Source organism: Oryza glaberrima, chromosome 1 (assembly GCF_000147395.1).
Source record: "Oryza glaberrima chromosome 1, OglaRS2, whole genome shotgun sequence".
NCBI lineage: Eukaryota > Viridiplantae > Streptophyta > Magnoliopsida > Poales > Poaceae > Oryza > Oryza glaberrima.
In genome coordinates this window covers 33,825,797-33,888,128 of record NC_068326.1, presented here as the reverse complement: position 1 = coordinate 33,888,128, position 62,332 = coordinate 33,825,797, and the positions used below count along the sequence as shown (strand labels likewise).

General features: G+C 42.5%; 6 protein-coding genes across 11 annotated transcripts; 3 read left to right on the top strand and 3 right to left on the bottom strand.

Moving 5' to 3' along the window:
- Nucleotides 1–1,671: 1,671 nt before the first annotated feature.
- LOC127765114 (cis-prenyltransferase 4, chloroplastic-like) lies at nt 1,672–3,669 on the top strand. Its single transcript, XM_052289952.1, has 4 exons — nt 1,672–2,277; nt 2,360–2,427; nt 2,707–3,190; nt 3,265–3,669. The coding sequence occupies exons 1-3, from the start codon at nt 1,873–1,875 to the stop codon at nt 3,158–3,160; spliced, it is 927 nt and encodes a 308-aa protein (XP_052145912.1). The 5' UTR covers nt 1,672–1,872; the 3' UTR covers nt 3,161–3,190; nt 3,265–3,669.
- Nucleotides 3,670–5,891: 2,222 nt separating this feature from the next.
- On the top strand, nt 5,892–14,619 carry LOC127760416 (RNA polymerase II C-terminal domain phosphatase-like 2). Of its 6 annotated transcripts, none has more exons than XR_008015080.1 (18): nt 5,892–6,404; nt 6,722–7,192; nt 7,904–8,114; nt 8,671–8,828; nt 8,906–8,976; nt 9,070–9,175; nt 9,252–9,341; nt 9,704–9,752; nt 10,065–10,195; nt 10,278–10,331; nt 10,601–10,697; nt 10,850–11,058; nt 11,170–11,250; nt 11,598–11,663; nt 12,956–13,029; nt 13,263–13,300; nt 14,174–14,246; nt 14,323–14,339. XR_008015080.1 is itself a non-coding variant. In XM_052284672.1 (18 exons), exons 1-18 carry the CDS (start codon nt 6,072–6,074, stop codon nt 14,542–14,544), a joined length of 2,529 nt encoding a protein of 842 aa, XP_052140632.1. In that variant the 5' UTR covers nt 5,892–6,071; the 3' UTR covers nt 14,545–14,619. The 6 variants fall into 6 exon arrangements, 3 of the variants coding, with proteins under 3 accessions (XP_052140632.1, XP_052140654.1, XP_052140642.1); XM_052284672.1 differs by having other exon boundaries at nt 12,956–13,024; nt 14,323–14,619; XR_008015078.1 differs by lacking the exon at nt 14,323–14,339 and having other exon boundaries at nt 12,956–13,024; nt 13,263–13,604; nt 14,174–14,313.
- Nucleotides 14,620–14,987: 368 nt separating this feature from the next.
- Nucleotides 14,988–15,922, bottom strand: LOC127757146 (uncharacterized). The gene is made up of 3 exons (XM_052282619.1): nt 15,574–15,922; nt 15,334–15,494; nt 14,988–15,056 (listed from the first exon to the last, which is right to left on the bottom strand). The coding sequence occupies exons 1-3, from the start codon at nt 15,920–15,922 to the stop codon at nt 14,988–14,990; spliced, it is 579 nt and encodes a 192-aa protein (XP_052138579.1).
- A 3,579-nt stretch (nt 15,923–19,501) lies between these two features.
- LOC127760442 (pleckstrin homology domain-containing protein 1-like) lies at nt 19,502–20,512 on the bottom strand. The gene has a single exon (XM_052284710.1). It carries the CDS (start codon nt 20,376–20,378, stop codon nt 19,902–19,904), a length of 477 nt encoding a protein of 158 aa, XP_052140670.1. The 5' UTR covers nt 20,379–20,512; the 3' UTR covers nt 19,502–19,901.
- Nucleotides 20,513–23,990: 3,478 nt separating this feature from the next.
- Nucleotides 23,991–31,381, top strand: LOC127760073 (nuclear pore complex protein NUP62). The gene is made up of 9 exons (XM_052284282.1): nt 23,991–25,611; nt 25,969–26,056; nt 26,158–26,239; nt 26,379–26,501; nt 27,554–27,631; nt 29,280–29,383; nt 30,246–30,333; nt 30,404–30,502; nt 31,022–31,381. The coding sequence occupies exons 1-9, from the start codon at nt 24,132–24,134 to the stop codon at nt 31,112–31,114; spliced, it is 2,235 nt and encodes a 744-aa protein (XP_052140242.1). The 5' UTR covers nt 23,991–24,131; the 3' UTR covers nt 31,115–31,381.
- Nucleotides 31,382–32,867: 1,486 nt separating this feature from the next.
- LOC127760075 (auxin transporter-like protein 1) lies at nt 32,868–39,174 on the bottom strand. Its single transcript, XM_052284283.1, has 8 exons — nt 38,667–39,174; nt 38,287–38,517; nt 37,969–38,154; nt 37,435–37,547; nt 37,075–37,258; nt 36,866–36,963; nt 34,732–35,197; nt 32,868–33,601 (listed from the first exon to the last, which is right to left on the bottom strand). The coding sequence occupies exons 2-8, from the start codon at nt 38,485–38,487 to the stop codon at nt 33,371–33,373; spliced, it is 1,479 nt and encodes a 492-aa protein (XP_052140243.1). The 5' UTR covers nt 38,488–38,517; nt 38,667–39,174; the 3' UTR covers nt 32,868–33,370.
- Nucleotides 39,175–62,332: the final 23,158 nt, after the last annotated feature.

Here is a 62,332-nt window from a genome sequence, read left to right as displayed (position 1 = left end):
GGGATGAAACCGGTTAGGTATCAGGTATAATACCTTATAGTTATCAGATCTCAAGTATTATCTAATACCTTAGGGATATTAGGACCTTATACCTAACTAGTATCATCCTATTTATTGTAGTAGGGGGTGAACGCCATCCCTATGTTCGGCAAAAACACACACAATAAGGAAATCGTATTTGAGCCATGCAATCTGCTCGAATGAAGTTTTGACCTGTAACAACCCTTGATCGATCATTTGCATTTGCCCAAGAAATGTTTATTCCCAGGAAAGTGCGTTTGAGTAGTTCCACTTGCTCAAATCAGTATTCCCTCCATCTCAGAATATAAAAAATTTTAGAGTTAGACACAGTTATTAAGAAAGTAGATAGAATTAAGAGAAAATCCCTTATGTATCTATGAAAGTTTACCTAATCCATTCTATACCCCTGAATTTTGCTCAATCCCTTACATACCTCTGAATTTCAGTTTGGATCCCTTCCATGCCCTTTCCGCTAGTTGACCGTTAGTTGACCGTTAAATTCTTTTGAAAAAAAGTCCATTTTGCCCTTTGCTACGAAGAAACATAATAAATTAATGAAGTACATTGTTGGAATGTAAAAATTTATTATATGAGACTATTATATTTATGAGTCTGTGATGCACCATATTATTTGTGACAAATTTACTTTTACATATGATATAAAAATTTAATACTTATTTATTAGTTATTAAAAGTTCTTTTATGTAGCATGTGTTTTCATAGTAATACAACATATTTGTTTATTACTATTAGAACACATATGCTAAAAAAATAAATAAGTATTAATTTTTTATGTCATATCTAAAAGTATATTTATCGCAAATAATATGGTGCATAACTATCTCATAAACATAATAGTCTCATATAATAAATTTCTATGCTCCAACAATATACTCTATTAATTTATATACTTCTTTATACCAAATGGCAAAATGGACTTTTTCATAAGAATTTAACGGTCAACTAGTGGAAAGGGCATGGAAGGGATCCATACTAAAATTCAGGGATATGTAAGGGATTGAGCAAAATTCAGGGTATAGAAGGGATTAGGTGAACTTTCAGGGGTACACAGGGGTTTTCTCTAGAATTAAATAGGGAGAGGTTGTGATTGGTTAAGAAGTGGAGGTAGTTGGGAAAAGTGAACGATAGAGGGTTGTGAATTGTTGGGAAGAGAATGTTGGTGAAAAAAATTGTTATATTTTGGAACAAATATTGAGTGTTAAAGGTTGTTATATTTTTGGACGGATGGGGTATATTACTAACAACACAACGTGTTTGGACAATTCTCTTCACTTAGCAGGTGTGAAGCCAGAAGATGGGAAAAATGTATTCGAGCCCTCACGAGAGAGACATTACTCTACCCGGATGATTGAAGTCAAGGGAAAGTATCATTGAGCAAAAGAACATGTCTCAAAAAGGTAACAGGGGATCACTCCAACTACTCTCACTGGATGTTACTTGGAGACCACTAAAATATAGTGAAATGCTCTTAGGATTGTAAACTTTATAAGGGTAGTATGATAATATGTAGGCCCTCAGGGGCAAACTTGTAATCTCAAGTGTATGGTTGAGAGCCATTTAAGCCGACCTAGATCCTATAAGCAGGGACAAGTTCAATAGAGAAAAATACTTTTCACTCACTTTGCTTTTGAGCTCACTCTCAGGATAGGCGGGAAACTGTACTTTCCTGTCTATCCCCAAATTTGTCCGTACCTTAAGGTCACGACACCGTTCGAACGGGATATCGTCCCGTAGCATTCTCGTAAATCAATTTCTTGCTATTTGTTTAGAATTCCCCAGGAAATCACAACATCATAAAAAAAGAAAAAAACAATTCTAAAAGGTTAATAAATGCAGAGCTTTTCATCCTTTTGTCGGAGTTTGGGGGCAATGCGCCAAGCCGCCAACACCATGCTGCCCTCCCACTCTCCAGCTGCTACCCATCAGCTACCCACCTCCCCTCGCCGCAGCACGCGCCCCGCGCCGCCACCACCATGCCCATGCCCGCGCGCCGGCGCAGCCCCGGCGGCCGAGTCTCTCCTCCCTGGATGCCTTCGGGCGGAGTCGCTGCCCCGGCACGTGGCGGTGGTGATGGACGGGAACGCGCGGTGGGCGCGGGCGCGGGGGCTCCCGTCGGCGGCCGGGCACGAGGCCGGGCGGCGCGCGCTGGAGGAGACGGTGCGTCTCTCCCGCGCCTGGGGCATCCGCGCGCTCACCGCCTTCGCCTTCTCCAACGAGAACTGGAGCCGCCCCAAGGTACACACGCCTCGCCGCCGATTCCTTCGAAATCTCTGCCTTCGCCGAGCTTGACGCGTCCTCGCCATGTTGGAATTCGCAGGTGGAGGTGGACTTCTTGATGAGGCTGTTCGAGCGGGTGATCCACGATAGCGTCGCCGAGTTTCTGAGGTAAACATCCGTACTTGCAAATTAAATAATTAGTTAATGCCTCACGCGTTCACAACACTTGGCTTTGTGGAACTGGAAGTTCGCCAATAGATGCTCAAAGCCCACAGTGCTCCGGGCGTACCAGCAACTCAATTACCAGCTTGTAATAGGAATTTCTTGCAAGATTCATAGGAAAAAGATTCAATTTTCACAGGAGCCAGTATAATTTCCTGCCAAAGTCTAATGTGTACATGTCATGTGGTCATGTGGACAACAAAATGAGGATTTTTTTTTCCACAGGGAAGGAATTCGGCTACGTGTAATCGGTGACAGCTCAAGGCTACCGGTTTCTCTACAGAAGATTGCGAGAGAAGCCGAGGAGACCACGAGGAACAATTCACAGCTTGATCTGACACTGGCAATCAGCTACAGCGGGAGGAGGGACATCGTGCAGGCGTGCCGGAAGCTTGCCCAGAAGGTGCAGAGCAACGCGCTCGCGGCGGAGGACATCGACGAGGCCCTGTTCGCCGACGAGCTCGAGACGAGCTGCGCGGCCGACGAGTTCCCGTACCCCGACCTTCTCATCAGGACCAGCGGCGAGCTGAGGCTGAGCAACTTCTTGCTGTGGCAGTCAGCGTACTCGGAGCTCTTCTTCACCAACACGCTGTGGCCTGATTTCGGGGAGGCTGATTACCTCGAAGCGCTTTGCTCCTTCCAGAGCAGAGACAGGCGATTTGGTGTAAGAAAATTGTAGCACAAACATACAAAAGTTGAAGCATGAAAGGTATGTGTCTGAAAATGCTCAGTGATAGTTGGCAGGTAAATATCAGTCAATGCTTATGACTTGGTTCTCTGCAGGAATGTTGATCAAGAAGCATAGGACATCACATTTTTCATGTTAGTTCAATACTTCAATTATCCATGTTAAAGGCAAGTCTGAACATACAGTACAAGAAGAGCCAAAAATATGTAGAAAAGCAATTCAGCAAGTGAAAACACCATGACAACTAGGCACACTGAGTAGAAAAATGTTGCTATGAAATTGCAAGATGAGGAGCACAAACACGAATGTCATGTATATGGCATTTGATTCACAGAACCACAAACAAACAGGTTTATACAAGGAACATATGAAGAGTATAATGTATTCGATTTATTAGAACCACAAACTAGATAGCAGTGAATCATTCATTGTGTACTCGACGGAGTAGTACTAGTATTAACGGCCAAGTAACATGAGATTGGCCAACTTATTTGGTTTCAGTTCCTTTTTCTCACATATTCCTGCATCTTCTTTTTTCACTACACTTTCTGATCATAATATTTGATTAGTACTGGAGACCATTTATTCACCAGTTATACAAACTATAAAAATAAAAATAATCTAATGCCAACTACAAGTGATTTTTCGTTAATTTTGAACGAATTTTAGCAAAATTTCAATGAACTCCAATAAACTTTGAATAAAACCATTCGAGATGCGCATTTTGAGCCGGCTCTAGATGCTCAAATTTCGCCGAGATTTTGAACCCTAGAGTGCATACAACTCTATAATTCTTGTTTATTCATTGTCCTTTGCATCTTCTTCACACTTTAAGCATATCATGTCCTTGTATTGCTCCATTATGATCAATGGCAGGATCGATGGCATGATAAATGCTGGTACCATTGTTGCGGTCTCTGTAGTACTAGCACATAAATCATGTAAAAGAGGTAGAGGGTGTCCAGTTCAGGTGAGTGAATAAGTACTAATGTGTTCACGGGTTGTGCTTGTCTAGTTGTCTATGTAACCGTAATTTTTTTTTTATAGAAGTTGGGGTACGAAGATATAATCATCAGTACCCCATGCCTGATTACAGCTCATGAGAAATCTTATGAAATATGATAGGAGTATATATATATATATATGCATACATACCTACTCCCACTGAATGCTACTAGTAGTTTGTACATATCAGTTGAAGCAGCCAACGGAAAGTTGTTTAACATACATGCTTGGTTGTTTATTACTAATGCTGATACCAATTTTTTGTCCAAAATTTATTCACAGAGTATTTATCCTTGATCCCAATCCACCCATAAATCCAATCCAACCTGATTGTTCCACAAGCATTTCCTATTTTCCCACACGGTTCTAAGCTGGTCCGTAGTAGTACAATTCAACAGAAAAGGAGATTCCCCAATATGCAGAAAACAAAAACTAGTCTCCCGGTGCAAACCACGCCGGATGCAACTCCCGCGTAGGACTGTAGGAGTCAGGCATGGACCCTAGAAAAAGTGAGATCCATATGTCAGTTTTGCAATGATCAACTTCAATACGATACTATACCCATCCTAAAATATAAAAGATTTTGCTAATATGTTAGACGGATGTAGTAATAAATTGTACTGCTTTCGTCCTAGAGTAAATTTATTTATTTTTTGCTCTTCTCTTTTGTCTCAAATCGGAGTTTGTGAAAGTATGAGATAAATTCACTAGGAGTAAATAAAAGGAAGAATAATTAAATTGAGATTTGATAAAAATAGTGGTATTTTAGTCTTTTTTTGATTTTGTATTACTCCCTCCATTCACTTTAAAATGTGACGATCAAATTTAAAAATCTGATTTTTTGAAATATGACAATCAAAGTGAGGCCGTGTTTAGTTCATTTTAAATTTTCAAAAATTCCAACACATCAAATGTTTGGATACATATATGGAGCATTAAATGTGGACGGGAAAAAAAACCAATTACATAGTTTGTATGTAAATTGCGAGACGAATCTTTTGAGCCTAATTACGCCATGATTTGACAATATGATGCTACAGTAAACATTTGCTAATAACGGATTACTTAGGCTTAATAAATTCGTCTCGCAGTTTACATATGGAATCTATAATTTGTTTTGTTATTAGTCTATGTTTAATACTTCAAATGTTTGTCTGTATACTTAAAAAAGTTTTGGTAGAGGAACTCAATACAGCCGCCTAAATGAAAATGAAAGGGAGTAGCAAGTACTCCGTACTCCATATTGGGGCATTTAACTATTTGCCACTTTTAGATTTGACAATTAACTATTTGTCACTTTTAGATTTGACAATTAACTATTTGCCACACCTATTTCAATAACATGTAGATTCAGTGGCAAATAGTCAATTGCCACATCTAAAAGTGGCGTATAATTCAATATCTCGATATTGGATGGATGAAAAAGTAGCCTTTGAAATAAGTGGGACCTGATTATCAGTGATCTCGTTCTGACCACACCGACCGTACATGCCGTGCCGGGGTGCCTAACCCAGTGACGCACCGAGCCGGGTTCGGCACGCGACGTGGTCCGACCGACCGCAGCCAGACCGGAGACCGGACCGGACAAACGGAACCCTCCACCCTCACGCCTCGGCCCCCAGGCTGCCTATATAAGCGCACCGAAGCCCCCTCTTTCTCAGTCTTGACTCCTCTCTCCTCTCCGCCCCCCTCCCTCCCCCCCCCCCCCCCCCCCCGCCCCCCTCTCCCCCCAAATTGCCAAAACCCGCGAATCCGCGTCCGTCGAAGCGGGAGGCGGAGGCCGCAGGCCGCAGCCAAGGAGAGGCAAAAGGCGCCTCTCTCGCTCGCGCACGCCACGCCGCGCGCGCTCTCACTCTCCCCCCTTCTCTCTCTCTCCAATTCCTCCCTCTCGCCCGCGATGGCGATGCCCCGCGCCCCGCCCCAGGCGGCCGTCCCCGGAGGAGGGGCCGGTGCCGCCGCCGGTGGGGTCACCATGCGGATGTTCCACGGCGACGTGTTCCTCGGCGAGGCGGAGGTGTTCCCGATGAAGCAGGGGGCCGAGGGGAGCCTGCCGTTCCCGAGCAACGAGATCCGCATCAGCCACCTCTCGCCGACGAGCGAGCGGTGCCCGCCGCTCGCCATCCTGCAGACCATCGCGCCCTTCTCCGTGCGATGCAAGCTCCAGGCCAAGCTGATGCCTCCCCACCCGAGCCTACACCGCCTCTACCTCACTTGCTTCAACGAGTACAAGGTTTGCCCCCACGCAATTTCTCAACAATCGCTCATGTCCATCGCTTTGTATTAGTATAGCTGGTACTCCCATTCGAAATCGAAGCGAAATAAGTTGTTTACAGCGACTACTTGGGAAATGGTATTAGCGCCACTTCTAAATTTTGGGGCAATCACCAGTAATCAAAGCGTTTTACACATTCTATTATGGATCTTCGATGGGTTGTGTGTTTGATGTGGTTTGATTCGTTCGGATGATGTTTCCCATTGATGATATTTCCATCAGGGGCACGAAATAATAGGATTTATAAATTTTTTTGTCTCCTTGGGTTTGTGTAGAGCGCAGTGGTAGTAGTTGGAGATGAGGAGCTACACCTAGTGGCAATGCCGAGCAAGGTGGAGAAGGTGCCATGCTTCTGGTGCTGTTCAGTACGCTCTGGGATCTATGCAGCATCTGTTGGGATGCTGAACTTGCGGTGCCTTGCTATCGTATTTGATCTCGATGAAACCCTTATTGTCGCTAACACAATGAAGTCCTTTGAGGACCGGATCGAGATGCTTTCCCGTAGGATGGATATTGAAGACGACCCCGTCAGGATAGCAGGGATGTCTGCAGAAATCAAGCGGTATATTGAGGACAGGGAGCTGCTCAAGGAGTTCATTGACACAGACACAGTTACAGATAATGGCAGAATCGTTGGGACCCAAAAGGAGGAAGTTCTGCCTATCTCTGGTGGGCAGGAGCGTGTTCTCCGGCCTGTTATCAGGCTGCCAGAAAGGAATGCGATTCTAACTCGCATAAATCCAGAGGTACAATTCAGATAGATCATGTATAAATATATTTCATTTAAATGAAATGTTGTTGTCGTTTGCCTGTGTGCATGTTTTTGGCCTGGGGTTATCTAGAATTACACTTTGAAATCAGTTGGACCTATTCCTGGGTTGGAAAAATAGAACTGGGCTCCAATTTGCTGCCCACAAAAGGCATGCTGTATGGCTATTTGGTTATTAGCGATGGTACAAAAATAAGTTCTATAAATGACTTGTAATTGCTGCAGTTTTGATCCTCGGATAAGACATATTTGTTCAGGCTCATTGTTTCTACCTACAGGTCTGTATGATCTGCATAGTTACATAATTTGCTTTGTACATGTGATGTTTATGAATAAAACAGATGCAGAAATGAACTTGTAGCCTGATGGTTTGGGAAATGATGAAATAACAATTAACACAAAGTTTGACAACCTACACACAATGTGTTATTATCAGCTCATATGTTTGCTGCCAATTAGAAAAAAGAGATTCTATTTTAGTAATTATTTTTGTAATGCTTATCTGAGACGATTAATCAAGCTGATTAAGTCATTCTGGACTGAAAATGGGCTCAGTATAATTCTCATATGTCTAGTTATTCAAAATTTTGAGATAACTAGAGTTTTTAATTATTGTAGAATTCTGTAATTAGTTCCCTTTTTTGAGGTGATTACCTTATCCCCTGTCTGATTTTAATACTCTGCTCAGGTTCGCGATACTAGTGTTTTTGTAAAGCTAAGGCCTGCTTGGGAGGATTTGAGAAGTTACCTGACTGCTAAGGGACGCAAACGATTTGAGGTCTATGTATGTACAATGGCTGAGAGAGATTATGCTCTTGAGATGTGGAGGCTTCTTGATCCAGAAGCCAACTTGATAAGCTCTCATAACCTTGCAGAGCGTGTAGTATGTGTAAAGTCAGGTAAATTTTCAAGAAATTGGAGGTTCTTTTTTTTCTGCTATCTTTCATTGCTTTCTTGTCTCAACATGTTTTGTTATATTGACATCGTTACTAAACATAGAGTAGCTACTTTAAAACACTGAACACGAATATTCTGTGTTATCTATCTTTTCATGTACAATGAAATTATGTTGTGTTTCCAAGTTATTGAGAAGGAATGGGTTCGGTATTGCAGATTAGTGTCCCAGAGAGAAAACCCATAGTTTTTCTAGCATGTATCGTTCATTCCCTTAGTATTGTATTTCATTCTTATCCTTACAACTTCAAATATAGTGCATAAGTAGTACTAAATATTGTTTAAATTTGTATAAAACTTATTCTTAGTTTAAACAATATAATATTTGTGTAGAATGCTTAAGTGAATGAGAAATTGCGCTTTGCCATTGCCCATTATATGGATAATACATAACATAGATCTTCGCTTTACTATCTCTATTGTCTCAGCTCTGGACTATGTTCCTGCCATAATTTCATGGACATAACCACCAATATTATTCATTATTCTATTTCATGGCAGGTTCGAAAAAGTGTCTGCAGAATGTTTTTAAAGACAAAGGATGCCATCCGAAGATGGCCATGGTAATTGATGACCGACTGCAGGTTTGGGATGAGAAGGATCAACCTCGAGTTCATGTTGTCCCAGCATATACTCCATATTATGCCCCACAAGCTGAGGTATTTATTTGTATTTTATTGCTTACACTTTTTTTGGTCAACAATATCTCATTCTGGACCCTGTTTGCATATTTTAGATGGCAAATGCTGTGCCTGTGCTTTGTGTTGCAAGAAATGTTGCTTGCAATGTTCGTGGTGGTTTCTTCAGGTTGGTAAAAAATATAAGATACAGTATGTGCATTCTGATGATATCATGCTTACTGTTGTAATGTTATTCTTTGTGTTCATCAATGCATTGCAGAGAGTTCGATGAAAATCTATTGAGAAAAGTGTTTGAACTAATGTATGAAAATGAGTTGCTAGATCTTCCATATGCTCCTGATGTTGGTGACTACTTAGTCTGTGAGGTAACATTATTGAATCGTTGTTATATTGTGTGTGTTTATTTTCTAAATGGTTATCCAACTGCTAATTTTGTTCCAGGACACTAATTTTGCACCAAACAATAAGGATGTTGCCCCTATACCTGAGGGTATGAGTGGAGCTGAAGTAGGGAAGAGGTTGAATGGGCTGGTGAGTGCTGATCTTCGTTTCTGCTTTGCTTTGATTTTTAGGGACTTGATTTTTTTTTTTCACCTAGAGCAAATCAGCTAATGATGCCTATTTCTATGGTAAGCGCTGTTATACAGCATAATATAAATGCTGTCATGTAGCTTGATTTCAATTATTTATAACCATCTACTTTGTGTTATTTCATTTTAGAAGAAATGTAGGTGTATCAAATTGATCCTTCTTTGGCTTACAATTGGATTTGTCCTTGTATCAAAATTAAGTCCACAGTTCTATCACTTAGCTAGCAAAATCATCACTAGTTTCTTTATCAGTTTGTAATAGACTAGTATATGATGATCATGCTAGTGTGTTCCTTATTTCAGGCATATCCTAGAGACCAGAAACAAATACCATCATCAACCCGTTTGTCAGGTACTTACCTCATGTCCATTATCTTTATTGGCTTTCTTTTGGTTCTTCTTCCTGGGCTTTCTTGAACCCTTGCATTTATAAATCACTTTAGTCATTTTTTATTATTACCTTGCGGACATTAAAAGAGGGAATGGTTTTCTCTGTACCATTTTTTCCCTGTAAAGGAAAGAGTACTCTACTATGAAATGCAGCAGCATCAACATTATGCTTGAAAATCCTAATTGTACCTCACTATTATTAAAGAAGTACAATTCATATATTGTTTTGGATCTGTAATTTGATGCTTCGAGTAACATAAACCAATCTTTGTAGATGACGACGGAGTGGCACTCCGTGGTATTCCAGGTGGTACAAATATCCAATCTAACGGGGGATCATTGGCAACAACCCCCTCATTATTTGTCACGGTGTTGCAAGAAATTGGACGGCTGTGCGAATCCAGGGTATTTGGATCTTTAAGATTATATTTGTTTTCTGCCATTGCCCTTATGAGCTGAGAGTAATCTCCTGTTCTTTCTTCATTAGGTGGAGTTCAGGTCTACTGTAAGCAGTGGAAAAAACATGCAATTTTCTGTTGAGGTTGGCATTTTGAATTTTTACATATTATACTTCGTTTCCATGTGGTCTTGGCAACGGCTTGGGCTGAAATTCTAATTTGAGAAAAATATATATTTAGAATGTTGAGACACATTTCCTTTGGCGTCTCAACTCTCAACTTCAGCATCAGTCCAGTGCTTTTGCTCTGAAGCTGTTTGCTTGCGGGTGCATTTCCAGATTTGTATAGCAATGCTGTGATATCTCTACTTAATCATGTGATCCTCATGTTACCTATACATATGATGTTCCAGGTTCTATTTAGTAATGAAAAAATCGGGATCGGCATTGGAAAAACAAGAGATGAAGCCCAAATACTAGCTGCTGAAAAAGCTCTCCAGAATTTGGAAAGTGAGTATAATCCTTTACATCTTGATTATTGCAAGCTTGAAAAGTTACGTTTGTTTTACAATTCCGTGTTTACAGGTGTCATTCTTTTTCTAAAGCATTCACTGATGAGAAATTCCATGTGCCTTAAATCCTGTTATCTGGCTGACTTGCAGGCAATTACTTGTCATTCATGGCTCCTGTTGCTGGAGTTCTTAATAAAGATGTGAACAAGCCTCCTGGGAGTGGAAATGGCTTTCTCGAAGATATTACTCTCTCAGAGGATATTTCTATGGAAGAGCCATCTGGAAGTACATTAAAAGAACAGGATCATTCAAAAGCTTTGGATAGGTTGTCCTCTGTTATAAGTCTTATTAGAGAACTTGTAAGAGATGCTGCTGCTGCACTTATATTCCATTTTAGTGTCCTTATTAATGTGTTATTTCTTTTCTTAACTTTGCTTAATTGAATTGTAATTTGCAATTGCTATTTCTAGTGCTTGGAGGACCAACATGTAGTATTTCGCGATCAAGTACGGGATTCTGGCTCAGCATTAAATGGAGAATACCATTTCCAGGTTAATTAACTTGCATAGTCGCGTCGTTCTAGAATTCTCCTAGCATAGTTGTGGGCCTTCTGGCTTATACCAGTGTACCCGGGTGTTGCAGTTCTGGAGCAGACCAGTTCTCACCTGTCTGGTATTGGGTTTTTGTTTGAAGAAGGGAACTAGCTGGTTACTACTTGCCAGAGGGAGCCGGCTGGTTGCTACCTAGTTTTTTTTAGCTTATGACAAATATTCCTGTATTATACTGGCAAGTGTTTAGAAACTAAACTAAATTGGATATTTGCTAATTGCCTATTTAAAATTAACTTATATGAACTTGTTAATGCAATTAATGTTGCAACTGTTGTTATCCTTTGTAGGCTGAATTAGGAGGACAAATTCTTGGGAGGGGCATTGGTTTGAACAAAGATTTTGCGAAGCTTCAGGTACTATATTTTATATTGCTCTCGCCTTTTGTTCATAGCTTTTATGTGTTGATGCATTGCCACTTTAAATACTTTTTTGAGTTCTGTTGTTCTAAATTATATTTGCATCAGGCATTGCACTGACTTGCATGCAGATGTGATAAATGAGGCACCTGCTGGCTTGCAAAGATTGTAGTGTTGTACATTTCATATGTATATATCTACATGATATTTTGCTTTATTGCAGAAAATCTGTCTAATAGGAATTGTGTATACTAATCTAACTAGGATCTGACTTTTGACATTTGCACAATTATTGGGAATACTAAAGATGCCTCTGTGTTTCGAGGTTGCTGCCTCAAGCCTGCAACAAGCCCGAATCACATTCTCCTAGAATGCTCCACCAGCATGACTTTGTCCAAAATTAATGTCCCAACATTAATTGCACTAGCAAGCTTGAACCAAGAAGCTGCCTTATAAAATTCTACCTGTTTCAGCCGGCCTCATAATATTGTGCAAATTTGAAGTTGTTCCTGAAGTGGACAAAACACCCCCGTAAACTAGGTTTGATATTTAATGGCAGGTGAGCTTCAAGTCTGCTGACATGAACATGAGATGTAAATATACTCCTTAACATCGACTAAAAGGGGGGACATTCCTATGCACACAAGCTTCAGGTGCACTTTGTGCACACCAACTAACCAATGTCACCAGAAAATCTTAAATAAAATTGTTCATTTACTTCTAATCTTACTCCACCTATATATAAGTTTTGGAATTCAAATCCATTAAATATCAGCAGTTACCAAAAGGAAAAAAAAAAGAAAAGAAAAAAACTCTCTGTTTTATGAGTATGTATATGTCAGTTGGTGTGCACAGTGAGTGCACCAGAGCTTGTGTTCACGTGATATGTTATGGCCAAAAGAGTTTGCGGGAATTTGGAAATGCCATCTTTACCATTACCAATTTGGCCAAAAGGGCTTGTGGGATTTCTAACAAATTAAATCCTTCTCAGGATTCGAACCCATGAATGCTGTCCACTTGGTCCACACATTACCATTATTAGGATATCATTTTGAACAAAAGTAGGTCTTCTAGTGACTTTGATACATTTAAACTTCAAAACTGAATGGAAATATTTTGGCCAGTAAAAACTTTATCAGGACTTGCCTAACTATCCAGTTACTTGCATTAACCACTAATAACTGCCTGGTGCAAAGTGTGCTGGTTCTGTCTCGAGGGGGCAACAGCACTGTTATAGCCTCTTTATTGCTGCGGTTTCCTGATACTCACCACTAAACATTTTGTTTCAGGCTGCAGAAGAGGCGCTGAAGACCTTGAAAACAACTACGGACCCACAAATCAAGAAGCATTTGAGACCAGTAAGGTAGCTATTTGATGCTTGCCGTTTTTGCACGTCAACATATCTTAATTTGCAGATGAATGCTATTTTTATTTACGAATAATGTTTTGTTCTGGACTTCATTGAGTATTTTCGCCAGTATCTCTTCCTAAAAATATCTTGTATTCTGGATAGTAAGATGTAAATTAATCATTATTCAGTCCTTATGTCTCTCTTATCTTACAGCTTGTCATCTCTTCTTATTATTTTTATTCCAGATGCAACAGCTGAATTTCCCCTTATATCCCACACAGAGGTGAGTTTGATAATGTTGAAATGTGAGGCCAGCTGTTGATAACATGCCATTTTCAAAATTGTGGCATTCTGGCAATCCATTGGTTTATTACTGGAAGCGCTTCTCCAATTATGGTTGGCTGGCTGCCTCTTGAACCATGATTTTCATGCAAAGTGTTTTTTGCCTCTCCGAGTTTAGAAGGTGATAAATTATAGAGAATTGGGCATGGTGCATCGTGGATTCTGTTGACCTTGGACCGTTTGCTCCATACAACCAAAGCTGTAATCTTCACAGGATACTGGCGTAGTTGGATAGCTGTAAACAGGTAGGGGTAGGGGTATGTCATGAATATTGACTGTTTCCTTGACGGAGACAGTTATTTGTAAACAAGTTAGTTTAATTAAAGTGGAATGTCCACGCTGATATTTCACGTTTACATGTTTTAAATGCTGCCAGCTTTCTTATGTAAATTAAAGAAAGCATTGCAAATCATGGACATCATTTTTACTAGATCACCAGAACAAGAGCATATTAGCATTACAACTGAAATGATTGAGAAATGAACGTAAATCTGGTGGATTAAAGTACATGTGGTTGAGCTTATACGTTGTGGTTATGGAGCACATGTTATGCCAAATCTCCAGACTTTCAGCTTTTCCTGGCTCTTATTCTAGATGTATTCTACAGAATTTATCGAACAGATAAATTTAACCACAATATGCATTTCATTAATTGAGTTTTTTGGTAGCTTAGTCATTACTGGTCCTAAACATACTTGCACTGCTAACAGCTTTCCTGCTCTTTTTGCACTGCTAACAAGTACTGCTGGTGTTGCAGACCTTAGCAACGTAAAGGGTTTTTTGTTGCAGTTCTCAATACACTTGTTCCTTGTAGGTTTGCAGCATGTAGAAGCTTTCGAGTTTTGAATGGAGGCACCGCGAGACCGTGTGATCAGCCAAAACTGCAGGTCAGCGTCTCTGATGCTTGTTTCATGTTTTTCTCGTGCCGATTTGGAAACCAAGGCTTCGGAGCAACTGCTGCAGGGCTTTCCTGGTCCAGGCCATGTCATTGAAGAAAATGCTGGCCAGCCCCAGCCTATTATTCTCTACTGGATCGCCTTCCTTGTGCAAGATGGCATCCTCACCGTTGCTTCCAGCAAAACCAGAAGCTGCGGCTGCAGTAGCAGTGTGATTGCCATCTTGTGCTGCCATGTTTGCCTCCCCACTAAGCTCATCTGGAATCTTGTGGTGTTTGTCCAATGCTAACTGATTTAGAAAAGAAAAAGGGTCGATTAAATTAACAAGAAGCTGATCTTAAATACTCCCTCTATTTTAGTGTATGATGCCGTTGACTTTTTAACTAACGTTTGACCATTCATCTTATTTAAAATTTTTATACAAATATAAAAATACTTATGTCATGCTTAAAGAACATTTGATGATAAATCAAATCACAATAAAATAAATTATAATTACATAAATTTTTTAAATAAGACGAAAGGTCAAACACTTGTCAAAAAGTCAACGGCGTCATACATTAAAATACTGAGGGAGTAGTATATTGTTGCACATAAATGTTTGCTGCCCTTTTACACAGAACAATACTGTCACCAGGCAACTTACCTGTGGCTGGATCGCGTCGTTTGCTCCCATCATTTCCCTGTAAATATAAGTGACTAAAGCCGATTTTGCATCATCCACACCTACAGTCACACCCTTGTTGGTCTCTTGTTCTTCACCCAGTTGAAGCTCATCTTCCTGGAAGACGCCATCGCTTCCTGAAAATATCCCATCTGCGTCACCAATCTCTTCTGATACTTGCTGATTCTTCGCCTCGTCCCAGTCCTCGCAGACAATCAAGGTGTTCGAGGTGTCAGCTACGTGCAGTATTCTGTTACGACCGTGCTGCCATTCGACATGTCCCGATCGATCTTGCAGCAAGAACTTGAACTCGATCGATCTTTCTGCTGGCAATTCCTGGACAGATCAGAAGTGGGGATGATTCATTACGAGATTATACACGGAGAATGGAAGGATTCGCGTGATGGGATTCACCTTCTTCACTGTCCACACGTGGTCTTCGGACCAATCCAGAGCAGCCGCCTTCGCCGGATTCCAGAGACCGAGCGCCGCGACGTCGCCGACGACGAGGAAGCGCTGCCCGAACGCGCACCGCTTTTGCAGCACGAATTTGACGTGCACTGTCTTCGTAGGAACTGGAGGGTAGAATATATCATGAGCTGTTTAAGAGAATCGCATCGTCTTGTGATTTTGTAATTTTTGAGTGGAGCTCACCGTCATCAGGAGGTGGGAGTGTCTTGGTGGAGCCGGTCTCCTCGTCGGCGTCAACCTGGACCGAGTGATCAACGCAGTGAGACGGCTTCAGCGACGGGATCACCGAATCGGAGCGAGCCAGCGTCTCGTGTACCGCGGCGCCATCTCCCAGGGACGACGACAAGGGTTGCGCCGTGATGAGGGGCTCCCCGAGCGACGCGACGAGCAGCGGCCTCCTTCGCGCGGTGGTGGCGGGCGCCGGGGAGGCAGCAACGCCACCCGCGCGCGTCGTGCTGCTGTCACTGCCACCGCGACGCGCCGGCGCGCGCAGCCCGCCGCCTCGGCACACCACGGCCGCGGCGGTTTCCATCAAAGCGGAACGCCTGCACGGGAGCTGCACAGTGGACACCACACCACCGAGAGTTGCTTGACGCGGCACGGATGCATTCGCGCTCCGGGCGGGCCTTTTTCAGCAGGGTGGGACGAGGGAATCGCGCGCACGGCAGTGTGTGGCCGTGGTGACAAGGCGGTTAGCGCCCGCGGGGCCCTCCTGTCCCCGTTCTCCTAGCTGCCCTGGTCTCGCGTCGGATCCGCGCGCGCCGAGTGTTTCGCATCCGTCTGCCCCTGCCGTTCGTTGCGTTGCGACTTGCGACGCCCGCTGCCGTGGACTGGATCCGCCACGGCAGCGAAGCCGTGCGGGCGACCGGGCCGTCCGGGCGTGCCAACTGAGACTAGCTCTGCACAGCACTGCACAGGTGTGGACTTGTGGTGGGTTAATAGATGATGAAGTGCTATATATGTTAAAAAAAAGTGTACTATACTCTCTCCATTTCTAAATATTTGACGTCGTTGACTTTTTTAATTATGTTTGACCGTTCGTCTTATTTAAAAAAAAATTACGTAATTATTAATCCTTTTCCTATCATTTGATTTGTGTGTGTATATAGTTTTACATATTTCACAAAAGTTTTTGAATAAGATGAACAGTCAAACATATGCTAAAAAGTTAACGGTGTTAAACATTTAGAAATGGAGTGAGTATATATATTTTTTTAAAAAAATGAAGCCAACAAAGCTGGTGTTATATTAAGTAGGGGAGGAAAAAGTATTTACAAGATGAAGTGCTATATTGTATGTAGGAAACTGTAACGTGTTGAGAAAAAAAAAAGAGGCAGCAACATCCTAGTCGTACGGTTCGTCTAATCAACCGTACAAGTCACAACAAATGCCCGTGTTTTCTTACAAGCCTTCGAGCACCATGGCAAATGGTTTCTTGCCTTCTCGCTTCGGCATCAATGCAACAGAAGAAAAGGATGCTAGCTGGAACTGAAGTGCAAACAAACCGGAGGGAACGAGGGCATGACCGCGTGAGTTATTTGCTCTAGCAAATGAAAGTGTGCACTGCAGACATTGACAACAATGCACGTATGATCTTTTTTTTAAGATAATGGATAGAAATCCAGCCTCTATATCCATAGGTGGATATATACAGCCAACAATACACGTATGATGGGAGTAGATAAAACGATAGACATACAGTTCACCCGAACATTCATTTCATTGACATACAAATGCAGGGAACAGGGTTCTAGGAGGGAGGATTGAAGCCTTGAAGGATCTGAAACTAAAGGAAGGACTATTACTGGTAAATCCCAATATAGGAGTGAAAACAAGACGTAATAAAAAGGATCGACGCGGAAAGTTCCAATTGAATAGGATCTAGACAAGAATATAAGAGTAAAAACAAGACGTAATAAAAAGGATCGATACGGAAAGTTCTGATTGAATAGGATATAGATAAGGGAGATCATTTGCCATTCGTTGGTTATTAGAAGCATCCCAAAAGCGTCTGGGTCAAAATATGGCTTTCAAATTAAGTTCCGAGTTAGTAGATGTTGCTAAAGAGGGTGGGGGTGTCATACGGAAAATGCAAGCTGACCCATAGAATAGAATGTCAAAGGCAAATAGAGCACTTGCACATTTTCGTTAATTCATGAATAAAATCTAGGTATGAATAAAATCTAGGTATGAGCTGACTCATAGAATGGCAAAGGCAAATAAAGCTCTCGCACATTTCCGTTAATTCATGACCAAAATCTAGGTATGTAGACATATGAATCCATACATCTTGATCGGAAAAGAATCAATAGAAGGAGAATCAGACGATACCTTTCTCAAAACAAACAAAAATGTACTATAGTTGCAAGCAAAACCGAAAGGTTAGGTATATTACTATGCACCAGTGTTAAACGGCCCATGTATCACCGATGTTAAGAGTATATGGATATGAACGGAAATGATCCGGTTGTTATGGTAGGATGTGATTGATTTTTGTCTCTATGATTCTTTGAGATCCAAGCATTTGTACTCTATATATACCGTCCACAAGGCTCAGTACATTATGCATATGTGACATTCGCAGTACATCTCTCTACCCTACACTCTTGCATTTGTAATCTATATATACCCCACAAGGCTCAGTACATTATGCATGTGTAACATTCACAGTACATCTTTCTACCCTACACGCTTTTAACTGACATGGAAATAATTTTTTGAGTTGATAATGGCGACATCAAGTTCTAGTGTTCAACAATCTCATGAGATTAGCCTCCTCCCACATCTGCCACAAGCTACCTTTTAGTTAAACCCAAAGTGGCAGGTAATAATGGTTGTGTAATTGAAAAGCATGACACAACAGCAAGCACAGACTAACTTTATAGACGACAGACGTCTTAAGAAAGGAACACTAGAGATTTAAATTATGTTGACAGGTTGAGTAAAATAAAGCAATAAGCTTCTACTTATCTACTACACAAAAATATTACTGAAACTTAATAGAATTTTGGATTTTCAACACAAAAAGTAATTATTCAAAACAACAAAATACTTGAATATAAACATGTGTTCTTGACAAATTTACCCATATAGGCTTCATAATTCATAACCAGGATTGGTTTCAGATATTTATTTTGCATCTCAGACTACGTTCGTTTACCCATTTCAAAGTACTCCCTCCGTTTCACAATGTAAGACTTTCTAGCATTGCCCACATACATATAGATGTTAATGAATCTAAACACATATATATGTCTAGATTCATTAACATCTAAATGAATGTGGGCAATGCTAGAAAGTCTTACATTGTGAAACGGAGGAAGTACAAAGTTTCTTCTCCAAAGACCACATCTAACTGATGGCAAGTTTATGTCAGCATGATAAACTGATGGCAAGTTTATGTCAGCATGAGTTTATCAGAGTTTTAACTTCATGTTACAATGAAAAAGTTACATAATACAACCTGTGACAGGAAGCATCTTTCTAGGCATACAAAGAATGATTCCTTTAAACAAACATAACAGATAGCACTCACATGTCATGATAAAACGAAAGAGAAATAACAATATTTACTACAAAGATATCAACAAGTGTCACCAAAATGAACCATGAACGGATTAGCTCCATAAGTCTATACTGAATATTGCTCATCATGTATTCCATGAAGGCCAACAGTTGTTGGGACTTATGAATCAGGCCAGCCAATTAGAAATAATATCTATAGCTTAGAATATTCATTATCATAAACCCACAGCCTTGGTGTTTCGACAATATGATGGAGGTATTTGATTGACTTAATAGTTGTGACCAATAGAGCTATACTGTAAGTTATAACATCACTGGTTGCAACTGTTTTCATAATCAGTTAGGTGCTTTATGCACATAATCATACAGCTATACTTGAAAATACTCCTTGCACCTTGAATCTGTTAAACAACAAAGTATATATCTATTTCACAGGAAAGGAATTCTGGAATGGATTGCATCTTCTGATGAAGGCAAAAGTGAGGTAGCCCGCTTTTACTGTGCATAAGCACTAAGCACTGGTATAAGTTCACCACTGTCAATCAAATACAGTTGCTATAGCAAACCAAGATCATGAATAAAGATATACAATTGAATTATAATTCCATAGATCAAAGCCAGTTGGCTATTTACGGGCAAGAGTGCAGAGTTAGTCAGGACTAACCTTGAAAGATTTGCTACGGTTTCACCAACACACTTGATCTAAGAATTTAGACAACTAAACACAGACCAATTGACCAAACAAATCGTACCTTATTAAAGAAAGTTACATGGAGTGAACTGGTGGATAGTATCAGAGCGCATCCTATACACTAAACTCCCAAATTTATTCCCCGATAAGCATCAGTAATATACAAATGCACACTTACGTTCGCAAATCAAGAAACATGAACCATAATCGCAAAACCTAAGTAAGTACCATGGATATGCTGCAGTATTACAGGAACCACAGGTCCTTTTGCTCACCAATCAATCGATGAAATCGATCACTTGTCGCCGTTTGCGGCGACTGAGGCGGCAGGACGGCCGCTGTCGTAGTCGACGACCTCGGCGTCGGTGACGGAGCGGGAGTGCTGGACGATGGAGCGGCCGATGGAGTTGATCCACTCCTCCTTCTCCTTCTCGGAGTCGGCGATGAAGTACATGGTCTCCGCCGGGGTGGAGAGCTCGAAGGCGAACTGCCGGTTGAGCGTGTCCTCGGCGCCCTTGACGGTGAGGCAGGTGGCGACGGGGATGACGCCGCGGGGCACCGACGCGCGCGTGACGCCCGAGTCCTTGAACCAGAAGAGCCTCCCTTGCTTGAGCACGAACCACCGCCGCCGCCACGTCTTGATGTACTCCCCCTGCTTGGTCAGCCACCCCGCGCGCTCCGGCGAACGCCAGAACTCCACCCCGCCCGTGGTGTCGGTGTCCGCCGACGAGGCGCCGGCGCCCATCACCGCCCGCCACAGGCTCGCCGCCATGAGATGCGTGGGGATTTGGGGATCGGCTGCGGGAGAGTTCGTTTTCTTCTCTCTGGGAAGAGATGCCTAGATGGGAATCGATTCGTGCGTGGGTTTCCTGTTCCCGATTTTGTTTTATTTTTAGAGGACGGGATGGGATTGAGATCCAACTGCCTACTCTGAATCTGTTAGCCTGTTGCTACTCGGTAATAGTATTAGAGCACCGCTACACGTACTAAATTTTTCTTATTAAATTTGTACTACCAATCATTTCAACCGTTTGATTTAAGTAGATGAAAGTTATAAAAAATCTAGATGCACTTATAGCATGACATGTCAGTGTTAGTAAATATTTAGTAAGAAAAAGTTAGTACGTATAGACTTTTCCATAGTATTATGGTTTTCTCGGTTTTTTTTTCTTTGAGATGGAACGTTATCTCGACATTGATCACCGGAATTTCCCCGTTAACTTTCTTATAGACGGATAATCGTTTCTACGAGGAGAGAAATAATTTTAAGTTGTACTCTTAATGTATATTTAGTTTCACATTCTACTGTCTATAATAAATCATTATATCAATTTATTTTAAAAAATAGATGGTACCATGTTCGTAATATAGTTAGGACGGTTGCAAGTAAGGAAAGCCTAGTAACACATCGCTTCTAGGTGAGGACGAAGATAGTTATAGGCTAAAACAACATTAACGTGCATTTCAAGCGGTGGCGGTGGCGTGAAGCGACAGCACAGGATTACCGACATGACCCCTATCTTGGCTACTACCGCCGCCACACCACCCATGAAAAAGTTTGCTAGCACTCTCACCGGTGATCTCCTTTTGATGGTTGTGGCTTTTATCTTACCAGCGACAATGGATTTATAAGAGTGAAGGGCTTGGAGATGTTTGCTAGAGCGTGATTTGTTGCAGCGATATCATTGTTCTTTTCACGTTAAGGAGCTTAATTGTTATATAGTGGTAAAATGTTCACTCCACATGAGCTAACAAAGTTAAATCGATGGAACGTCACGTCAATAACATTCTTATACAAATTGTCTTATAAGATGGTATTTATTGTAACTTCATTAATCGCAACTTGATAAATTAGATTCCTATCAATGACACACCTTAGAATTTCTTACTGATTTTGTGTTTTCAATGTTTTCTTTACTGGTTCGATATATGCCACTCAAGAAAAGTGAAAATAAAAAGGCAAAAACTCTATGTGTGTTTGATATGATAACATATAGTTTTGCCTTCTAAATGTATCCGCAAACCTTGATGGTATGTTTTGAATTTAAGTACATTGCGATTTGGGTCACCTTTTTATTACCAACAATCGTAGCATTGTGTTTGTGTTTTACGGATGAACGATCTGGATGCAACTAAATATGGATGATGGACAAAAAAAGTGATGTAATGAATGAAAAATATATGTATTTCCTAAGTATGTGAGATTTCACAAATATGATTTGAGACTTTTACTTTGTCACATAAATATTTCAAATGGTTTGCAGAGAACATATGACGATAGTTCAATGCATATGCAAAGAGATTAACAAACATTTGAAACTTTTACTAGGGCCATCGATGGCCATGTGCCAAATAGGCACCCGCACAATGCCCCCATTTTTGGGGGGCCCATATAAACATGAAGGCCCACTTTAAATATAGCAATGCAATACAACATCATCTAATAGGCAATAGCCCAATGGATAGATCAACAATGCTAGGCCTTGCCCAAAATCAAGAGGATGTTGTGTGATCGTTGATTTCGTCTTGTTGTTGGTTGCTGAGCGATCTAATTCTATGTGCCAATTTCAGAGACCGAGACGACGATCCCAATTCCATTCACGGCGATTGAGGCGGCGGCGACAGCGATACAACTTGCTACTTGCGATTCCAATGCTCCGAGCGGCAGCGGCGACGGCTTTGCCTTGCTACCTTGTCTTGTCTGCTAGCTCATGCCGTCCTCCTCCTCATCCGCTCTTCATCGTCGACTCAACCCTCGACAACTCGACCTCGGAGGTTTAGACGGGTAAGGTTAGACAGTGATTGAGTAGATGATATATATAGTAAATTTATAATATTAGAACACATATTGCATCTATATAATTAAATGAAAATATATTTTATTTATGTTGTACATGATTTTTAAATTATAGGGCCCTACTTTGCATTTCACTCCGGGACCCTAAATTTCTAGAGACGGCTCTGACTTTTACTACTACGGCAAAATTTGCTACAGGACACCCAAAAATCGTGTAATTGGCTGTGAGACACTGCAAAATCTTGGCTTTGCCCACGGACACTATAAAAGTTTGTGAAATTGGCTGTGAGACACTGGAGGCAATATTTTATAATTTCTAAGATAAAAGAGGTCAGATAATTTTCTAAAAGACCAATCTACCCCTACGCAATTGGCATGCCACGGCATGCCGGCATGGCGTGTGCGCGCCGCGCACAGACGCGAATAGGGCCGTGCCTGGCGCGATCCTGACATCAAGCGAGCAGGAGATTCCGCATACAGAGAAAATCTCTCGCTCGTCTTCTCCGCCTGCGCCATTACTGCCTTTGGCTGCTTCTTCCTCCTCAATCCTGCACGGCGACGATGCACCTGCTGTTATAATCCACTCAGATGCTAATTGGTCTATGGCACCAGGAAATATTTGTCACCAAAAGACAACTTAATTAGTTAATTAACTGACGGCTGTGCAGATAACGTGTCCTCCATTTGGAAACTGAGCTCCGCCGTCCGCCGCTATCGGCTTGAAACCGCCGCACCGTGCACTTGCCGCCAGGACTCGTCGGGTTTGCCACAAGGATCGATTACTGTGTCATCATCACAGCTCCAGCGGCCGCCGTCGTCGCCGTGGATCGAGATTACCTACAGTTGCAACGGTGACTGCAAGTTAGGCAGTCACATCCATTCGCAACCGTCGGATCAAACTGATCAACGACAGATAGTTATGCCACGTCACAACCAAGCTGCCAATGCTACAGTACATGCTACAGTGCGCTACAGGACTATGTGTGCGTGCTACAGTGTTCTGGTCAAATCTGAGCTGTTTTTCTTTGATCTAACGGTCACACAAGGACTGCTAAAGTTGCAGTCACCGTTGCAACTGCAGGTGATCTCGATCCCGTTGCCGTCCTCAACACCGTCGCCGGCGTCGAAACTGTCTCCGCCGGCGCCGCCACCGCCGCCGGCCCCACTGTCGCCTAGGGTTAGGGTTCGAGTCTGGGAAATCGGGTTGGGGAGGGAGATGGACAGCTGGGTGCAGGGGTAGATTGGTCTTTTTTAAAAAATATTTGACCTCTTTTGCCCGGAAACTATAAAATATTGCCTCCGGTGTCTCACAGCCAATTTCACAAATTTCGTAGTGTCCGTGGGCAAAGCTAAAATTTTGTGGTGTCTCACAACCAATTACACAATTTTCAGGTGTCCTATAACAAATTTTGCCTACTACGATAGGTTCGTATAAGTGAACGAACCATTCTCTAGTTCAAATTTGGTGGATAACACACATCATGCTTAGGTATACGTACCAAGAAGGCACAAGAACAAGTGAACAACCAACATTTCCTCCCAAATCCCCTTTCCCCCTCCTAAACCCTACTTCAAAAAAGCGGTTACCCACGAAGGAACCAAGCCCCAAACCCCTCCTTCCCCTTCCTCTCAAGCCGGCGCGGCCGACGAGCCCGCGGCAAAACCACGCAAAAAATCTGCCAAAAGAAGATCCCCCAAATCCGCCACCGCGCTCACGCCGGCGCAGCCATGGCGACCTCCTTCTCTTTCGGCTCTTCCGCCGCGTCGGGATCCACCGGCTCCTCCCCATTCTCCTTCTCCACCGGCACCGCCCAATCCGCCTTCTCCTTCTCTCAGCCCGCCGCCGCCGCCTCCTCCCCTGCCCCCGCCTCCGCCCCAGCCTTCGGCTCCTCCCTCTTCTCCTCCTCCTCCTCCGCCGCCGCTCCCACTTTTGGCTCCTCCCTATTCGGGTCCGCCCCCGCCGCCTCCGCCGCCGCCCCTGCCACCTCCTCATCCCCATCTCCGTTTGGCTTCGGATCCACCGGCTTCTCGTTCGGCCAATCCACCGCCGCCGCCGCGTCCGCCCCATCCATCTTCGGCGCGTCCTCCACCCCCGCCACCGCGACCACCCCTAGCGTATTCGGCGCCGCATCATCCGCGGCATCCACCCCCAACATCTTCGGCGGCGCCACCTCCTCCCCGGCGACCACCCCGAGCTTATTCGGCGGTGCTTCCTCCGCGGCTACCGCACCCAGTCCTTTCGGCGCCACCTCCGCCGCCGCCGCCGCACCCGGTCTGTTCGGGGCCGCCGCGTCCGCTGCTTCCGCGCCAAGCCTTTTCTCTGGCGCCGCCACGGGCTTTGGCTTTGGCTCAGCTGCGTCGGGCACCACCACTGCCGCGACCGCTGCTGCCTCGACACCGTCTTTCGGCTTCGGGTTGAACACCGGGGCCGCTGCATCGAGTACCACCACTACTTCGGCTTCCTCTCCGGCTCTAGGGTTTGGAGCAGGCACCGGCTCGGCGCTGTTTGGATCCACTACCTCTGCACCACTCTTCAGCACCACCACCGCCTCGTCCCCAGCGACCACGGCGTCCTTTGGCTTCTCATCGTCGCCAGCGACCGCCGCCTCTGCTCCGTCGTTCGGCTTCACACCGTCATCGGCAACCACCACGACCGCGAGCACCGCCCCTGCCTTGTTCTCTTCTGCATCTTCCGCTCCCGCCTTCTCCTTCACGAAGAGTAGCTCTGCTGCTCCCACCACGCCAGCGTCTGCTCCATCTACTGGCTTCTCCTTGGCCACTTCGCCGGCAGCACCTGCTCCCTCATTGTTCTCTAACACCAGTGCAGCAGCAAGCTCGTCTGCCACTTCTCTCAGCTTTCCGTTTGGCTCATCTTCTGCTTCTGCACCGGCATTTGCTTCTGCTTCTGCAACGAGCGCATCCACACCGTCAGCAGCTACTGCTTCCCCCGCGACATCAGGGTCATTGTTCTCGGTGCCAGCACCTGCTTCTTCTGCTGGTGGTTTCAGTTTCACAGTAGTACCATCGTCATCATCAGCTGCGGCTACTACAGCTACTACCACAACAGTCACAAGTGCATCGACATCTGCAGCCATGACAACGCCGGCTCCTTCAGCAACAACAACTGCTACACTATTTAGCCAGCAGAGAACTACACCAGCTTCTGCCTCAGCTCCATCAACACAGACACAGTCAATATTGTCATTCGGTGAGTGCTCATGTTCTTGTTAAAACTATTGTTTTATTTTCAGTTTAATTTGACCATACCATTTACATACCTTGATTTACCGGCAGTGAACAATTAAAATGTCACCCTCAAGCAAGTAACCATTTAGCTCATAACATCGCAAATAACTTATTTGTATCATCATTTGAGGACCCGATCATTGTGCATTTGCCTTTCCTATGCAATACAGGAAATTGTTGTTGTAACGCACTGTTTTGACTATAATCATTACCTTGCAATCTGTTTCCTAAATCTTGAGGTGTTCAGTCTATTTTGATTATCACTTTTCAGTCTATTTTGATGATGTCCAGATTTATGTTAAGCGGGTATTTTCAACAGGTGTTTCTACTGTAGCTGCAAGTACTTCAACCACCATCACAAGCACTAGTCAGGCAACTTCCTCAGCTGTTCAAGCTAGCAGCACTGGGTTTGTACAAATCCCGTCGATTTATCTCTAGCATACTTATTAAAGGGTCTGGGCTACAAGATATTGACCTTGTTCATGGCCTCCCTGTTCTTTTGGTGCAGTCCTACGACTACTGCTATCACTCCAGTAGCATCACAGGCACCTAAGCTACCATCAGAAATTGTTGGGAAAAATGTTGAGCAGGTACTGCACCTATTCTTTGCGGTTATAAGGTGTTGTTTTCTACTGCAACACTTACTTTCTAGTTTTGACTTTGCATTGTCTTGTTAATTACCTTGAGCAACACAGTAATATTTTACCGACGAACTTATCTATATTGTAGATTATTAGGGACTGGAATAATGAACTTCAAGATCGCACTGCGAAGTTCCGGAAGCATGCCACTGCAATATCTGAATGGGACAGGAGAATTCTGCAGAACAGGAATGTTCTTATAAGGCTTGAGGTATGTTCTTATTTTTACATTTTACAGCTCTTCTTTTCTAGTTCTGTTCATATGAACTTTTGCAGCTAGATCAATATCAGAAGATTTGATGGTTATATATTTACTTCTTTATTGCTGATTTGGTTTTGCAAAGTCATTTGCATAAAGACAATATTTATGAAAAATGATTACAATTAGTTGAAAGCAGGGTAGAAGGAAGCCTGGTTGGATTTGAATAGCCATGCTTACCCTATGGACTCTAGAATTTATCACTGGTAATGCAAACTTACAAAGACTTGGAGGTTTCATTCTTAGCAGTAGTTTTAAATTGAACATGAAACATGAATAATTATTTGATTATCTAGTAGATGATTGTCTTGCGCAATGCATGTTGATTTGACTTATTCATGTAAAGCCGATGTATTGTTGCTTTTAAAAGTGTACATGATTTTTTTTATTTATCCTCACCCTTTTGCATATATTTTATGTAATTTAGTTTTGATTATTGATGGAATGAGAAATTAGGAAAATGAAAAACTAGGAAGTCTGAAAGTGAACGAACTGCTTTTTCCTTGCTGTTCACTGGTGAGCTTTATCAGTCGAATGTAAAGCAGGGAAATGTGTATATCAATGCCCTATCACTAGTCAGACTGTGATTGAAGATGTAAAAACTATGCCAATATTCTGCCTTTGCGAAATACATGTGCAATGCTACCTCTGATCCAAATAACTTGTTTCAGCTCCCCTAATTTGATTCAAATACTTCACATGTGATCTCCTATAGTTTTTTCTAGGATGCTCTTGGTAAATATTGATAGCTATGATGATCTCCCTCTCAGCTGCCTATCGTTCACATTAGATTAATGCGAGAAGATATGTTCATTTCATGAATTTCTTCGTTTAGTACTAATTAAGTTAGTGCTGATGTTGTCTTCCCACCATTATCACCTCTTGAGCTGGTGCTTTTCTGGATAGATGTGTGTTAGCATGTATACATGTTTATATTACTCAAAAGAACTTTATATAATTAGATCATTTGCTGTGATTTAAAATAAATTTTATGTCCCTTGCAGGCTGAGGTGGCTAAAGTTGTTGAAACACAAACAAGCTTGGAGAGGCAACTTGAGTTAATAGAAACTCACCAGAAAGAGGTGGGTATGGATGCATATATTTCATGTCTTCTGCATACTCTAGTTATGACTTTTGTTTTTGTTGCATGCTTGTTTGCTCTTTCATTTGCTGATCCCCATGGATGACATCATAATATTGACTAGTGAATTGCTTTCCTGTAAGCTCATTATTTATATGCTATGCTGCCAGGGATGCATCATATTTCGGCTGTCATCTCCTTTTTTACACAATTGCGCACAATATGGTTAATGAAGATAGGTTGACTGATTTTTTTTTTAAGGATGACAAGCTTTCAACTGCCAAGCTGCATTTTAGAATGCATTAATATGGAATGCCTTTTCTAAGTTTTATGTCATCTAGAATACATTACAATTCTTATATTTTATAATCGTCTCATAAGCTGGGTTATTGGTATGGAGGAATTTTTTTTCCATGGCATCGTGATTATCCTCCCTCTGGATGGTAAGATGATCTTAAGGGGGCTACTAAAGTGGCAAGATGTGCAGAGGTGTTGTCGCTCTGCCTTGCCTCGCAGGAGAAAGAAAGGGTGAAATGGTAAGATGTTCAAGGACAGTTGAGTGTTGATAGTTCAGGTCCATCTCTTCCTTGCTCCCTCCAGCTTAGTGTCGCAGAACTTGCACCAGTGCCATCAGACTAGCTCTAGATCGCTGCCACTGTATCATTTCTGGCAGTGGCAGTGGTGGACAGCTAGACAAGCGGATGCATTGAAGCTCCACGACCGGTAGGCAAAGATGTCAGGCTCCCTTGCCAAGGTGGCCAGCAGAAGAGTGTATATTGATCTTGTCAGTGGCCTAGTGCTCTTCTCATAGCTGGGAGCGCACATGTCTCAATGCCGTCTTTTGGTCCAATGGTTTTTTTTTTCCTTTTATTTTCTCTTTCGCTTGTTAATTTCTTTCCCATTTTCTCCCATAACCAGGCTGTGCAGCCACTTTATGTGTCATCGCTTTGCCTTATGCCTCGCATAATTTGGTGTTGAGGCAGTGATATGTTACCTCATCTAGCTTTAACACCTTAACAATCAGGATTGTTCCCTATGGTTCAATGTTCACGGTTTCATAGATTTGATGTGACCATCACATGCTAAATTCATCAAAACTCTTATTTGAAATTCTGGTAGTATGGGAAATCCACGAATTGAGGTTTCTTCTTAATGAAAAGCTGTGGCCCATGGGGGCAGTCATTCCCCCACTGGTTGAGTTTTTTTAAATTTCTGTCCGTATGGCCTTTTGGGGGCAATGTAAACCTTGTACATGACATGTGATGCTTTTTTGTTTTTGCTTAAGACTAAATTCTGACTATGGTTTAATGTGCAAAGAAATTTCTTCGAGAATAATTTGTTGCAGTGCTAACAGAGTTATGTTTTGGTTGTTTACCCAGTGATGATTGCAGTTGCCATTTAAAAGTTCTGCTGTAGCCTGTAGTAATATGTTTGTTGTTTGCTTCCATAGTTCCATACTATGATGCTTTGGTCTGACCTCTTTAAGTGGGAAAAAAATTAATCGCATATGCTGTTTGAACTTCATTGCTACAAACTGAACTATCAATCAAAATTTTGGTGTTCCATAATTTGGTACTTGGCTAAACTGTGACTATTCCGATATTAACCACCAGGTACTGGCTAGTGAACAACTCGTTATATAATTGCAGGTTGACAAGGCTCTGCAGAGCATGGAGGAGGAAGCAGAGCGGGTATTCCAGGATGAACGGCTGTTGCTTCGTGAAGATGAGGCTGCTTCTGCAAGAGATACAATGTTAGTCACCATTTGGATTCAGCTACTTCCATCTGTTTGTATTTAGTAACAGTAATGCAAATAAATAGTGCACCACACTTCGGGAACAAAAATTAAGACAATTGCTTTAAAACGATTTAGGATGCACTGAAATGTTTGATTGGACAGATTATGGATGATTGCTTATCGGGATGAATTTAAATATTATATATTGTAAAGATAACAAATGGCTTAGAACAAGTTGTCTAGGGCTGAATTCGTTTGTTGCAGTTGGGAACTAATCTCCTGTGCACGCAAAATGGTGTAACTCATTAGCACATGATTAATTAAGTATTAGCTATTTTTATTTTTGAAAAATGGATTAATATGATTTTTTAAAGCAACTTCCGTATATAATTTTTTTTTGCAAAAAACGCACCGTTTAGCAGTTTGAAAAGAGTGCATGCGGAAAACGAGGGAGGTGAGTTGGGAAAGATAACAAACGAACACAGCCTAGGCATTTAAGCAATTCTGAAGGCGACAGTTTTTGGAGAAGTTCCTTTTGGAAACGTGGCATGAATAATCTGCACATGATCTAAAATAAATGCAGCTTAAGCTAAGTAAATGCTGTGCATTGCTTAAAAATATTCCTGAATCGAATAACATACGATATTCTTTGTTTCCTGAGTGGCCTGTCTCAATAGTGGTGTTATTACTCGAAATATGTGCATAATCTATTCTGCCCCACTCAGTTGCTTAGCTTGGTTTTTCTTTTTTTGAGGAATTGCCAAATTGGCTGACAAAGCTGTTTTTTTTTTGTTTATGAGGACAAATGATTATGTTAATGTTTTATTATATCATAATATACATCATCAGCTTAACAGAATAATTTTGCAATGCCAAGGTTTGAGCAATCTGAAACTGTGGAGAATGAATTGCAACATATGACAGAACAAGTGAAGTCCATCATTCAGACATTGAATGCTACTCAGGTAAGTATTCTGGTTGCAGTACTTGTCTAGTGATGACTTGTGTCTTAGACATCAGCCTCCTCCAATCCAGGGTGCTGAGTTTGAGACTGCTGATAGTATGACACCATTTGATGTTGCTGTCCGGATACTGGATAATCAACTGCGTTCTTTAATGTGGATCGATGAGAAGGTTGGTAACTCAAGTATACCACTTTATGCTCATATTTTTGAGGTGGCTTTAGTTACTTATCGCAGGCTTACAGCCTCACAGTTTGTGAGGGTATTTGTGCTACTGTGCTAGGCTGCAAGCAATAATATTGATTTGACGCAGAATGATATTTCCAGATTTTATGCTAGGCTTTAGTAGAATCCTTTCGGCTTAGGAACTTGATCCCCTTTTATTGCACTGTTACATAGAATCTTGCCTTTGACCAAATAATGAAAGCATATCCTTCTGCTTTTATATACTGTCCTGTTGAATCTTGTTTTTTTTACCTATGCTCTACTTTTCGCATGGTTTGGTGAATCTTACCTTTGCTTTGAGCAAAAGTGCAAAACCAGAGAAACTTGATCCCAATTGTTCTTTTCTTCCTTTAAGTGATATTTGGTGTATCAATGCCACATGTTTTGCATAGTGATTATTTGGTGGAATTAGTTTTCAGTCTTTTTTTGCAAAGTCTGTAATTGACCCTTTGTCCATTTTTCATAGGCTAATGAGTTCTCAAGTAGAATACAGAGGCTACCTAACAACAGTGCTGCAGCTGAACGTGACTCTGGAATGCCAAGGTTTTGGTTAAGCTGATGATCCAATCCTGGATGGACATTTGCATCTTGTTCTGATCGAAGCCAGTAAACATGCTATTTTTCGGTGGATGTGTTGCCCCCCAGCAAAAGTTTCACTGTTCCTCTCATTCAAGTACATGATGTACCGAACTGATGTTATTCGTTGGGATTTTAACTGCTGATGTTAACAATGCCTTGTAACAGTCGCGTACATTGGCTTCAGCAATCAGTGAACTGTTTCAACTCACTTTGGTCTTTGGACGAGGAAACAAGAGGCTTTGCGAGATACCGTTCATTATTGGTTCCAGGTGTGTTCAGATCTGTTGAGCTGAAAAGTAGATGCTATATGATGCGTTGGGTGGGCTAAGTACCTGGCTACCTGCATCAATTGAGCTACGCCTTATGAGCTTCTTACCAGGGACCAGCGGATATCTTGAGCCTTTTCTTGCGATCCTGTAATCTCAAATCGCTGTCCTCCAGTTGCACTAGAAAGCTTCGGGGTCCTGTAAGATTGCACGATTTGCATTTCTAAACTACATGCTATATGTTCACCTAACTACTTGTGCATGGCGCGTGTTCATGATCTGCCATTATCAGATCAAGATTGCGCCTATACAAGAAAGATAATATAATTCTTTACCTCAAACTCATAGCTTGGTACATGTAGCCTGTCAGATAGCGAAAGTTATCGGAAAATTAGGCATATGCTCCACATGGTTGAGGCGTATCTTAGCATCGCCAACAATTCCCTTGCAAATAGAAGTAAGCACTAAGCATAGTTCTTTAGATCATCAGTTGATGTTCTTTTCCACTTGGGATTCCATTCAACGGCAAGTGGCATTACCATGTGCAAGATGGGACTCGAGCAGAGGTAAGTATATTGTACTATACCATATACACTTCAAACTTAAGAACACAGGGATCAAATCAAACAAAAACTATCATCAACGGCCAGTTGCTGTCAGATTAAAACATCTATATGCTGTGAAGTCGAAAGCACATGCTCCCCCAGTTAGCACCTCGCTCCCCCCCTCTCATGGATGGTTGGAAGGAACACAGATACCAGCAAAAGGAAATCTGGAAAGAGAAACCTGTCAATAGAAGCACATGCCCCCTCCATGTGAAGGCTGATGCCCGAGGGAGTGAGGGATTAGAGAGAATCCCATTTGCAACGGCTTGGGGAGAGCCTAGGAGTCCCACATGGGCGAATTAAAGCACAATCTTCTCTCTAACCAAAGTCCGTATCGATGCTGTGAAGCACAAGCCAACAATAATGCATCCATGTATTGTACTACTACTAGTACCAGTACAAGTAGTGGAGTCTAATCCTTATAAAGTTAGCCTCAACCGCCGGTGTATCAGTATGCTGGTGTGATAAGATGGGCTGCTAATCAGGGCCGTCTGCTGCGTGACACGCTGTGTCAACTATGCAAAGCCAGTGTAGCCAGTAGTGGTAGCCTCCATCTTTAGAACTCTTGATGAGCATTTGAGCCTCACAAGCAAGTTTCAGAGTGCGAGTCATTATAGCTTGCGCCGACCCGCGCCGCACCCGCATCACAACCCCACTCGACCACCATTCATTACTACGAGCACATCTTTTTTTTTGCTCCATATCTTTCTCCCTTGCTTTGTGGTCCTTTCAAAGAAGCCCATAAAATTTCTCAAGAAACTTTAATCGCTTGGCGCAAAGGTAACACATACGGAAGAGAAGAAAAAAAAAAAGCGAGCAATCGCTCTACATTTACAATAAGAACATCCAAAGCGGAACGCAATAAACAAAGGCCTCCGTGTTTTGCCTTTAGCTAGCACGAGGAATCGCCGATTACAATTGCTCGCGCTAGACAACATGGACCAAGCTCCATCCAGGTAGAAAACAAATAACCCTATAGTGATATGCTACATCATATCATATGAAAATGTGACATGAGCTGAAAATCTTTATAAGCCATGACGACCATCACATATATATCGCCAGAGGGAGGGGCAAGCCAAACAAACACAAGGACACCATCGAGGATCGGGGGAAAGCAACGCGGCAGCGGACGGCCCGGGGCAAGATCGTAGGGACCCATGCCCTCTTCTTCTTCTACCATTTTGGTGTGACACCCTAGCACAGGAGGAGAGGCTTTGTATATTACAAGGCGACCAAAACCTAAGCAACACTGAATTTTTGCAGCCGTGCCGGCCAGGAGAGCGAGGTTCCTTGCTCCGGGCTCGGCGGTGCACGTTGTCACGGTCCGCCGCGGCGGCGGCGGTGGTGCGGAACGGGCGCGCGCTAGTGGTGCGGCAATGGCACCGGCGACTGCGCCAACGCCGGGGCGGGCTTGGGACACTGGTAGCACTTGGCGAAGAGCCCGAACGTGTCGATCTGCCTGATGAAGTTGACCATGCTGGCCCAGCCGCCGAGCCCGAAGCCCACCACGAGCACCCACACCACGATGAACATGTTGAGCACGAACATCCCCGTCCAGCTCGGCAGGAAGAACGGTGGCTTCTCCGCCGCGTTCTGTTGCAAACAACAACATAAACCCTCGTCAAAAAAGAGATGCGTATTGTAGATTCTCAACATAAAACATGGTTGGTGCTTGCTGGTTTGATTCGCCGTGCCGCGTCCGTACTACCACGCACGTTCGGTCGATCGCCTTTCGGAAAGGCGCGGAAAAAGGAAGGGGATCGAGAGGGAAAGGCTACCCACGCACAAAAATCTCCCAAACCCCTCCCCCCACGCGCGAAAAAAGCTAAGCTAGCCGCGCGCGCCCCCTGACCTGACGGGCGCGACGGCGACCACCGCGCCATCGCCTCCGGCTACGCGCCAAGCGGAAGTCTTACATATGTCCCACCCGCGATAGCAGCGCCGGCGCGAAAACATCAGCAGCGCGTCCGTCCCACCTCATCCACCGCGGCGTCAACCGTTGCTTTCCGCGCGTTTCTTCGCGTCGTCGCGCACGGTGCACAGAGAGTCTACGGGTGGATTCGTCCGCTGTACCGAGCCGCGCGGCAGCAGCCAGCCAGATAAGCAGGGACCACCTTTGGTTGGGCTCCTAATCTGGGACACTATACATGGGAGCAGTAGCGCACCAGAACTGGGCACGGTCACTAAACCAAAGTGACTAGGCTAAGCTAACCTCTCTTGGGGAAGATTCTGCCAAAGCAGCGGCCAGAATCGAGAAAAGGGGGGGGGGGGGGGGGGGGGGGGGGGGGGGGGGGGCTGCTTGGAATTAATGTGGTTGTTGGCTGGATTCAATGATTGGGGATTTGCCCATGTATGAGGTGGGCCCCGGGCACGGCCCGGCTGTGCTTTTGCATTCAACACGAACTGCTGCTTGCTTCTGCTGCCTGCGCACAGATCTCCACTGTCTATTCTATTGCCTGTGTGTTCCAGTCTCGCCACTGTTGATGATGGCTCGACCGATCCGCTGCTCAGCTATAGCAACACGGAGGAAGCGTCGATGAAATCCATCGAACCCAGTTGTTAGTATAAGTTGGCCGTCACGTTGCATTCGCCCTAGCTTGCACTAGTACCTGCCATTGAATGCGTGGATGGATGGACGAGGCGGTGTACCGGAACAAAAACATGCATGCAGCGATGATGATGGGGCATAGTTAGGGCATGTGCAGAGAGGTTCTTGAGGTTACCATGCGCGCGGAGGCCGTACGGTAGGTGAGGATGTGGGCGAGTGCCGGGATGATGTAGACGGTGAAGCTGACGAGGAGCGCGCCGACGGCGGAGTTGATGGGGCCGAAGAAGGGGAAGATGATGGCGAGGAACCAGATGGGGACGACGATGGGGAGCCGCGCGAGCGCCCTGAGGCAGATGCTCTTGGTGTCGTGCATGCCGATCACCTTCTCCCACACGAAGTAGAGCGGCGTGCACGCGAACCCGAACGTGATGAACTGGTGGATCAGCATCAGTATCACCGCCGCATCGCGCCACCCGGTCTTGGGCAGCAGCGAGAAGGCGTTGGAGTGGGTCAGCAGCTCATCCCCGAACGCCCAGTACATGGCCGACGCCGACGGCAGCGTCAGCGTGAACACGTACAGCGTCGCCAGCAGGTAGATGTACTTGAACTTGGCCGGTTTCCACATCGCGTGCATGATCTCCCTGCACCAACCCACAAACAGCCACCCCCAATCAGTCATTATTTTCTTTTCTTGCAGGTTATTAATCAACAAATCAACGGACAAAACGGCCTCGGCACATGCGAGTCAATGATGCTGAGACTTTAATCAGCTTGATCAAATGATACGGCCAAAAAGTAGGACTACTACTACAGCTGCTGCTTCTCCTAGTCACGCAGGGAGGATACATGCAAGGATCGCGGCGGCAGGGGGAATCTCGCAATTGCTTTCTTTCTTTCACCAACACATGTATCCGCCACAGGTCAAATGATGGAGGAGCCGACAAATACGGCCAAATAAGGCCGTTGCCAATAATAATTTATACCACTAAATACGAGTACTAATCACCTAAAAACTCTGCTCCACAGCTAGCGAAGATCCCATCCCATGCATGTTATGCTAATGGTCTCATGTCGCTACCAAACTGGGCTTTGAATTAGCCTGAGACCAGAAGTGGTGAGGGGCATTGTCAAGATGGACAAAGACACTCACATTCTTCAATTGGGAAGCAATTCTCAAAGCAGGTCTGTGTCCCCTTCGCCCCACTAAGCTAAACTTTCCCATGCAAGCCTAGCAGCATAATAGTAGTAGTAAGATATAAATGGAATCATCATTGGATGATTTGGCACCAAGATGTCCCAATCCATGATGGAAATCATTTCACCCCGTTGGATTAGGGCAACTAGCACGGAATTGCATAGCTTGATGTGAACTCCGCACTAGCTGAATTGAATGAAGCTGGCCCCCCTTATCATTCCATTCCATTTCCAACCCATCAAAAGCATTTTCAATTCTCACAACTATGAAACAAGTACTGGTAGCACTACATTAAATTTTTGAAGCTAGGAGATACTATATATACTACTATAAGATCATCAAATCTCCAATCCGAACTGCATGCGACCACTAAGGCACTAACGACCATCGCATTTTGAAGGAACAGCGCACTGAAACGCTAATTATTCCTCGCATGGGCCTCTAATCATGCCAAAGCAAAAACACACTCAATAATCCAAGCAATAGATTAGGCACATAAACGAGCAATGGGAATAAAGGGGCTCAAGGAGTCTATTCTAATGCATAGTGGCCCATTCTTTTCTCCCCTAAACCATCGCGTGTACTAGCAGGGGACCTTTTGGATGCATCACCAGTTCAGCACATCGCACATGCACATGAACGCACCGAGCTTTAGCAGCTGGATCGATCTTTATAAATTTTTATCGACCGATATCAATCGATCAGCCGACTAATGGTCGCAAGCTAACGCAGCTGTTTCCCACCGCGCACAGGCTTGGAATTTTTAAGTGCCCCTATCCATCCATTGGGATCTGTACGCCATAGAGCTAACTAGCTGCAAAGCTACAGCTACGTGTGTTTTAATTAAGCTTAGTAGTAGTAGTAGTACTTACTATACTACACTGTGACCAGTGAGGTGCGAGTACCAGCACCATGGAGGGGGACCAATGGAATGGAAACCAGAACCTGATTTCCAATCGGGACATGTCCTCCACATTGGCAGGCAAAAGCTGCAGCTAGTGAAAAGTTCTCCCTCACTTCACTTCCTCAGGAGGATTAGCTTGTAGTCCTAGTACTAATACTACTGTACAGTAATTAACAACTGGACAAACAGAGCAAGTTCTGCTTTGCTTACACTGTGACGGCGTGGCCGCCGAAGGTGTAGAGGATGTTGGTGGCGCCGGTGAAGTACAGCACCAGCTTGGTTGGACCGGTGTGGGTGATGCCTTCGGCCTGCGACGCAAACGATCATCAGTCACTGCAAACCCAAGCTAAATGGACATGTAGTAGACGCGATGGATGATCGAGAAAGTGACAAGGACAGTTTCCCTCTTCTTATCTCACCTGGCCGTTGAGGAGGGCGGCGATGGCGAGGTACCAAGCGGTATAGGTGGTCATGCCAAGGCCCAGGAAGGACCAGATCCGGTAGTTGTGGAACGACGGGATGAACACCGTGGTGGCGCAGCACGCGCCGAAGATGTACGTCCACGTCCGCTTGTCCAGCCGGTCGTTGATGTAGTAGATGTTACTGAAGAAAACACCACCAAATTACCGGTCAGGTTTTCAGCCCATCCGCACAAACCCAATCTGTCACCACGACACACTGTTGCGCAGCAGCACGGCTACATATTTACACTGGCGCTGCGAAGTGACAGTGGGAGAGTGATGGTTGGTTGGTTGAGTTGGGGAGGAAAGGAATTTGACCTCGCGCAGGCGATCAGCTGGATGACGGAGCCGAAGAGGAGGAACGTGCAGTTGAAGGCGAGTCCGGCCGCCTTCCAGTACGGGCCCAGTAGCCCATCCAGCACCTCGAACCACTGCCACCAGTCAACGTCACAAGCTTCTCCCATTAGCCCCAGTTGTTAGTATAGTAACTATAGTTGTGTAGTTATGCAAAATTTGCAGTAATAAGTGATTAATTGAACAAGGATTAAGGATGAGCTCGATTCAGGCTCGGCTTTCATTTCGGCAAGCAACCAGAAGAGAGCCATGGGAGGCAGGGGATCCAATACCCCCTGCCATTTTCACAAAAGAAAAGGAGGCATTTTTCAAGCCAGTAAGGATCGAAAACGACCAAACGGAAGGGGAAAAAAATGCGTGCTCGAGAAAAATGTGTTTTCGATTATGCCACATAAAGACGGGGATAAGAAGCTGTAACAATCCGTTACTGATGAGGAGGAGGATACGAAGAAGCGACAAGGCCAGCACGGCCATGGCATGACAAGGCGGGGCGGGTACCTGGATGACGTGGTTCTTGAAGCTGACGCCTTCCTTCTCCTTGCGGGAGCGGTACTCGACGTAGAGGACGCTGATTAGGTAGGCGGTCCAGCTGCCCATGAAACCGTAGAACAGCTGCAGCAGCACGCCCGAGAGCATCCCGAGCTGCGAGAAGGAGTACGGCAGCGTCAGGAGCACCTGCGCGACCTGCAGAAACCCACCACCAGGAAATTCAGAAATTCAGTCACGCTGCCTTTCGGATTCGTCTCGATATGATTCCTTCATCGAGCGAGCTGCATGGCCGCGATGGCGGCCATGGCGGAGCAGGATGAGTTATACCTGGTTAGAGGCGCAGCTGAACCAGGCGTCCCAGACGGAGCCGCCGTGCCAGAGCAGGTTCTTCATGCTGAACTTGCCGCCGCCGCCGTGGTGGTCGTCGGCGCCGTGCTCCCCGGCGCTGACGCCCATCACCCCGACCTCCTCCTCCTTGCCGTTGCTGTCAGCCACGATGGCCTCCTCCGCCTGCTCGCGCGGCACCATGCTGACCACGCCGCCCTTCCCCGTCGTCACCTGCGTGAGTGCGTACGGACGGACGTCGGATCAAGATCCAGGACAGCACAATATGACTTAACAAAACAGAGCAGGAAACCGACCCCGCCAATAAAAAAAACAACACCACCAGCAGCAGCAGCAAGAAGAAGAAGAAGAAGAGCACCAACCTTTCTCGCTACACAAAAGATGATCTGGAGATCGCGCTCAAGGAAGCCGGGGCGAGTGATGGGGGAGCAGTAAATGCAGGGTGCCGGTGGAGAGTGATGGCTGGAATGGTATATGATATGGAATGGAATTTACTGTGCTATCGAGGCGAGTCCCTGCACACTGTTCGTTCTCCGCTGCTAGCTAGGAGTACGAGCGTCGTGGCCGGCGCCGCCCGGGCTGCACTGTTTAAAGGCAGAGCCGGAGTTGCAGCAGCAGCAGGAGGAGGAGGATGGCCAAGATTACGGGGCTTTCTCCTTCACTTGCTCTGCTTCTTCTCAGCTATAGGTCCTCTCCTCTGCCCAGTCTTTCCTCTGTTCCTCCTTTATGAGGGAGTAATGCGGAAGAGGGGGCTAGAAAGAGAAGCGCGGCGCTCGTAGGGCTGTAGGGGGGAGGGACGGGCGAACGAGCGCTAGAGAGGGATGAGCTGGTGATGGAGAGAGAGGGGAAGGAAGAGGAAGATGGGGAGGGAAATGGAAACGCTTGCGGCTTTATAATAACGAACACTCCGCCTCGGCTCAGCGGCCTGGACTGGCCTTCCAGGAGGCAAGAGGCAAAGACCTTTCAGAGTTTCTCGCCTTTTTTTAACTATTTTTTAGCACAAAAAAATAGCTGTAAGTTGTTTGGATCCAAGGGTTATTTTGAGAACTATTTGGCGTTTAATGCACTTTCCCATAAAGATAGAGGGAGAGAAAAGACACTTTTTCAGTAAGTCCCACCCAAAAGAGCCCTTGAGGGAGATAGTTTTTTTTAATGGGTTATTTTCAAATAGCCTTGAAATAGCTCACGTGTTTGGAACTTTTAGGCTATTTGGGGTTATTTGAGGGCGGGCTAAAAAATAACTCATTGATTCAAAAAGGGCCATAGTGTACTATTTTCTTTGACTCTAAATGTTATGGACCATATCTATAAATCTATATATGTGCATATGTAGATTGTGCATATCCAGATTCATAATTTAAACATGTAATTCATAGTCAGAATTTTTTACATTTAAGGAGGGAGGAAGTAATTATTAGTACAGTATATGTTTATCAGGTGCTATAAAGATTTTGTTTCTAGCAACTTTCAGACAAATTATCAGTGAAGAGAAATAACTATGCCCCTTATTCGTACTTTAGTTGTATTTCGTAGGCTCCAATTAAATATGTATTTCTTAGTTTGATTGACTAAAAATAAACTTGACATTTTTTAACGAAGGGTGTGTTTAGTTCACGTCAAAATTTAAAGTTTGGTAAAATTTGGAACGATGTGATGAAAAAGTTAAAAGTTTATTTGTGTAGGAAAGTTTTGATATGATGGAAAAGTTGGAAGTTTGAAAAAAAATTTAGAACTAAACTCGGGCGAAGTAGGAAATGAAGTCTGTGTGACTATGACGTGAACTTCTATTCTCTGTTTTTTCATCCACATGTTTTCTAAACAACTAAATGGTAAGTTTTTAAAATTTATATGTATATATATGTTTTTTTAAGAAGTATATTAATCTATTTTTTTAATTTTTAAGCTAATATTTACTTAACCATATGCTCATAAACTATCCCATTTTACTTGCATGGGAGAAAAATTCTTAGCCTTCTCTCCCGAAAGCAGCTAGGTCCCGTTTGAGATACATTTGGATGAACATTAAGTTAGCACACGCAGAACAATAAAGCCATTAGCACACGATTAATTACTAAGTCGGTTTTAATTATTGCAAATTTAAAAATTGATTTATTAATTTTTTAAAACAACTTATATATAGAAAGTTTTTTAATGAAATACACCGTTTAACCGTTTGAAAAACGTGCTAACGAAAAACCAAGGTAAAATCTACTCTATTTGTCTCAAAATAAGTTTATTTTTAGCTTCTCCGATTTATCCTAAAATAAGTTTTTTTGGCTAATCATTACATCGGAGTTCGTAAAATTAATGAATAAATGTATTAGAAATAGATTAAGTAAAATATAATGGCATTGAGATTTGATAAAATGAGAACAATATGATCTTTTAGTTTTACATTGGTATGTACTGCCTCCGTAAGAAAAACCGATATAGTACTAGAGCATAACACATCATAATTATTAGTACATATTTGTTTAGATTAGGTTCGATTCGTTATTTTAGAGAGGGAGTACTCTATAGGACAAATGAAAAATGAATTTATTTTGAGATAAAGCAGTTACGCCTCTACACTTCCGGGGAGAGATTGCTCAAACTCGGCCCTCGGGGTGAGCAACTTCCAAATTTTTCATCACATTAAAACTTTTCTACACACATAAACTTTCAACTTTTTCATCACATCGTTCCAATTTTAACCAAACTTTTAATTTTGGCGTGAACTAAACACAGCTAAAAGCGATGGCTTGTTTTGATTTAGGCCGAGTTTAGTTCTAAACTTTTTTTTAAAACTTCCAACTTTTTCATCACATCAAAACTTTCCTATACATACAAACTTTTAACTTTTTCATCACATTGTTTCAATTTTAACTAAACTTTTAATTTTAGCGTGAACTAAACACACCCTTAAAAAAAAGAGCGATATGGCTAGTAGATGAAGTTACTGCTGGCTTCTCAAAAGTCTTAGCCCCTGTCACGTGGTTACTCCACCCTACAAGGTCAGAACCCCGTTGTTTCCCGTGGTTACTCGGCTATTCCCTCGCTGTGTGTGTCAGGCTTACTTCGCGTACTGAGCTGGTGCTTGTACTGAGCTGGTGCAAGGTTGAATCTTGCCATCTTTGGGTTGGTGAGGGGACTGAAACCGGGTCCCACCCACCGGCACACGATTAAGTTAACCCTCAAAGCCGATTTTTTAACGACTTTTTACCGAACAGTGCAAAGTTTATATTGATAGTGTAAAACAAAAAATTATAACTCTAAAGGTCGTAACCAGAAAAACAAAGATAAAATAACCACCATTCATGCACCGATAACACCAAATATATACTCGGGAGAAATCTATCACCGAACCGGTCGCTACTAAGCATGACTGACCGCTGCTAAGCGAATAAAGGAACTATAGCCAAGATCGTCCAAAATCTAACCCTAACAACCGACACCAAACTCTACTCTAGCCACCTCTTTGCGACTGAGCGAGAGGGTGAGAGAATAATAAAACCGTTTTCCTCTAGAACCTCCGATGTGGTCAACTTGTATAAGGTAGAACGCCGACACAAGAAGACAAGCTCACAGCCGATTTAAACTTAAGAGTTTGATTTTTTTTTACTATTAGAGCAAGTTTAATAGTATAACCCACAACTAGCTCCAAATCATCTATAGCCAATGTAATAGGCAATTCGTACAATAGTTGCTTACTATATTATCAATACCTGGTCCCACCTGTCATACACACATTACGTCTTGTAGTCTGTGCTACAACTGGCTACAGATCTGTAACCCACTGCTCTTCTATCTCTTCCTTTATCCCTTTAAAATATATTTATAGCTGGTTTATAGCCTGTTATTGTACCTGCTATTAAGTCAGCGTCTTCTCACCTAAAAATCTATTTTTTAAAAAAAAATCACTTTAAAATTTCAAACCTCGGTCATAATCCAAACCAGATAGAAAAAATGCTAGAATTTCTCGACACATAAGAGCAAGTTTAATAGTATAGTTAACTGCTGGCTCCAAATCATTTATAGTTAATTTAATAGCTAAAGTTACCTATAACATATAGTACACAATTAATATCTTGCCCCACTTGTCATACACACATGTGCCTTGGAGCCCGTGCTGCAACTGACTACAAATATGTAGCATGTTGCTCCTCTCTCCTCTTTTATCTTCTTAAAATATGTTTATAGCTGTGTTAGAGTCTGCTATTGTGCCTACCCTAAGGCTGTGTTCTTTTGGAGGGGTTGGGAACCCCTCCCCTCCGTACACAAAACGGAGTGATAGATTAGCGCATGATTAATTAAGTTATAGCTATAAAAAACTTAAAAAATAAATTAATATAATTTTTTAAAGCAACTTTTCAATAGAAACTTTTTACAAAACATGTACCGTTTAGTAATTTATAAAGCGTGCGCGGAAAACGAAGAAGAAGAGTTGGGAAGTCATGTAAAAGAACACAGCCTAAATTGTCATTAAGTAATACAATAACCAATTCGTATGATCTAAAACAACTAGAAATGGATCAGCTACTACCCAATGCAATGCCATAATAGTTTACACGGTACAGGGAAAAAAACAGAGCCTAAAATTTTCTACATCCGTCCCAAAAAACCTTATGACGCCTAAATTTTTTAGCTAATCTCAGATAAATTAATATGGATGTGAAAAGAAAAAATAAATATACCTACACATGAAAAAAATCATTTTAAATAAACACACGGAAATCCTAATGTTTCTCCTAGCATGTAGTAAATGCTTGACTGGGAGCTTGTAGCGTAATACATTCGTCTTAAAACAAACAAAACCTGGTAATGTGATATATCGTAGATTTTGTATTATATATATGTCAAAATGTGTCATGTGCTAAATTTGTTTATTTTGGAAGGGAAAGAGTATGCTTTTGCAACAAAACTGAAGATGAGAGTAGACCAGTACTCCAGTAGAGTTATTGCCGTATTTATTCGCAAGGTCTAGTTCTGGTGCAAATCAAACCTGTTCGCTGCTGTTCATCAAGTGATGCTCCGTATCATCTCGAGTGGTATAAATGCAATACTAACATCTCCACAAAATTCCTTGAACGCTTTGGTTTTGTACAACCTGCCTGACAATAATCCTGCATAAATTCTGTGGGGGCCATTCAGGAGGAGGAAAAGTAAGGTATAAACAAAACAAGCTGGTTCCAAATTGATGGTGTCATCAGCATATATTCAGCAAATCAAGGCTATAAAAACGTTGGGTTTTTAAAGGAAAAGTTCCATGCATGTAGTACTTGTTGCCAATTGCAGAAATTGTAGTGAAATACCAGATCATGGCTATATTTAGGGCCCCATGGGTTCGCTCACCAAGGTTGCATTAGAAGTAGTTGGGGAGCTTTTTTCCCTTTAAACCGATCGATGTTATGGATGATTATGGGTCCGTTTATTATATACCTGTACACCATGCATGATTAAGTATTTCAATATGGACATTCAGCTCTTGAACTGTTGGAACCCTCATCTGAATCGAAGTCCTAAATTCTTAATTCGCTGTTCAGGTGCTTGTCTGGTCAATATTGAAGAGATCAAATCCACCAGAAAATCGATCTCCAACAAAATATTGTTGCTGTTGTACACAGTACTATATTATACCAAGCTCATAAGGTATTTCACTTTCATTTACTGTACATTCTTGTTCACGAAGAACACAGCTAAGCACGACACATCTTTTCATCCATGTAATAAATGTCCCTGGACTCACTGGGTTCGTGGTATATCGGTTCTGTTTCTGATGTGCTTGTAATAATGTGTGTATTAGAGCAGATACAATAGCAGGCTATAAGCCAGCTGCAAACATATTTTAAGAAGATAAATAAGGAGAGAGAATAGCAGCAGGCTACATATTTGTAGCTAGCTGTAGCACGGACTACAAGACGCAGTATGTGTATGACAGGTGGGACCATATATTAATAGTATAGTAATCAATTATTGTATGAATTGGCTATTAGATTGGTTATAGATGAATTATAGCTAGTAGGGCTATACTGTTAACCTTGCTCTTAGGTGAGTGTGCGCATATTTAAACGAGCACTTACGTTTGTATCAAATTTCGAAAAAAATAGATTGGCATGGCCAAATCCTAGTATGTAAGTTTGGCAACGTTTATGTGTACAAGTTATGTTAGCAAACAATGAAACAAACATGATCAAATACTGTTTTAAATGCAATGTTTTAGATAAGGCATGTTTTGGCTTCAAAACAAAATTGTCCTAATAAGCTGTGAGTTTTATTCCCTCGTCACTAAACGGTCACAATAGGCATATTTAAGATTGACGAAGTTATCATAGAGATGTCTCGCTGTTAATGAGTATGTCGTCTACCACCGAATAATATTTAAGATTGATGAAGTTACCATAAACGTCTCGTTGTTGACGGATATATCACCTACTACTGAAATAATAATTAGTCGTAAATATGAGCACTCGTGTCAAATCTAGAATTTGAATCCGGGTATGCTGGTTCCACCACAAAGATGCTAACCAGTTGAGCTACGCTCACTTCGCACAATTATTTTAAATAAAAAAACCTATGTGATATGACGTTTTTACCTCACAATTTTAACAATCCTATCCAAAAAATTTACTGGCAATTTCTATTGTGACACCATCAACATCACCAGATATTATTACCTAAGCAGAACTTGACATCTTACAAATCTTGGTTGTGTTGCACGAATGCATGTTTAAAAAGGACTGTTAAGCCAGTTTTAGAATATGGGATTCTTTTTCGGATTTTTTTATAATATTCTACTCAAAGCAAGTCTTCATTATTAGTCAATGTAGAATTATAAATACAACGTGTGAATCTAATTAATGATTTCAATACGGATTCATTATCAGTGCACAGAATATATAACTCACTTTTTTTTGCCAGTTCAACTCAAATAACCGTCCAATTCGAACTCTACTCCGTACCATATCTGCGGTGAAGGTGTGTCTTGTTGCCCTTCCGTCGGACTTTCTCTCTTTTTTTCCCAGCATGTAGCACCACAAAAATGCCGAAAGGGATCAGGGCGTTCGCTGCAGTGTGACGCAAATGTGGCCTGCAGATTCCCAAAAGCTAATCATTGAGATGAGAGGTTCTCGCAATTATATCTTAGGTCATTTGCCCTTCCACAATCAATATGGGACTATTTACAATCTCCCTCTTCATACATTGGTGTCCCTCAGTCCTTACTTCACCGTTTCACCACGGTCCACAACCACCAAATATGGGACTATTCAACAATCTCCCCCTTCATACATTGGTGTCCCTCAGCACTTACTTCACCATTTCATCACGGTCCCTCAGGTATACGGGTCCCGCAGGCACCCACGGTCCATCAGGCCTTCACACACTGTCCATCGGGCCAGAGATGTTAAACTAGCCAGGCTCTGATACGAATTGTAGCATCGTAAAAGGGCCTTTCCCACCCCCCCCCCCCCCCCCCCCAAAAAAAAAAACTAACCATTGAGATGAGGGACTCTCACACTTATATTAGGTACTTTGGCCTTTCACAACTAAAGTAGAGAATGATGGACGTAGAAGCTGAGGTTGGTGGCGCGCGTAATTCCCAGCAAAAAGAATTGGAGCAGCAGCGCTTGCGCCGGAGCAAAGGTCGCCATGCCAATGAAAAAAGGCTCTTGATTCCATTCGAATTTCCAAAAGGGAGTGTGGATTTAGGTAATTGATTAGACGGATATATATACTCCCTTCGTCAAAAAAAAAAAGACAAATCCTGGGTTTTCGTGTCCAACTTTGACTGTCCGTCTTATATGATATTTTTTTATAATTCGTATTTTTATTGTTGTTAGATGATAAAACATGATTAATATTTTATACGTGACTTGTCTTTTTATTTTTTTTTATATTTTTTTAAATAAGATGGATGGTCCAACGTTGGACACGAAAATCAGGGTTTGTCTTTTTTTTTTTTTTTGGGACGGAGGGAGTACGGTGGTAGATTGATACCGGCGACACCATAATAATCATGATTACATAGGAGGCTTAAAGACCCGTCCTTATTTAATATATGGGTGCCAGCGAGACGAGCAAGAGGTTGAGGAATGAAGGATAGGCGGAAATGAGAGGATTAGCACGCTAATCATTCACTCCTTGGCTAGGTTTATTCAAGGTATCATCGAGTGCTCGATCGATCGAAGATGTTCTTTCCTCCTCCTTTGTGGAATAAAGGAAATGCTTGGCTCGTTTAGGCCGGCTAGCTATCCTTCCCTTTTTTAAGAAAGTAGGCCTAGTAATTTTTAGTTAAGGGCTGGCTGGACCCAATGCCATTTGAGTATATTTCGAGTTTGGCAACTTTAGTTTTGGTAAATAATGTCTCCCTAAAACTATGTTAGGTACTCCGTACTTATCCAAATAGATGAAGGAATAAAAAAAATAAAATAAGGACAGTGACTGAAAAGCATAATTTCACAAGAAAAGTATCACCAGATATTATTTGCTTCCAAGATATGTTTGATATTTTTATTAAGAAATTCTCCATAGGGGAAAAACTACATTTATAAATAAATTATATATTATTGAGCCAATCAGGTAGTCCGGTGGTGGAGTCGTAGATTCTTCTTGGCTTTACCTATCCGATTCAAATACTGGTGCCCATAAATATAACATATACAATGTGTGTTTTCAATAGAAATACTAGTGCTTCTCATCATTTGTTGTATACTTGTGTGGCTCATAAACCATGAAAAAATGAAACAACTAACCAAAAATGATTTGTGAGTAAAGAACTTTCATATCCATGTTCATAGATGTTTAAAAGAAAATGTTAAAAAAACTACGATGAAAAAATTAACTTTAAAGTTATGTTTTAAAATTTAAATTTCAGTTGCGACTGACAAAATAATAAGCAAATGATGGAGCAGACTTCTTCGAAGAAAAAACTATATGCTACTTTAAAAGGAATATAATGGTCGTGGTGACAAATATGCTATCACACCACCTGTGTCATTCTACTTTTTTTTGTCTTGCTCACTGAATTTTGAAATGTTAATGTTTTCCATGCATTGTTCTCTTTTTAGTTAGCTTTCTAAAAATCATTATTTTATATGAGTTAAAATTCATAATTAGTTAATATGTGTAAACATTTATCAATTGCTCGTGTAAATAAAAAGTGAATTACGTGTTTGATGTAAAAATCACATGGTATGTTTTGAACAATAAGGTTATACACCTCCAAAAAATACTGATGAGGTTATAGATTATTCATTCTTTCCCACCGCAATATGTAAGTGCTCTGACATTTAGAATGTGTAGTAGATTCTCTTGTGTTATTCATTTTTGAGACACAACTTTCCATTTTCTATGGCCAACAAGGGGAGACTGTAGACCCTAAATTGACCACTCACACTAACATCATAGCTCCCCCCTACCCATTCAGCTTTTATATCCCATCAGAGATTTCCATCACCATCTGATCTTTATATTTAAGTTGGGGTAATATTCCCAACATTCCCAATCTAGAGAATTCGCAGGTGATCGATCTCATATCATCCTTCGCATTATCAATCCCACTTGTCTCCCACACATACTTTATCCGTCTCATAATATAAGGGATTTTTAGTTTTTCTTGTACTGTTTGACCACTCATCTTATTTAAAAAATTTGTGCAAATATAAAATACGAAAAGTTATGTTTAAAATACTTTGGATAATAAAGTAAGTAAAAAAAATAATTCTAATTTTTTTTAATAAAACGAGTGGTCAAACAGTGTAAATAAAAATTCAAAATCCCTTATATTATGGGACGGAGGGAGTATTAACTAAGGGGCCTCTCCCTTCAATATGTGATGAACAAGATTTAACCTTTCTCTTCCCAGATTCGAGATTTGGTTCGATCAGATCCTCCCTAGTTTTCCATCCTACGGCTCGATCGATCGCAGCCTTTCCTCCGAACCGGTTCGATCGATCCCTCCTAGATCGCACTTTCGCCCTCACTTCCAAGCGGAAAACGACGCGCATCCACCATGCAAACGTTGGTGATACTATATACTATACGCGCATCCACAGTACGCAGCTAGCTGCCGGGATCACCCGGTGACATGGGCACCGATCTCAGCATACATGTATATCACCACAAAATTGCATACATATCATTCCTTGGTCGTCAACGTACTGCACTTAATTAATCAGGGTATATTAATAAGGGATCGATAGATAAGCACAAAACCTGAAGCCTAATCTGGCGGACAGATTGTAGGAATCTAAGACAAAACCACATTCAAAAAACGCTTTAATTGGGCGATGACGGATAATGGCTTTGCTTTGCTTCTGTGGTCGTTGCCGGCATGGGAGAAGTGGCCGCCGGACGGCATGCAGGTCCCCGATATGTGAAGCCATGCTCCGTAACGCCACGCACGGGCCCCTGTCCATACGGGATTTGTCGCGTTTGTGCGTCTTCTTTAGAGCCCCCGTGTGCGTATGCGCCCAGCTTACCGGTATTTTAAAATCTGTGTGTGTGTTTATCTCGAGTTTATTTTCAGGGGGAAACCAAAACGAATGCATGGGTGCAAACCATCGAATCTTCCGGGATTTCAGAAGTCAAATCCTCCTGCGCTAAATAACAAAAAATATTTTTTTCGAGGAAATAATAAGAACTAGCTGGGTGGCCCGCGCAATTGCGCGGCTAGCACCCAAACAAAATCATATATTTTTTTAAGTATGATTTTACTTAAAATTTATTAATAGCTATCTCATTGTCTTAAGACTTTGAAAGACCAAACCTTATCATTCTCGTGTTTCTAATTATATATTTTTTAAAAGTCACACCAGTTGCTACCCCTTATATCATCTTCTTCTTTATTTGCTTGCTCGATCTACCACTATTTTTATTCATTCTTCTTGGAACCTTTAAAAATTGGAATCTTACTCGTTTGCTTCACGGCCTGCCTGACGTCCCTCCTTTTTAATCATCAGTAGGATTATATTTGATGTTTTATTAACAATTTTTATATGTCGTATCAACTGCCACCACTCTACTCCTTTATAGGCCTGTTACTTAATTTATTTTTATTCCAAATTTAATTAATCTCGTATTAGGTTCTTATATGAACTCTTCTTTTAATGTTCCTTATTTTTAATACCGAATTTCAGCTAATTTTAAATTGTATTCCTACTTGGACTCTCATTTCCTTTTCTAATTTTGGATTTTATTTTATTTTTATTTCCAATTTTGATTAATCTCGTATTGGGTTCTTATATAGAAACTTCTTTCAATATTGCTTGTTTTTAATTGCGAATTTCAGCTATTTTTAAATCATATTCCTACTTGGACTCTCCCTTCCTTTTCTAATTTTGGATTTTATTTTATTTTTATTTTGAATTTTGATTAATCTCGTATTGGGTTCTTACATGGAAACTTCTTTCAATATTGTTTATTTTTAATTCTGAATTTCATCTATTTATAAATTGTATTTCTACTTGGACTCTCTTTTTTTCCTAATTTTGAATTTTATTTTATTTTTATTTCGAATTTTGATTAATCTCGTATTGGGTTCTTATATGGAAACTTTTTTTAATATTGCTTATTTTTAATTCCGAATTTCAGCTATTTTTAGATTGTATTTCTACTTGGACTCTTCTTTTCTTTTTTTTTTCTTTTTCTCTGATTAATGTGGAAATTTCTAGTCCCCACAGCGAACGTGGTGCCTCCTTTCAAAGTTGTTTTAATAATATAATAGATAGATAGATAGATAGATATATAGCAAATAATAATTGTGTGATGATTAGTCCTACGTGTACCACTCGAGCTACAGCTACCCAAGGAATTAGTACTACCTTCGTGTACCTACGACAGTTAGGATCCGGACCTTCAAACAACTTCAATTCGTGTACCTACTGTACTTTTATAAGACTTGTTTTAAATTGAATTTTTTTAAAAATATATTTTAAAAACACGGTTAAACTAAGATCCAAATACTACAGCTGCCAATAGGGTTGGGCAGTAGGGCATACGGTCAGAGCAGGCTTTTCGGTTTTGGTCATTTTGGTTCGTTCTTTGGTCATGACCGAAATAACCAACCAATTTTAAAAAATGGGAACAAAACACAGAAATCACCAATAAATTTTGGGAGAGATTTGATAATTTAACACTTCTTAAAATGTGTTTCGATTATTTGACATCTTGACCCACTTTCATTCACTCAGATAATCCTATATATCATCCTCACAAGTGTCAATTAATACAAATGGGCAACGAAAAAGTGTCAAATTATCAAATTTCTCTAAATTTTGGCAACACACTTCTACTATTTCATAGCATGTTTCAATGGTAAAAAAACCACAATGTACCAACAAACACTATGGGGCTGTTCAGATGGTAGCCAAAATAAACCTTATCAAATTTTGGCAATGTCAAAATTGCCAAAATTTTGACAGGATTTCTTATGTATTTACCAAAGTTTGGCATCAAACTAAATGTATGCACTTTTTTTTGACAACTTTACTAAAAAAAACAATATGGTTGAAAATGACATCAATCTGAACAGCCCCCTCTATAACACCAAATCACTAAGATATCAGTTGCAACTTAATATTATTAACAAAACATGATACCCCCTTCATTAAACATAAGGTATGGTCAAAGTTTGAACATTCTCTAAAACTAGTTTTTGCACTCTTAGTTTCTGTTACACAATAGTGTTTGTAGAAAAAAAATCATAACCACGGGAAAGTACATTTAAATATCAATCCAACTACTTTTTGTTAATAAAATTTAATTTACATTAGAATAATTGTTGGTTAAATATTGTAAGGGTTGAATATGAAAATATGTGCAACTTATATTATTGAGAAAGAAGCAATGCTACTTAACAGGCTTGTAAATAATAATTTTAATTAATTCTGTTTCGGTCAACCAAGGCTTATGGGCGAATTACTTCTATTAAACTTGGTTACTTAGAAGTGATGATCGAATTTACGGCCTGAAATATTCAGTTTCTAGCAATTATGCTCACCCAGGCCGAAACTGCAAACTAGCACAAGCTTAGGGTATATTTAACAGAGCTTTAACTCCACCTTTTTTTTTAGTTAAAGTCCAACCGAACAATTTTAGTTACACCCAAAAAGGGGGTCGAGCGGGCGGAAGTACCTTCACGAAATGAAATGAAGAATTGGATCGGAGCGGGGTTAGGCTGCTCTATAACTACACTTCAAACCCAATCCTTGAAGCTAATTTTAGAAATTGAAACGTTGTCAGATAGACCCTTATAATCCTCTCTCCTATGTGTACCTTAAAATTAATTCAAATGAGGAATCATATCGACCCGCTATTAGTCGTTAAATACTAAGTCAAATACATGTTTACTTGTCTAAGCACATGCAATTTGGTCCATTAACCAGCTGCTAAACAAACATTTATAGGCAAGCTGGGAGAATTTATATAGACCTATAGCTAGCTAGCTACGGGTGGCAAATGCAGTTGTATATTGTAGTGAGTGGGACCGCCGATATATTAATCGATATGTAGCGAGCTAATTGATCCAACCAAACAAAAAGTAAGGAAAGTAACCACCTTTGCTTTAACTAGTGGATTGGATTAGATCTGGTATATTAGTAAGATTATATACTTGCCCGACTTGTAAGTGCTACACACCCGGCCAGGTTTTGCAGTTTAATCCGGCTCTTAATGATTAAAGAGTGGACTTTTGGCGCTGCCAGTCCAATCAGTCGATCGATATCCGAAAGGCCTAGCTAGTCTGCGTAATTAAGCAACGAAACTTAATCATCATGTCATGTAGATGCACACGGGTGGCTTGTGGTGTCTTTTTCTGTTTGGCAATCGAGCAGATCCATCGAGCAATAGCTCCTACGGAGTATTACGGAGCACTACTTTCAGCGTAGTTGTTCTACTCCGACCACTTGGCCACGATCTTCTCTACTGTAAAATTGCAGCAAATAGAGTGATTTTAACATCCTCCGTGAAGGGAAAAAAAAAATGCGGGTTTTCATATGTTTGCAAGCAGAGCTCCATTATTGTGGGCCACTGTTCTGACTGCCCGTACATTTGTCTAGTCATGGACTGCGATAACCTCACAGATTCGGCGCCAACCCCTAGTAGCAGCGAAGACTTTTTCGCTCCCTGCACACGATACAGTCTTCTAGTATTGACGTACTCGTACTACTCTCGATCGCTAGCTCTCGAGAGAAGAGAACACAGCTTTCGTGTGTACGCGAGGTGCGCGCGCGCACGCACGACGGTGCGTGGTTTGCTTGGACGCGCGGGCAGCGAGAGTTGCCGACGATCGAGCGATTTCCTTGGGAACGCGGGAACCGATCGGTCGATGCAACGCGAGATCCGATGAAATGTGGTGCGCGCGGCCGGCGAATCCGATTTTGAGCCTCGCTTTCCTACCAACGTGACTTCCCAGGCTTAGCTTCAACTTGGAAGCCCAGGTGTTAGTTTTAGTCCTGGTACATGTCAAGTTGCTAACATATATCACTCGCACGTACAGCAATATCCATATACTCCGTAGTCCGTACTAAGTGCTTGGAACAAAAACGATGGAAAGTACTGACCAGTTTGGCCACCTAAAACCTTCTCCTCTTACACTAGTGTACAATGTACAATACTGTCAACAAGTGAGAGGAAAAAAAAAAGAGGTGGCGCCGCTCGACTGAACAATCCAAACGGTTGGTAAACGCATCTGTACTGTTCAGAGTATATTGTATTAGAAACAAACATGAGTTAGTGTTTGATTAATTTGTAACATGTTTGACGAATTAATTAAGGCCACTTGCCTAGGACTGTCTTGCACCAGCAAGAACGGCTCCTTAATTTGAAAATGTTTTGCAGGTTAGCCGGGGAATTTGTAGTTGCAAGCAACGGGGAAATGTTGAATGGGATTCTATATGCTTTGAAAAATTATTTCTGGCGGTCAGCTTCCTTGGTTTAAGGGTATTGCACGGCAGTAGGTGGCGAAGGATCACGCTTGTGTAATTTTATTCATACATCCTTTAGATATACTATAATTCCTAACACGTGCGGTTGCTTCACAGTTTTGGTGGATCATCATACGAGAGCGTATAGTATACCCAAAATAAAACTAGAAAATACGTGAATATGTATCTCCTTATTTCTCAGTTCGATCTCAGTGAGTTGCAGTATTGCAGTGTTAATTTGGTACATGCAGATTTGACAGATAAATATAGCGATGATTCTTATTCCTCCCTAACTGTAATTTAATAAGATTGTATATACGATACTGGTTCATTAAAACTTGGTTAAAAAATTAGGGCAGTTGGGAGCAGCAAAGGCCGATTTCTATTGCATTTTTCGAACGTTGGAACGGACGGAGCAGAGTATGTAACCCAACTGGGAACTATCTTATGCTAATTCTAATCGTGAGTCAACTGATGAATCACCGGCCAGAATATATGTATTTGAGCCTTGAAGCTTAATTAACCAGTTAAGTTCAGCGCATTAATGAGATGATCAACAATGACTTTAATTTTTCCCCATATAGTAACGTGACTATGGTGACATTTCCGATTTAATTATGTAGCGACGAGATCCCATCAGCTATTTTCGTTTCTTCATTAGGCATTACTGACTCAGCCCTGTAGTACTATTTCTTGACGACATTACCAATCCGTTGGAATCGAAATCTATCGACCAACTGACGCGGAATAGTTGACCATGCACGAGGGAGATCACCAGATGGCCGTTACACAACAGGAGTTGACTACTTGCACTGCAATTTTTGTTTCTCGTAAATAAAAAACCGGGGCCGCGACCAAGATGTTTCAGCGAATCAAATTCCCTTTCTGAACATGCATGCAGTAGTGAGGCCTGGTTTAGTTTCCAACTTTTTCTTCAAATTTTCAACTTTTTCATCATATTAAAACTAATCTATAAACACAAACTTCTAACTTTTCCGTCACATCGTTCCAATTTCAATTAAACTTTTAATTTTAGCGTGAATTAAACAAACCCTGATTCTAGTGATATTCAGTAATTCATGGTACTAGTACACAAACTTACTAGTACACAAATTTGTAAAATGCTCATTATGATACATGAACTTGTCTAGTGCGTCTATGCGGATCAAGTCTAAAACGATATATTGTGACTAATCATACTAATATAGAGTTTGATTAAGATGTCACATGCATAATCAAGAACACGAGAGATGTTTATGTGTAAATAACCTTTACATATAGTTTTTTTATTTATTTGCTTTTATCCATTATTTTTATACATTGCATCTTCCTTTTATTTTATATACTTTTTCTCTGTACACTTAACATAACTTATCCATTGAGTATATGTTTTTTAAACAAGCGGTAGCTCTACTATTTCAATTGGTAGAAGGAGAGAAAAATTCAAACTTACATAGCATTATCATACGCCAAGGCAGACATGAACGAAATGAAGGGCTAATATCCTAAAAAGAATTGGAGCTAAAATGAATCGGATCGGAGCCAACAACTAAAAACACGAACTCTATTCATTTTACCGATCTACGGAGCCATTTTACTGATTAAGCGTATGCATAATATCCTATTCAGAATGCAACTTAATTAGAGAAATTAGTTATAAAGTGTTTTTCATTGCCTTAGTTTGCACGTCGATAAGTTTGTGTATCAAAATGAGCAATTTGCAAGTTCATATGCTAAATTACACCTACCTAAAAAAACACGAATATTAGGAAATGACATAATATCAAATAATTAGAAGGGGTGAGGCTTTGAATCCAGATCATCTAACCCATCACTGATTGTGGAGCTAGCCAAAAAACCTTGGGCGTTTCTCTAAATTACGCCCACCTAATAAGTTTGTTTACTAGCGATACAATTTATAATCTAGAAATACCAAATTCCGTACGAACTCGATCCCCTGCTGAGATCGATCGGTGTCGTGCTCGTGCACATGCAGTTGTAACGAACTAATAGGATTAAACAAGCCGGTCGAGACCACGACGAAGGCGGCGGCGCTCGTGGTGCGCTATGTGCGCTTCGCGGTTTCTGAGGCCACGAGACGGATCAAACAAGGACGCGGACGAACTCTCTGCTCTGCGGTCCTCGCGGATCGTGTGAGATACGCGGCCTTGGCCAGCCAGAGGACGGCCATATCGCGGGGCGGCGACCTTAGTTCACCCCTTGAAGTTTGAACCGTGCGCAGCCTCCCCTGCGCGCAAGTCATCTTCGATCGGTTTCGGTATGCACAGTCGCACCCCGGCACACGGCCGGCCGCATGCTATGGTGTCTGTTGCAAGGCCGACGGACCGTAGCCGGACACACATGGGGGGCAACTACTGATGTGATAGATCTCTCCGGTGTTTCAATTCAGGTGTGTCCTTACACTTTTGGACGCGGGCCAATAGCTTGTTTGCATATGTAACGTCTCTTTTGCGGGAGAAATTAGAATGACCGGTGTATATTTTTGTGCATTGATCTATTCTAGACCTGCAACTAAACACTATCCGGCGAATAGGTATTACTACTGTGCTTGTTTGTGCTTGTTTAGTTCCTAACTTTTTCTTCAAACTTCTAACTTTTCCATCACATCAAAACTTTCCTATACACATAAACTTCTAACTTTTTTTTCTTCAAACTTCCAATTTTAGCGTGGAACTAAGCACATTCAGTATACCAATATACGGTCAGAAGGAAAAGTTTTACGGGCTCTAAAAGTCAACGAACGGATCGGACCGGATTTAAATACGAGTACCCAGCTTACTACAAAATACTCCCTCTGTCCCAAAATAAGTGCAGTTTTAGCACTATTCATATCCAACGATTGACCGTTCGTCTTATTTGAAAAAAGATTATGATTAGTATTTTTATTGTTATTAGATGATAAAACATGAATAGTACTTTATGTGTGACTATTTTTTTAAATATTTTTCATAAAATTTTCAAATAAGACGGATGGTCAAAACGCCGAGCACGCATATTTATGGCTGCACTTATTTTGGGACGGAGGTAGTAGGAGTAGTGGGGTACCCTTGGGTGCACGAGTTACATGGACGATGGGTACATGCATGTACGCATGCGCATGCATGCTTACTGTGCATGTCTCAGCCAGCAGCCAATTGCCGTCGCCTTTGCCATGTACCCAAAATAAAACTCACGGAGTCATGGTCACGGGTAAGGTAGCCGGATAGGGTTGTAGTATCCGACAGGACTATATACATTTTTTTTTTGAAAAAAATAACTCATGGTCCACTCCTATATAGGTAGCCAGACGCCCAAACTTAACTCATACCTAAAAAAGTTGTCCAATATTCTACCCATCCATTTTACAATGTTGCTATAACAACATCTTATATTTTAAAATAGAGGGATTTAAGAATTTCTAATGAAGATTTAAGGATTTAAAAGATATACACTTGTTTTCAAGAGATGACCAAAATTGATCCCTAAAATAATAGAAAAAAGTGGGCCTCCTTCTAAGCGAGATCGCTCGCTCCCCCTCCCGCGCGTTATCGCTTGGCCTTCCTCTGGTGCTATAATCAGGGTTTCCCCAACTGCCAGGGACGTGGTTACCACACCCTGGCGATAAGCACGGTAACCGTGGAAAATCGTACGCAACCGTGCAAAATTTATCAAAATTTTAAATTATTTTTTAAGTTTATTTGAATTTAAGGAGGTTGCCGCGGTTTTTGTTTTACCGTATCCCGCGGTAAGCGAGCGCGGTAACCGCGTGGTTACCGGCGGTTTTGCAAACCCTGGCTACAATCTCTCTCGCCCACACGTAGGCGGATTGGGAGTACTAGCCATGCCTGAGATGTGAAGAGCGGTAAAAACAGTTGAGGATTCTTTTCTTGGTACCTCCAAAGGAAAATTTTGAAGGCTATTGTTTAAAAAAATAAAGCCTAAATATTACGGATTGTGTGTCATGTACTTGATATTGCAGTGTTAAGAGGTGTGTAGTTTTAACCCTACGGTCTCGCGTTTAATTCTCAACGCGCTTATTTTCTTTCTAATTATTTGATAACCATCTCTCTCTCTTTGATGACTTGACTTGCTTGAGATAACTTTCTCCGTATTTTCAACCATTTCCTATGGGGACACTCCACCAACCTTCGGAGATCGATTAGGCTTGAAAAGGTCCCCTTGGGAACCAGATGATCAGACCAAATATTTCTGTGTTCCTTTCAGCAGCATGACATGTACTGTATAGTAGTACGCAATAAACATGATCTGACAGACAAACAACGACATCACAAAAACCATATGGGGTATGGTTAACACGAATAAAAAGTCATGGCCAATCGACCCATGCAATTATTCCGTGTACACCAGAGAGGTGACCATTTTACATGAACCAGTGCCCCTCCACACCCATCCAAATATCACTTTGATCCGGGTGACTTGACTTCACACCAAAGGCTGGTAATCCTGGTGCAGATTTGTTTGTTTCTCCGTTGCACCATGCAGCAGTATCTCAGTAATGCACCCTCAAAAAAGGCTTCTGGAGCCGCCTAGATCTCATCCTCACCTGGCCCAAGCCGATACGCGTTTCATGCAAAAAAAACCAAACATGTCACGCGCTGCTGCCGCTCCGGCTACAAACCTACAACGACGCATTGCACGATGCACTAGCGAGCCAGCGAGAGTGAGTGGCGCACACTGAGAAGACACCACCACGCATTAGCAACAAAGATGGCCAATGCACGCATGCCTGCCTTCTTGCCTGCTCGGCTGCTCGATCAGTACCTCGCCTCATCTGTGGTTAGCGATCTCGCTACGTATGCTTTGCAAGTTGCAAGCTGCATTCGATCGGGGCGCAGCAATGCCAATGCCGACGGCCACATACCATGATAGTATCAGCAATGGCGAGTGTGTACATACACGCCACCAGCTCCGGCCACTACCATCGCCTGTCCCCCTCTTGTCTGCCTCTGGGGGATCCCGATGCTGCCATGGCCTAGACCATGGATCATTGCTTGCACTCACCGGACAACAACATGTCACCTCCACTGCATGCCCTGGCTGGCCACTGCCACCTCTAGTTGTATACTCCAAATCTTTCTACTACCTGGGTCGTCTTTGGGTAGCACCAATAGTGGCTGGTAGGGTATACCGCTACGCCAAAGTAGTAGTAAAGTGACGAGATCGATACGTGCCCAAACACGAAAACTAAACCAGCTGCTAGCTCGTTGTTGGCTCCACCACAGGTAGGGCGCCGGGCGATGGACGCACGGCCGGCCAGTCATCAGGTTGCATCAGGCCGGTGGCTGTGCTCGTTTTAGGGTGCACCGGCGCACCAAAGCAGGGGGAGATAGGCCACTCCACGATCCCCTGCCTCTCGTATCCGCCGGCGATAATCCGGCGGCCATCATGGCAGGGCCGCCGTGCTGGCTGGTGTGTGTGTCGGCCCATCCTTCTTTACAGATCGCGGTGAAGATTTACTGATACGTGTGCGTTACATGTGTTGCGCATCATTGGCTAAGGGCACGTACAACGGTGTTTATTAGTGGTCTCTCTCTATTGACATGCAAGTAAATTTGGTGACATGGAGAAAAGAGAAAAGAGTATGGTTGTTATGCATGACAACCGCTCAGAGTCGACTTTTAGCATTTACTAGAGCAAATTTTGTTGCATGGTGGTGAAAGAAAGGAAATAAAAGTAAGAAAAGGTATTTTGATACATTAATGATTAGAGACCATATTGTCTCTAACTATTGTAGGATGCTAGTCTCTAAATAACGTAGAGCTCATATCCGACTCTACCTTTGTACATGTCCTAATTAGCAACTGGGCAGCGCGAAAACGCATTTCCTATCAATCCACGAGGCGATTTGTCTTGGAGAAAAGAGGAGGAATGAAGAAAATGAAAGGAAATTAGTGACTGGTAGAAGAATGTGCCGAATATTGTGTCATCGTCGACGAGAAAAACTCCAAATATTCGCAACAAAAGAGAGTTCGATCTCCTAATTATTAACGTCTCGCTTGATGTGGAAGTTGTCATCCGTGGGAAAACTGGAAAGGTTGAAAACACTGTTTTTGCACGGAAGAAAATAATTTGCAAAAGCTGATGGATGTTTGTTTGCCTGCTGCCACGCCTGGATAACAATAGTGGTTATCATATAACGTCCCGAATCCTCCAAGGTATCTGATCCCTGCAGCTGATTGAGAAAATATGTATGCCCACTGAAGTCTGAACTCTGAAGCTGTGAAGCAACGCAGTTCAGCGTGTAGCCCAAATCGAGTACACTTGGATCATCTCTTCGCACGGTACCTTCGTCTTAAAATAAGTGCAGCAGTAAAAATCCATGTCCAACGTTTGACCGTCCGTCTTATTTGAAAAATTTATGAATTTTTTTAAAAAAATAGTCACACAAAAAAGTACTATTCATATTTTATCATCTAATAAAAAATAAAATAATAATCATAAAAAATTTTCACATAAGACGAACGGTTAAACGTTGGAGATGAATAGTGTAAAACTGCACTTATTTTGGGACGGACAGACTATATGTCAAGAGTGGGGGATACATGCCATGGCCTGTGTACAGCCAAGTAGCAGCAGGATTTGATTGAGGGGAGTGAGATATATCCTGCCATGAGAACCAACCCCCAGGAAGCAAGAGCTAATGGGGATCCAAATGAAGTGACAGTGATCGGGGCCGATGTATAGAGGAGCCTTGGGACTTGGTGTTTGGTATGACAGCAGCCTAATTTTGACATTTAACAGCCGCTGTCAATTCAATCACAAAATTAACGGAGAATGTTTTGAGCTTTTGGTGCAAGAATGGGTGTGGCCCCAGTTTTTTGTTCTCCCTTTACCAAGAGCCTCTTCTTAGCGGTTGACAACACTAACTGGGCCGTCTTATCTGACTCACATTGTGGCCTGTTTGTTGGAGTACTAGCACAGTAGCACCAGTTCGGCGATGTCATGATGTCAGCGATTGATGCAGTAAAATGATTCATACGCGTGACTCATATTGCTTGTTTTCCTCTTATTCTTTTCACTGCAGCCATCAGGTTCAGTCTTCATCTACCAACAAGACCAGTACTAGTCTTTAAGCCGTTCCAGTGGGAAAAGATTCCAAAAGAGGATGTGTCAATTTTTCTGTTAGAGCAAGTCCCAATCTTTAGCTTAAAAGTGCGCCTCGCCAAAAGATACAAGGACATCTGGGGCCATGATGATCGGCTCAGAAATATACTCCAACTCACTAATTGGGATGTTATATCGCTTCTTAGTTAAGAAATGACCTAGTCATGTACTACAACTACTCCTGAAGAACGACTGTTAATCAAGTAATTTCACTCCAGACAAGGTTCAGCATGTTCTCAATTAGAAGAATTAGGCTAGATTTGGCCTACTAATATTATTATCAGTCCTGGTACTTTGGACTGATCTAGGCATGCCATCTTAAGGGAGACCAATAATCACACCCCGAATCTTTTGACTAACAAACTACTCACGGATAAACCTATAGTATAATCAAGGGTTTGAACACAATCTCAGACGCATCTGTGGACTGCCCTAATTGCAAATGACTATACCTAACAGGTGTGCTGGACTGAGAATAATTACAAAAGAGTAGGAACTGTTGTAGAAATCGTACTAGCAGCAGTAGTGTACCAAAAGCAAGAACCAAAAAAATGGTGTGGTTTTGAGTGTTTGGACTCCAGGGTTTCAGCGTCCTTTTTCCAGGTACCCAATGATGGTGCCGGTAGAGAAACGGGGTAGTATCAGGTCAGTCAGCTTAGGGGACACCTGCCCATGATGCACACGGCTCCAAAGGGCAAGCACCAACCTAGCACTAATCATCAAATGGCATAGGTCCGGGCTTGCAGATGCAGGCTGATGAGCTCTCCACGCTGAATTGCCCTGGACCCAACCATGCATGAGTCGCTAGGCGGTAGGCGCGATTTGATCGAGTCATGGACGGGTAAGACGAAGACGAGAACGAAATTCCAAGCGCCCTGGATGGAGTTTCGGTATGATTAAACAGAGCAAAATCTGCCGGATTAGAAGGATCGAATTAATACAGGATAAAGGGCCCATCGGTGGATAAGGTTTCCCCCGACCGTAGCTCGGGCTCACCTTCCAGCTTTCCGATCGAGCGGCTCAAACGCAACTGGCGCCTGACGTGAAAGCAGCAGCCAGCCAGGACAGTTCAGAGGAGAGGAGAGGAGGAGGATCCGTTTCACGTGTGGCATGGGGTCCCTGACAGAGCCCCTGCATCCATGCGCCCGCTGCGCTGCGCGCGTGGACAAACATTCGTGTGGTGTGGTGGGAGCGCCCGGTTCCCTCGTGCCGTTCACGCGGGCGCCACCCGCCCATGCCGCGCGCAACAGCGACCGACGGCTTCGCGCGCCGATCGGGTGGGTGGTGGCATCGAATCCCGCTCACCAATCCAGTGGTTTTCGCTGTGGACGCGCTATTCCGCGATGGCTTCGCTTGCGCGCGCGAGCCGAGCCGCGCCGCGCCCACGCCACGCCGGGCCCAAGAAGCGCTGGCCGCATGGGCGCTGGGATCGCGAGGTCGCCACCAACCATACGCCGCGACGGCGAGGCTGCGCGTGCAAATGCATTGCCGCTACTAACTGGCATGGGGAACTCGGGAGCCATGCCACTGTGCCCGTGGAAGCAAGCGTACAAATCTCGAAAAACTAGTACGAAGTACGTAGCAACGTGCCAAACAAGTGATCGGGCGTTCGAGCCAATCATGACGGGCATGATTATGGTAGAGTTTGTCAAGGATAGTGGCCGATTCTGCTGCTGAACCATCGCATTCGCGGTTTGCTACTAATAATAAGCTAAGCTGTGCTCTCGATCTTTGTTCTTCGGTGTAGTATAACGCGCACGGTGCTTAAAGAAACGTTCGTTCTGGTGTGGTGCGCCACTCAGCCTCGGTAAACAAATGTGTGGCATTTTGACCTTTGAGTTTTTTGGATATTTTTCACCGGGCCTTTTTTGCAAAAGGAGGAGAGATCATGCCATCAGGGGCCTCCGTGCATTTTTTTTAAGTTTTGGAAAACCTGGAAAAGGCTGGTGGTTCAAAAGCAAAGCTTTGTCCTTTTGGAAAAGCAACAACCATCCACTTCGCTG

Coding starts and splice junctions, on each gene's coding strand:
- LOC127760442 (XM_052284710.1), bottom strand. CDS start 20,378: ATGGCGGCGAGCCTGTGGCGGGCGGTGATGGGCGCCGGCGCCTCGTCG.
- LOC127760073 (XM_052284282.1), top strand. CDS start 24,132: ATGGCGACCTCCTTCTCTTTCGGCTCTTCCGCCGCGTCGGGATCCACC. Junction 30,334..30,403: donor AGACATTGAATGCTACTCAG/GTAAGTATTCTG, acceptor CCTCCAATCCAG/GGTGCTGAGTTTGAGACTGC. Junction 30,503..31,021: donor TAATGTGGATCGATGAGAAG/GTTGGTAACTCA, acceptor CATTTTTCATAG/GCTAATGAGTTCTCAAGTAG.
- LOC127757146 (XM_052282619.1), bottom strand. CDS start 15,922: ATGGAAACCGCCGCGGCCGTGGTGTGCCGAGGCGGCGGGCTGCGCGCG. Junction 15,495..15,573: donor ACTCCCACCTCCTGATGACG/GTGAGCTCCACT, acceptor TCTACCCTCCAG/TTCCTACGAAGACAGTGCAC. Junction 15,057..15,333: donor ACGTGTGGACAGTGAAGAAG/GTGAATCCCATC, acceptor GGATATTTTCAG/GAAGCGATGGCGTCTTCCAG.
- LOC127765114 (XM_052289952.1), top strand. CDS start 1,873: ATGCAGAGCTTTTCATCCTTTTGTCGGAGTTTGGGGGCAATGCGCCAA. Junction 2,278..2,359: donor AGAACTGGAGCCGCCCCAAG/GTACACACGCCT, acceptor TGGAATTCGCAG/GTGGAGGTGGACTTCTTGAT. Junction 2,428..2,706: donor AGCGTCGCCGAGTTTCTGAG/GTAAACATCCGT, acceptor TTTTTTCCACAG/GGAAGGAATTCGGCTACGTG.
- LOC127760416 (XM_052284672.1), top strand. CDS start 6,072: ATGGCGATGCCCCGCGCCCCGCCCCAGGCGGCCGTCCCCGGAGGAGGG. Junction 7,193..7,903: donor TAACTCGCATAAATCCAGAG/GTACAATTCAGA, acceptor TACTCTGCTCAG/GTTCGCGATACTAGTGTTTT. Junction 8,115..8,670: donor TGTAGTATGTGTAAAGTCAG/GTAAATTTTCAA, acceptor ATTTCATGGCAG/GTTCGAAAAAGTGTCTGCAG.
- LOC127760075 (XM_052284283.1), bottom strand. CDS start 38,487: ATGGTGCCGCGCGAGCAGGCGGAGGAGGCCATCGTGGCTGACAGCAAC. Junction 37,548..37,968: donor TCAAGAACCACGTCATCCAG/GTACCCGCCCCG, acceptor GACTGGTGGCAG/TGGTTCGAGGTGCTGGATGG. Junction 36,964..37,074: donor CCGCCCTCCTCAACGGCCAG/GTGAGATAAGAA, acceptor TTTGCGTCGCAG/GCCGAAGGCATCACCCACAC.